General features: G+C 32.4%; 6 protein-coding genes across 7 annotated transcripts in view; 3 read left to right on the top strand and 3 right to left on the bottom strand.

Moving 5' to 3' along the window:
• The first annotated feature begins 11,466 nt into the window (after positions 1–11,466).
• Positions 11,467–13,495, top strand: LOC129903284 (transcription factor MYB119-like). The gene is made up of 2 exons (XM_055978795.1): positions 11,467–11,711; positions 12,393–13,495. The coding sequence occupies exons 1-2, from the start codon at positions 11,555–11,557 to the stop codon at positions 13,160–13,162; spliced, it is 927 nt and encodes a 308-aa protein (XP_055834770.1). The 5' UTR covers positions 11,467–11,554; the 3' UTR covers positions 13,163–13,495.
• Positions 13,496–15,837: 2,342 nt separating this feature from the next.
• On the bottom strand, positions 15,838–27,672 carry LOC129903245 (uncharacterized). The gene is made up of 2 exons (XM_055978751.1): positions 27,155–27,672; positions 15,838–16,357 (listed from the first exon to the last, which is right to left on the bottom strand). The coding sequence occupies exons 1-2, from the start codon at positions 27,638–27,640 to the stop codon at positions 16,337–16,339; spliced, it is 507 nt and encodes a 168-aa protein (XP_055834726.1). The 5' UTR covers positions 27,641–27,672; the 3' UTR covers positions 15,838–16,336.
• A 708-nt stretch (positions 27,673–28,380) lies between these two features.
• LOC129903123 (uncharacterized) lies at positions 28,381–29,802 on the top strand. The gene has a single exon (XM_055978619.1). The coding sequence runs from the start codon at positions 28,523–28,525 to the stop codon at positions 29,555–29,557; it is 1,035 nt and encodes a 344-aa protein (XP_055834594.1). The 5' UTR covers positions 28,381–28,522; the 3' UTR covers positions 29,558–29,802.
• Positions 29,803–30,063: 261 nt separating this feature from the next.
• LOC129903124 (uncharacterized) lies at positions 30,064–38,586 on the bottom strand. Of its 2 annotated transcripts, XM_055978621.1 has the most exons (3): positions 38,409–38,586; positions 31,897–31,930; positions 30,064–30,664 (listed from the first exon to the last, which is right to left on the bottom strand). In XM_055978621.1, the coding sequence occupies exon 3, from the start codon at positions 30,652–30,654 to the stop codon at positions 30,448–30,450; it is 207 nt and encodes a 68-aa protein (XP_055834596.1). In that variant the 5' UTR covers positions 30,655–30,664; positions 31,897–31,930; positions 38,409–38,586; the 3' UTR covers positions 30,064–30,447. The 2 variants fall into 2 exon arrangements, with proteins under 2 accessions (XP_055834596.1, XP_055834595.1); XM_055978620.1 differs by lacking the exon at positions 31,897–31,930 and having other exon boundaries at positions 38,409–38,585.
• An 8,218-nt stretch (positions 38,587–46,804) lies between these two features.
• LOC129903559 (uncharacterized) lies at positions 46,805–47,814 on the bottom strand. Its single transcript, XM_055979110.1, has 3 exons — positions 47,379–47,814; positions 47,118–47,260; positions 46,805–47,017 (listed from the first exon to the last, which is right to left on the bottom strand). Exons 1-3 carry the CDS (start codon positions 47,812–47,814, stop codon positions 46,805–46,807), a joined length of 792 nt encoding a protein of 263 aa, XP_055835085.1.
• Positions 47,815–71,877: 24,063 nt separating this feature from the next.
• The window catches only part of LOC129902936 (ras-related protein RABC1), a 5,334-nt gene continuing 5,122 nt past the window's right edge, over positions 71,878–72,089 (top strand). The window contains exon 1 of the mRNA XM_055978381.1: positions 71,878–71,979. The gene's annotated coding sequence lies outside the window, so the exon portion shown is untranslated. The remainder of the gene's footprint in view (positions 71,980–72,089) is intronic.

Genomic DNA, 72,089 nt, shown 5'->3' on the forward strand with positions numbered 1-72,089 from the left:
TTTTTTCTCTCTATCTTGGTGTATTTTACAAATGAGCAAGAAACACATATTTCAAACTTTGGTAGGTTTATTAGTGAGATTTCGTTTAACAAAAATGGTGATCTTTTGAAATTTGCCAACTACCAATTCCACATTTTTGGCTATTTAATTTTAAACCTTGCAACAAAGTAAAAAATATTTATGGCATGGGATGGATTCCTTCAGAAGAAAGATTCACGCAATGGATAGTAGAATGGGAGAGGGCGAGAAGAAAACTTGAGAGGAGAGAGGAAAGTGAGAGAGAGGAGAGAAAGGGAGGAGAGTGGCGAATGAGATTAAAAGAGAGATGAGAGATTTACTACAAAATCTCAAGTATAATTATATTAGATGATTTTTTAAAAAATATCGCTAGATTATATATATATATATATATATATATATATATATATATATATAATAACTATGTTTACTTGTCACGACCTAACTCATTGGGCCGTGCGGGCACCTCATAACCATACTAGCCCACTGTGACGAGACCTATCCTGCTCTAGCGGCCTCGCCACATCGGGATTCCTCCCGTCAGAGCGGCCTGGCCAGAGACAGTAACTCTGACTTCTCCCCCAATCCCCTTTTTTAGATATACCAAAAGGAAACCATCAATATCTGACTCTAAGTTACTAATGTTATTAAACCACACATCAATCACTCTCTGCTTGTTTACCACGGTCTCACACCTACGATACAGATGCATCTAGCAACCATAATATAATCTGAACATGCATATATATAGAAGCACATTACCAATTATCATTTTTAGAACAATATACAGTTTCACCATGTAAATCTCAATTACAACTGTTAATATGGTAACACTTGGACCTTTGATCCTTTCATATCAATTATTACACAAAATGGGCATGCTTAATTATCATCAAGTCAGTTTCTCTATCATCATACATATAGTCAAGATCAATTTATAGATGATAGCCACACAATGTTTCTCTCATGGAACCCATACCCAAACTATTAGTGTGTCAGCGAGACACCCGATTCAATATTTAGTATGTGTCAGAACGTGATACCCAATTCAATATATGTGTTAGAACGCGATGCCTGATTTAATATATGTATCGAAATGCGACACCCGAACCAATATATGTGTCTGAACGTAAAACCCAAACTAATATATGTGTCGTAACTCGACACCCGATCCAATATCAAAATCATAATGCATAATCACCATCCACAACGAATAGTTCATATACTTGCACAATCAAGTAAGCCTGCTTATCGGACGGATCAGACGAATTATTATGCTTAACGGTTTGACTTAACGTCTATCGGCTTTTAAAAGTACTAATCCGCTAGCCAACCTATAAGATATTGATTGGTTCGATATCAGATTAGAAATTATCGGATGATTATCGGGCAGTGTATTGGTGGTAACATGTAAGCTACGATATGTAACTCCCTGTGTTTCAATCAACAACCCAAAAATAAGCTATGATATGGATAATCAATGTTATACCAATAGTTTAATAATGCCAAAATCAGTGAAGCACATACCAAAATTAACAGAAATAATCAAAGCAGATTTGAAGCCGATTTACACATAAAGTGAGGATTTAGCACAATAACATAAAGAATCAATGAACCAAAGATCTGAAACCTCAAAGAAATTCATGCTTTCGCCAAAATTCACAATAAGAGTAAACATGCATTAAAAGAACATATTGAAAAATCAATAGATAGAAATGACTAAGAGGACCAAGAAGGCTGGAATCGTTGGAAAGTATGGTACCTGTTATGGTGCCAGTCTGCGTAAGCAGATTAAGAAGATGGAGGTTAGCCAGCACAACAAGTACTTTTGTGAGTTTTGTGGAAAGTATGCAGTAAAGCAGAAAGCAGTGGGAATTTGGGGTTGCAGAGATTGTGGCAAAGTGAAAGCCAGTGAGGAGTACAATCCGAAGACTGAGGAAGCAGACTGAGAGTTAGAGCAATCGTCCCCTTCTGGCGGTTGTAACTTATGATTTGTTTACTTGTTTCGACAAGTTTTTTAATTTTAAGAGAGAAGAGAATGAGAGAATACAGATGAGAGTATGAGACAGATGTAGCAGCTAGCAAGTGCAAGTGTGCAACTGGTAACTTATTTAGATTTAGGTAAAATTAGGGTCTTATACTCTAAATGAGCTTGGCCTATTTAACAAAATGGACTTATCCTATTGAGACTTATTTTTAGGTTTACAAATTATAATTACCATACATATTTTATATGTTTAAGGATAAAAATATAATAAAATATAATAAATTCTTAATGAGTTAACGGTTTATCCAATAACAAAATTGAGTAATTCGTCCCCCAAATCGATAAGCCGTTAATTATAAAATTTAAATCTATTCCCCACCCGCTAATCCGATAATCCAATACCGATAAGCCAATTTTGCGGTTGGGTTATCGGTAGTGGTCGGTTTTGAACAGCCCTACAATCAAGTAATCAGGCTTATTACATGTAATTGTTCACAAATAGTCATTTCATTAGTTTTATTTCATCTTATTGCATGAACTCGCATTACTCAACCATTTCACATGGAACTGTCACTACGAACACACATACATATATATTTATCTTATATTTATATGGATCAGTAGCCCCATACTGGACCCTCCTTGATTATCATAAGTCTCAGAATCTCACTCTAACCCAGCAATTTCTTACACATTAACTTTACAGGGACCATCAACCATATCAACAAGAAGTATTATGGTTAACAATCAAGAACTAGACTATCATCACTAGTCACAGCATAATCATAACCAGCATAGTACATTCCTACCATAAACAACAACAACAACACATTCAGCCATCCAGACTCCGTGCCTGAAGGCCTAAACATGAAATCTCTTGTCAATCTACGATACATTATGCAATAATAACATGTTTATAATTATTCAATTGAGAAACCTACCCTATCTGGGCGCCAAGCAACTATTGCAGAAGTCTGATTGCGAACCTTAACTCCTTTAGTGAAACTTAGCTTGTTCTTGGTCTAAAATAATAGCATAATACAAAATCAATCACAAATGGCCTATACTTCCAAATTATATGCAAATCCCAAATTCCAGGTTAGTCCCATGATTATTCCACCTAGACTAGGATTTTTCTACCATTAGTTTCAAGCCAAAGTCCTCCCTCAATGATCACCCACCAAAATTTGCGGGTTCTAGGAATCGAATTACAAGTTTAGAGAGTAAATTACTTACCTTTAGCACAAATTAGAGTGGAAATCAATAGAAAATTGCCCTAGATTGCTTCTGGTCTTTTAAGAAGAAGTGGAAATGAAATAAATCATTCTAAATTTTTTTTCGACTTTAAATTCCGTCTGTCCCGCCACAACAGGACCATCCCGCTCTGGTGGTCCCGCCACAGCGGCCTAATTCCCACCACAACGAGTTCAGCACAGTCAGTTCTTAGTAAAAAGGGCATTACTTTTTGCTCCAAACTCCAAATGAGGCAAATTCGGTGGCATTGAAAATAAGACTCATAGACCTTTAATTTGATAGGCATGACCATCTAAATCATTATAGGTTGAGAGATATGGTCGTTTGAAGAAGGCCTTAGTTTGAACTCAAGTCCAAAACTAAATCGGAAAGACACTTTCAGCTCAACTTTGAAATATGAGCATAACACACTCTTAATTCACAAAACTAATGCACTCACATATCAAGGTATTTATTCTAAACTTATGACAAATGTGATTCGTATATTTTTACCACAGATATTTTTAATAATGATGGACTACATCGTTACATTACTTAGTTATTTAGTTTTTCCATCTAATTTTGTGTTCTGGGTTCCAACACCCCTCAAGCTGGAAGGTGATGCCATTCTAAGCTTGGGAATTAAAGCATGTTGAAAAGCACCCATGAGTGTCTCAGTAAAAATGTCATAAAGTTGACTAGAAGAAGAATTCGATATTTCAAGTTTATTATATTGTCTCTTCCCTCTGCCCTTCCTGAAACTCCACTCTCAATAAAAAAATTTTTGGTCAGATTACATACAAAATACTAATGTCATAAAATATAATATTTTATACTATTTATCAAATACGAAAAAAATAATTAAAAATAATATTCTATTTTCCTAAAAAATAATTTTCATGAAAACATTTTAGTTTTTTTACAATGAGACCTAGACGTCAATCTTGACCCTACATATTTGTGCCGAGACAATAAATTAGTAGGAAAAAAAAGTGGAAAGGCCTGCTATATCATCAATATATATAATTCTAACAATCAATTAACCAAACAGAATTTAACTTAGTTATTTAAAAATCCAAAATAGTTAAACATGATTTTCGATATTGATTTAGCACCCACCGTTAGAGATGTCTTGTTTGATTGATAAACTTTTGATGTTAATGGATACGCTAATTAATTAATTTAATTAACTACAAAGTTTATATTTATGGATGAGATAGAGTAGTGTTTAGTTTCGTGGGGTATAGATTAATGAGTCAGTTAAGAAATCAATTTATTAAATAATTGATTGATTAAAATGCTTTCAACTTTGTGATTGACTTTCCATCTGCATGGCTGTGAAGACATGTAGTACAAGATAATTTATTTATTTATTTATGGGTGGATGAATTAGTAAATTAAATTATGCGTCTCAATAAGTTTGGGGCCTAAAGCCAAATTTTATAGAGAGATCTTATATTTTTTAGTTGACATATATACATTAATTAATTATAACATAATCAATATAATCTTACAAATGAGTTCTGGAGAGATAGGATATACACGGATATTCCGTAGTAAGAATGTAAACAATGTAAAGTTTCAATGAAAAATATATAATATAAAGTTAAACTAATAAAAAATGACTAAAATTTATCACGACCCAACCCACCGAACTGTGCGGACACCCACTCTACACCCTAAGGAAGAGAATCCTTAACCCCTTTATGAACCACTGCGGAAATTAAATTCAAAAACTTAAGTATTAAAGCCAAAATTCTAAAGAAAAGTTATATTGAATCTAGCTTATACAATTTATACACAACCACCAAGAATACTAGTCTAAAACAGGTACAAGATCTTCTAAGAGTGGTAACAAAATAAAAAAACAATGACACAGCTCCCATCATAAGAAGGAAAAATAGAAGTTGTTGGAGGATCGTCTTCATCTTCACCTAGGAGACATAACTGACCCTGCAACCAGACTATGCCAAGTGGCATAACAAAAGTAGTATCAGTACAAACAACACGTACTGGTAGGCATCATCATTCAATCTGATACCCACAGCATAGTATATGAACAGAAAAATAAGAGAGATTGTAATAATTAAACTTTACAAACCTATCCACCCCAACCAAATAAGTACGCTCCTTATTCTCACCCTTAAGGTCTTCACCACTCTACTCTCAAGAGTTTCACTATCCACTCTAGTTACAACTTAAGGCCGATGGGTTATGAGCCCACCATACTACTGTTCATTCACTCTAATAGACTCCACCTAACAAACTTAACCGCCCAATGATTTCACCCATCCATCACTGGTCTTGGCCCAGTTGTCTCACAACATAGGACATTCCATAAACACACTTTCTATCTAAACTCAATTTTAGATAACTCCACTACTACCACCTTAGTTACTCGGAAACTTCAATGATAAGACTGCCTATCAACAAGTAGCCCCCACCTCCAAGCCTATAAATCTAGAATACTTCATATAACACATATATCACATCAAGGCCTAATACGGCCCATCTACCTACAGATAAGTTTATACATGTTCACAATTCTTTATAACTAACACACCTTAACTCAAGGGTTCCTTTATAGGTCCTTAATCCATGGCTCATTTACTACTAACCTTATTATCACATGAAAATACGGATATCATCAGGTCCTCTCATGGGACCATCCACACACACATACTTGACCCTCTCAGGGACCTAATTTAGTCATATTTGTGTCGGAATATGACACCCAATCCAAATACGTATCAAAACGTGACATTCGATCCAAATACATATCGGAACGTGACACCCGATCCAATCATGCAAACCAACCACAAACTATCAACAATAAACCACATTATATCAACACGAATAGGTTCATCACAAACCAGCCAGCAAGTGATCATTTGCATAAAGTCTAACATGTTTTTTCTATTCATACACACCCATGCATATCATAAGCAACACAACAAGTACAAAGACATTTCCAGGAAACAAACCATCACCTGCTCTACCAAATCCTTAAGGTTTATATTCAATTTCTATTTGTTTTATAATTCTGTACACATTACTATGTCCGTTATAATTTAACCGTCTGTATACAATAATATCACAATCAATAAACTTTCATAATCATTACAACGCCTTTTTACCCAGGTCACATTCGAATTTAAACCCTAACACAATCGAATTTCTTTCCTTGATCCATGACCCACAACTTAGTTATACGATTTCTCATTAAATTTCCTTCTATACTACACAATAGGATAGATTTACTATTCAGAAAAGAGAAGTCTAGCCTACTTGGGTGCCAAACACTGTGGAGAGATAATGTGGCTGAAATCCTTGGTCTCAGATGTTCCACGAGCAAGGCCGGATTGAATCCCACCGGTTGAAAGCCTTCCAAATGCTGAGATTTCTTCCCCTCTTCTTCCCAAGTTAAGAGCATCCTTTTGGAAGGTTTTTGCAATAACCCCCGCCTCTAACCTATCCTTGGAAGAAGTGGAGGAAATAAGAAAATTGCGACTTAAGTTCTGTCCCACATTATCCTGCTCTGGCGGGCACATTCTCGCTCTGACGGCGCCGCTAAGGTGGGACCATCCCACTTTGGCGGGATAGTGGGACAATGTTGAGTAAATTCCTTGCTATTTCTTTTAATCTAGATTAACGACGATTCAGATCGTTAAAAAAACTTAAAAACTTTATATAAATATTGAAATAGCATTGCATTGAATTTGATAAGTTGAATTGGTATAATGATATTAAAATAGTGTTCAATTGTTGATTAGTTTTAGTGCTTGAAATTTGAAGAAGACACCAAAAAATAAATTTGATCTTTTTATAAACACACAACAATAGATTTTGCATAATGTAGAAGGTTTGACCGTTTGAGAGACTTTGAAATATTCAATAATGAGAGAATAAAAATAGTGAAAGGGGAACAAAAAAGTAAATATAAGAATAATAATGTTGGTTCATGATAATGGTCAGAATATAAATGAGGCAATAAAAAATATAGCCACATAAGAAAGAATGCTACAATTAACTAAACACTTTTTTATTTCTCAATTATTACAACGATTCTTATTTAAATGAGGTAAAAAATTATTATATTTTTATACCCAAAAAATTCTTTTCGAATTTATCAATACATGATATTTTTTTAAAACAATATATATACTGTAGAAAATAGTGGCTCCAAAAAAATTGAGACTCCAAACGAGTGTTTTAGTAACCTTATGATCAAGACGACCTGAAATTATGTAATGTGCTCAATTGTTAGTCTTTCTTAAATCTAAGAATGTTTAAACTATTTTTCTAACATGAAAGTAATTAATTCCTAGAGTTTTTTTATTTGAAGAAATGAATTGTGAACTTTAATATGATAAAAATATATATTTTTATTCAGTCAACCACAAGGAAGGAAATAGAGAAGGTAAGGGACCTCTTTCCTTTATCAAAATATTATGTAGCTTACGCGGAGATTTTCTTCTTAAGTCGAGATCTTGTGTATTCTAATTACTTCATTATAATACATGTTTTTGGACATATAAATTAGTATAATATAGGAAGACAACGTAATATTATGGTCAAGCATAAGAGATGAACTTTCAATACAAAAATAAAAATAAATAAATTAAAATTATCTACAAACTCTGTCACTAATACATCATTAAATTATTCGTAGTTTATAACTGATTTTAGCGTTGAGTTTTTAGCTAAAACATTTGTTTATCGCTAATTCTTATTTTTGTTAATAGAATTTTATTACTTAAATCCTTACGTAAACACTAGGGGTGACAATAACATAAACTGGTTTTCTTTTCGAAAATGTTGTAATAGCTTAGACATGCAATTGACATTGTAACTACCATTGTTATACGTTAACGATATTGCGTAAACGAATTTTTTTGGATAGATATTATACTACTTTTTACTTTTGAATGGTTATAAAAAGAATAAAAAAATATTTCTTATATATAACTATTTCATCTTAAAGTATATAATTAACTATGAATTGCCACCAACACTTTACATATTGTTCTCCCTTATATCAATATTACATGGACAAAAAATCAATAATATTATTAGTATATGTAAATGGGTAATTATTTAATCTGCGATAAAAATATATTATGTGACTGTTCCCAAAATTTATCTTCATGCTTGTAACCTATCCTCTCAACTTTTGCCTCTTTAATTAACTTGTTAATGACAAATATATATATATATATATATATATATATATATATATATATATTATTTTTCTGGAATTTATTAAAATACTTAACCTAGTTATGTAGATTGATAATATAACTATCACTACAACAAATAAAGAAATTTGCGGCAATAAATAAGTATTGATATTTATAATTAACACTATAAATAAATATCGTTAAAGGTATTAGCGACTCTAAATGCAATGATACTAACTCAATTACTATTAAATATTTTTACGGCAATAAATATTATCGCTAAAAAGAAAGTCTATCGCCACTAAATGTCTTTTTTGTTGATCGATATATATGGCTTCTTCTTCCTTTTCTTTCTAACTGAACAAATACAAATGCATCTAATGTTGACAAAATTATTTTACTTAGATATTTTAACTAAGTTGGGCACCTATTACACACTCAACTTATTCAAAACATATTCGATTAGACACTTTTTTGACAATTAGCAAATAAATAAGGAGAGGGTAGCTCGTTATTGTTGTATCAAAACAACGAATTAACAGATTATAACATTTTGAGTTTTTTCTTTAAAAAAAGGAAAAAATCTTTTTGAATAACAACTTAATTTACACCCGATCTGGAAAAAAACTAATTTAAAATCTATTTAATACAAAAAATAAAATCATATTTTTTTAAAAACATTTACACCCAACCTGGAAAAAATTTCGCAGCTTTTGAAAAAAACAAAACAAAAGATCTGAGAAAAGAGAGAAAAAAAAACGATTTAAAATCTATTTAATAAATAAAAATACAATAACATTCTCAAAAAAAAACCTTAAAAAATTGTAGCTTCTGAAAAAACAAAAAAAATAATATATCAAGGAGTTTTTTTTTTTTAAAAAAAACTCTTTTGCAACTTTTTAGACTTTAATGGAATATAAATAAATTAAAATTGTGGTTTTTTTTTCCCCTTTCAAGTGCCTTCTTGATGTGCAAATCAGGCAAGTTGTCAAGTCAACAAAAAAATATCAAAATAATACATTTAGGCCTCTTACATGTGTTCAATAGGCACATACTAAGTTTGATAGGTTTAAATGAAAAATTGTGTCAATTTAAAATGTTTCCATATGTGTTCAACCTTTCTTTATTGTATTTTGAAGTAAATATATCTCGTTCTATTAATAGTAATATCTACTATTGTTATTGTTAATTAATGGTATAGTTTCATCCGAATTATTTTTTCATTTATATAATAGACGATAAGGCCAGTCTGTTATATCATATGGATCTAATTAATAAGTTATTAATAATAACATGAACAAATTAAAACACACCAAAAGATTGGAAAACTTATAACTTATAGGTGGAAGCAAAAGCCTAATTATACCTAACTAAAATATTTATTAACAGAATATTTAAAAATCTTAAAGGTTGGAATTAATTTCCATTCTCTACTTGAAAAGACTAATTCAATAATTAATCCTAAATGCAAATGAAATGAATGTAAAATTACACCCCCTCAACAACCTCCATATCGGACTCTCCAACTTTCCCTTTTTCTTCACTTTTTAATAAATCTTTTTCCTCTTTTTGTTTGTGTACAAACTTATGAAATAGCAAATCATTTAATGCATACCAATCGAGGCAAAGTTTAGGATTTCAATGGGTTGTGAATTATAATAATTATTTTAAGTAATAATAATTGAATTCTAAATTTAATATTTATACATATTTAATAAATTTATTAACACAAATACATTATTTTAACAAAATTTATCGAATTCGATCGAACTCACATGCGCTATTAGCTCCGCTCCTACCTTCACTAGCAAACAAGAGTAAAACCAATTTAACTATATTATATACACTGTTCATAAATCTTAATATGTGATTATAGTTGGTTGTTACATATTTTTACTAGATTAATTATCAAATAATGCCTATCAAGATATTATATGTATTACGTAATAAGAAATCTGATTGTGTAATATCTTTTACACCGTCAACTTAAATTCTTTAACTAAATTGATTCTTTTGTACTTGAAGAAAATTTAATATTCCTCAACAAAACTAACTAACTAATTAATTACATTTCTAAAAGTTCTTACCCTTCCAAACATTTAAACACTGTCTCATTAATGAATTGCAGTATGTGTATTTTTGACCCTCAATCTCACTCTGTTCTTTTAATTTAATTATTTTTCCCCTTTTAGTGAATTTTTTGAAATAATTATAAACATATAATAAGAATGAGCCGGTCATCAAAACTATAGCCAGAGGCGGAGCTACGTACCCTTAGGCCTTAGGAAAGGGGTCACAGGCACCCTGTAAAATCAGAATATATATATATATATATATATATATATATATATATATCCCTAACAACAAAACCTTTTTTTTTGGTTACTTTTTTCTTTATTTTTTACAGTCTAACCCTAAACTTTACAGTAACTAATTGACATGTTTATATGAGTATTAAAGATAGTGGTGCCCTCAATACTTTCAATTTCCGAGTCTGCCTAGTACATTACTAGAAATAAAGATTTTCCAATCACAAATCAGTAGAAAATTAAATATATGTTATGGAACGTAATTTTTTATGCATTTTTTACTGAATCAGTTCACTAGAAAGATGCATGGTGCAAAATAAATTCTCACTTAAATAATACAAGTTTTTTAATTTTTTCATATAAAATAATTATATTTTTTTTCTTTTTACACCGACTGTGAGAATAACTACTGAACATTTTTCAGCGGGACAATAGTTACTTTTGTAGTAGTGGTGCTAGACAATATATTGATAATCACCTCCTTGATGAGGTAAAAATATAAATGTAAATCTATGAATTTATAAAACGTGTGAGAATTTTAAAATAAGATAATGAAAGTCCAATAGAAAAAAAAGAATATTATTTTTTTCCAACATGTACACAAAAGTTTTTTTATTTTTTTGTCTCCTCTCACTGCCCAATTTGTCGTGTAAAACCAACAAAAGTGACTGCCCATCAGTCATCTATATATCTCTAAACCAACCCACTTTCTTTTACTCTTCTTTGATATATACAACTATATATTATAAATATAACATTTTTATTCCATTTAGTTTTCTTTAACCTTATCAAGATTACAAATAGCTACAACTTTTCTGGCAACTTACATGGCGGAAGGTGGTGGTTCCGGTGATGATACAATTAGAGGTAGTTGTCCACGTGGCCACTGGCGACCGGCCGAAGACGAAAGGCTCCGGCAGCTTGTAGAACAATATGGTCCTCAAAATTGGAACTCTATTGCTGAAAAACTTCAAGGAAGATCAGGTAATTAATTATATTTCTATCTATGAATAATTATTTATATATATACTTATTGAGTTTTTGGATTATAAAACTATAGAAGCGAAAAAATAATGTGTTTGCCTCGATCATTTGAAATAAATAGGCTTACTTTTTCTTCGCTTGAATCATAATTACATGAATCTAAGTTTGAGTATCATGTCATAAGAAAAAAATGAATCGGAAAATTATTATGGATTGATGCTACTGTTTTAAAATTAGGGTTAATTATTAAATCTTTGTTGAAAGCATTTTGAATATTTTATTTATTGTCAAAAGTTCGCTAAATATGTTTTAACATCAAATTAAATACTTCTTAAGTCTATTAAATGTTAAAAAATTTCATTTATTATTATTGTTATGATTTTGTTCCTTTTTTTTAATAGATAGATAGATAGATAACATTTATTGATGTTTACTTCTCCTTATTTTAAGCTTGACTAAAATGGATTATTTTTTTACTTGGTTAAAATGGATTATTTTTTTAGCATCATATACATATGAAGTGTAACAGTTTCCATTGATAGTATCTTCTCAACTGTTTTAAAAGCAAGTTAAATGAAAAGATCTTGCTCTAGAAGTATTCACATATTAATTTATTTTTTTCCTTTTGAAAATCAATTACTAATTTATTTTTTTTATTTATTTTTTGGAATAATTGTATAGGAAAGAGTTGTAGATTGAGATGGTTTAACCAACTTGATCCAAGAATTAATAGAAGGCCATTTACTGAAGATGAAGAAGAGAGACTTGTTGCTGCTCATAGAATACATGGAAATAAATGGGCATTAATTTCAAGATTATTTCCTGGTAGAACTGATAATGCTGTGAAGAATCATTGGCATGTCTTAATGGCAAGAAAGCAAAGGGAACAATCAAAGATTTGTGGCAAAAGAAGCTTATACCAACAACAACATGATAATTTCCTAAGTGATTCTAAATCACCCTCTTATGGTTTTCGACGAAGGAATAACAACAACAACAATAATAATTCGAAAATACAAGAAGGTAATTATGGCTCCAAAATCAACTTCTTTGAATTTCAAAACCCTAACAAAGATAGGGTTTACTCAATGTCCACGTATTCTTCTAATTCACCTGAATTTTGTGGAGGAATTGGGAGTCATTTGTTTAGAGAAAGCTCAATAGATCAAAAATCCTTATGTCTAAATAATTTAAGCTTTTCAACCCATGGAAGAGAAGGAGGACGAGGAGGACGAGATAATAACTACAAAAGGAGTAGTACTACTTTTCAGAATCCTTTCAGTTATGCCGATAGTAATGAATCTGACGGCTTAACTGAAAGAGTTATGAATATTAGCCATAGTACATTTTCCTTTGGGAAAATACTCAGGGAAAACATTGAACGAGAAGAAGCAAGGGAAAAGAAGGATATTCCCTTCATAGATTTTCTTGGTTTGGGGATTTCTTCTTGATTATCTTTTCTTCTTTGGCTAATTTTTTGTTTAATATTTAACAATTCGTTTCATCTTTTAATTAAAATATATAAGTATATGTTATGCTTCCTAGTTATAATTTCTTTATCATTCTAATTTCACCTATAGTTGTTGTTCAAGTGATAGCTTAGCCTAGGATGTTTCTTTAACCTCTAAGGTAAAAAAGTCTCTTAGGTTTTACTTAATCATCCTAATTTCTTAGCAAGATGGATTTTGAACACTTGTAGCATAATATATGTGACAAACTTTGATATTATTGAAATATTATTATATGGACTTTGGATTATGTATGTTACATTTTATTTTTTTACAAATGGGAATCAAGTTATATTGATTTTTCTTAATTTTCTCAGTGTGTTGCTTTTCTTTTTCCCCATGTGTTACATGACATGGAAATATTATCTTTTTTTTTTTTTGTTTTCCTCCTCAATTTTTTGAATTTTCCGTTTTTTGTAGAAAGTGCAAGTATCAATTTCGTGCAGGTAAGATTCAATTGCTAATCTCTTAAGTAAAAAGGAGAAACTAAATTGATGTGATACATTATATATATCAGTGTCAAGAAGATGTAAAAATTGCAACATTTGAAGTTGAAGTTGATATATATATATATATATATATATATATATATATATATATATATTTTGTTGATAGCTATTTCCAACATGCACTGAAAGTTACTACATACTAGTTTGATAGAGGAATATTTATTACATGTATAACACCCCTCTATATATTACTTTCTTCGAGCTATATTTCATTGTTCAGTATTCGCTTTGGGTCCTGATTTTGAATTCACGACACTTAAAGTGCATTAAAAGAAGAAGTTCTCTCACCTTGATTTTTATCATTCCTAAAAAAAACTCAAATTCAAAATTTTTGATTAAATATACAAGAATCTTATATATTCAACCATAATCCTCAATAATCATAGTACTTCTTGTTGTTTATATATGCTATGGAGTTGTTAAGAGTACTCCAATTTTAAAATTTGGGATATATATCTTACTTTCTCATTCTGTGCTTTGATTACTGTTGATCCTAACTAGATTTATCCAATTACGTGTAATAAAAGTTTAGTTATTTAACTATCTTTTTCTTCTGTTTTATTCACTTTTTATCTGATATCAGGATTTTATCAATTTGTGAGTAAATTTCTGTTTACCATAACACAACTTTGTGCTCTAAGGTATTGTTGGTTAATTGATTCCAAAGAAGAGGAATAACAATCTCGAGATAAAATGTGAAATTTTTATCTCGCATTTAGTTGAATTTTAATTTCAGCATAATTAAACAATTTTGGTATAATTTATATCATAGTTGTAGTATTTTTTTATCACATTCAGTGTGAATGTTTAATTATCTCGAAATTATTAATTTTGAGATAAAATAATAAAATGACAAAGATGACAATCTCCAAAGTTCTTCTTCCCAAATACTTTATGAAAATAAAGACTAAAACTGAAAATAAAAAATTATTTAGTATAAATCAAACATATTTTTGTTATTATATCCCATATATTCTATTTTCAGTGCAATAAATCAAACATTTAGTAATAAATATCACTAAATAATTTCATCGTTATTTAATTTTTATATTATAAGCTCACGATAACGAATTCACAAACCAAACGATTCCCCACAGTGTTTTGCATATACACCATGGAATGTCTTTGTCGAGTTCATTTCAGATAGTTAAAACATTGATTAACTTAATTCTTCTTTCTAATTAATATGTTTTAACTACTATTAATTAGCATCTTACTTATGCTCCTTAGCTACATTTTGCATAATTATGCTTCATAGCTAAGTTTCATTTGCTATGGGTATTTCCGTTTGTATATTTTGCTTGTCACTATACAAATATTGTAAGTATATACAAATTTTGTATTTACACATTTAGGAATTTTTCAGAACTCTGTTTGTATACTTCACTTGTCAATATACAAACATGGTAAGTATATACAAATTTTGTATTTATACATTTAAATTTTTTTCAGAACTTATACAAATCAAATGTATCAACAAATAATATACAAACAGGATAATTATATATAAATTCTGAATTTATACAATTATGAATTTTTTTTATAACTTATACAAATCAAATGTATCAATAAATCGTATACATATAGCTAGGGTAAGCATTTATAAATTCTAGATTTATGCAATTAGGAACTCGATTGTATAAATTCTGAATTTATACAATTAGAAATTGAATTATAAAAATTAAATAGCAAAATAAATTAAACTGTAGTCGCGTTTAACAATTAACCTAAATTATAGCTTAAGTATATAATATCCATCAAATGTTTGCCATTTCATGTAATGTTTTTTAAATTTAACGCAGTTTCATAGATAATAGATAAGCTAAGTGCAGAAAGTAAATTGAGACAGAATATTTTTATATTGGTTCTGATTATTGATGTGGTGCCTAGTCCAGTCTCCTTTGGTTACAAAGATTTCCTTTAGAGCCTTTGGATGAACTTGTGAGTATAACCAATTTTGATATTGACTATATCGGACCTAAGTCAGATATATCCCAGATTGACACAGCCTCCACTTGTACAACCTGCAAAGCTCTCTTCTTCTTTTTTTCTTTCACAATTGTAGTATTTGTAAGATTACAAAATACTATGAAAGATGAAAAAAAGTAAATGGAGTATAAGTTCAAGTGAAGTGTGTAGTCTCCTTCTTCAAATGGAACATGCTTCTTATAGGTTTATGTAGTGAGGCTCTTTATGCTCTGAAAAGGAAAATCAAGGGAGTTTCTTTCGATTAAGAATTTATAATGATTCCTTGATTGAGGATGAATAATAGTACACGTCCATATTAAATATATGCGTGTTGTGATATATCATTCTGCCAATCTTCTTTCTTCTTGATTTATTTCTTTCCAAGCTTGAGGTCGATTTTCTATCTTGCTCCTTTTCTTCCACAGTTGTGATTCCTTAGGTTTGATCCTTGATTTGGGGAGGTCTTCAATCCTTTCCATTGCTTGCCTTGATTTTTTTTCCTTCTGGGCAATCCAACTTTTGGCTCTTAATTTTCTTTCTTTATAGTTGGTTTAATCTTCGCCCTGATTTGTGTATAGAGTAATCACTTATATAGTGATTTAATCCTTTTCGGTTGATCATCGTCATTCCTTTCTGCCATTCAGTGTAGCCCTTCATTTACCTGCAAGGTTATTTTGTCATTATGAAAATTTACTTTAATTAATTTGAATCTATCAACTACTGGTATACAATAGTGTAAATAGGTGTTTGAATATGATTTGGTTGAAATTTGAAAAGGACATGAAAATAAAGTTAGAATTTTGCAAATGAAAACTTGAATTATTTTAAATTTTAGAACAAACTATTTGGTCAAATGGATCTGAAAGTATTTTTGTACCTGCATGAAATCATGGTAAAATTTATGGCAAAGTCATCTTTCCGTATTTTATAAATTACGAATTCGAGTTCTGAAATCAGTCATTAATGATGCTTGCATCAAGGTAGACTATCTAAATCACAATTCTTATGAGTACACCTCCTTATTTGAAGCCTGCATGAACACGACATGCTTAAATGTTCATGCCTTTTTGATTAAATAGTGTGTGTAAGGAATATCATGTTTTGTCACATTGACCATATAGTTCGATAGAATAATTTGTACAATAAATATGTCAAATGGGACTGAAGAAAATAGCATTAAGCTCATGACTACCTTCTAATTAAACAAATGAAACTAGGCCATAATTCTAGAAAATTTCCCAAGCATAAAATAAAATAAAAAAAATATTTTATCCGTTTCACTTTTACTTGTTCATTTTGATTTTAGCATGCCCCTTAGAAAATCATGATTGATATAAATATTTTATCGTAATATCCCTATTAATTGATGTATTATCCTAAATTTTGGATCCAAACCAATCAGGAAACCATAAAAATAAAAAATAAAACAGAGGAACAAAACACAGCAAAAATGAATCCATCGGTGGGAAGAGCAACTGGATCTGAATGAAGATATACATGTAGCACTAGTGCACCACCGATTCACACAATAATAAAAGGGATATTAATGTTAATAGATTATAATTTTTATGGGTAATATTTAAGGATAATTATAGTAGATGGTTGTTCGATCATTTTAATTATCAAAAAAATGGTTACTCGATGTATATTTCATGTTTAGAGTGTATCATAATGTATATTTAGTTTATAACTCCTGTATAAATAATCTATATTGTGTAGTCAGTGTATACTTTTTATAACTTTTGATAACCTATATTGTATAGTCACTGTATATTTTCTATGATTTTTGCTATTTTTTATGTCAATAAAACATGACTCTATTTGTTTTAAACTAATTAGTTTATTGTATATATTTGAAATTGTGCCCATATTTATTGCCGCAAATATATTAGCAAGTTAATATCATTGCATTCAGAGTCGATAAGTCTTTAATGACATTAATATAGAGTGGTGATTATAAATACTCATATTTATTATTACCGCTAAATATAATATAATGAGAATAATATTATTATGGATAAATCTTTATTTGTTGTAGTACCACACATTCATAGTGATCTAATCCAAACCATCAAGCCTGACCAAAACCAAACTGTCTCTCCTAACAAAATAAATACAAATTAAACCTCAACACTGATGAGTTCAACCATCAATGTATATATACCTTCGGTACTTTGTCTTGATTGTACCATGTAAGTATATCAACAATCAACAATACATTCAGTGAAATATAGTCAAAACAAAAGAATGTATTATGTATACAATTAAAAGCGCACACAAACTATACCCATGTATCAACAATGATTCATACAATGAAATACACAACAATGATATATATTTTTGTATATAATCAAAAAAAAAATATTATAGAAGGTGAGGATGGTGCGGTAGGGATGTGGGCAGAGGCAGGTCTAGGGAAGCGGGAGGGTGTTCAGTAGGGGTCAAAATTATTCTGAAAACAGATCGAATCGAACTGAATCGAATCGAATCGAATCGATTTTTAGATTTTTTATGAAAAAACTATGGTATTTAATATAAATTTATAATCGTACCGAATAATTAAGTAAGTATTTATTTTATAAAAAAATACCAAAAAAATATCGAATCAAACCGAATAAACACACACACACACACACACACACATATATATATATATATATATATATACTAAATTTTAAAATATAAAATCATTAAAAAAAATTACCATGGGCCTTGAGCCTTGGGCTATGGGGAAGATTATAAATGATCAAATACTATAAAGAGAAGGGCAATTTTCGCATATAACCATTCAAAAATATCTTAATTATGCTCCATAGTTATATTTTGCTAATTACAATTCGTAGCTATAGTTATAACAGCGTTTGTATAATTCGTGCAACATTTGTATAATTCTCTATACAATTTGCAGTTGTTGTATAACGTTTGTATATTTCAATATACAATTCATGCACAACATTTGTATAATTCGCTATACAATTTATAGTGTTTGTCTATTTCGCTATATAATTTGATTCGCGCACAATGTTTGTATAAATCGCGTGAATTATACAAAACTCAACTGTATAATCGCACGAATTATACAAAACTCAAACTGTAATTACAGTTAGATGCTTGGTGCGAGCCATAATCAATTCAAACTATAGTTATGTTAGCTAATTAATTAGTATATGTTTGTTTATCTGCGTAATTTTTCCTAAAGCGAAACCCTACATACGGCTACTACCAATTTACCATACAAAGCAAACAAAACATGTTAATAATTTAATATATTAATTATTATATTGTCATTGACCTATTTGCTACTGCAGCAAGAGAGCAACTAGTGAGTACAAACCTAAAGCTTTTTATCTCTTCTTTTCTTCCTTTCGGCTTTGAAGATCTTGTGAGTTGTGATATTAATTAAAATTATTTTTTCCAAAAGACAAGCAGTTGGATTAGAAGTTGAAAACTAGGGCAGTATCAAAATTACCTAATTATGACATAAATATAGTAACTATTCCTATAGTGACATAATTAGAATTATATTTTAATTATATTGATTCATATTTTAGGTTCATATTTTGTATTAGGTAATTTTACTTTGAAGAACTTACTTTTTTCTTGGTTAATATTTTTTAATTTTATTTGTTTTAATAGATACAATCTATGGAGCAATCTAATGGTATGGAAAAAAGTCAAGGTCTCCAAGATATTGATTCTGATCGCGATAAACCAGAAAATGTTATAACAAATTCAAAATCGGGTATACCTCATCGTCCTCCTCAAAAAAAAAAAAGAACCAATCAAAAAGTCCTTCAAAAGAAAAATAGTAATCAAGGGTCAGAAGTTTGGGATCATTTTACTAGGATTGAAGAAAGTGAACTTACTAGAGCTACATGTAACTATTTTAACAAAGAGTTTGCTGCTTCAGGGTACAATGACACTTCAGGCGTGTGGGGTCATATGAATCCGTGAAAAATCAAAAGTCTATAACTGATTATACTGTTAAAGATGAAAAATGTGATGGAAAAGAAACTGACAAACTAAAATCACTTGATGTAGAAGAAGTTAGAAATGCATTGGCTACCATGATTATAATTGATGAATTGTCGTTTAGGGTTGTAGAAGGTGAAGGTTTTCAAATATATAGTAGAGCACTAATTCCTTCGAGAAATACTGTTGTAAGAGATTGTTTGCAACTTTATGTGAAAGAAAAATTCAAATTAAAGAAAATAATCAAAAAGACATCGTGTGTACCTTATCATTGACACTTGGACGTCAATTCAAGATCTTAATTACTTGTGTTTCACAATGCATTGGATTGATGATGATTGGTCATACCAAAAGAGAATTTTAAATTTTCAGCTCATCGAAAGTCACGCATGAAGCATTATTGGTAGAGACATTGAAGAATGTTTAATCAATTGGAGAATTGAAAGTGTTTTTACAGTAATAGTAGACAATGCAAGTTCGAATAATACTCGTCTTGATTACTTGATGAAGTGCGTAAAGTGGAAAGATCCATTTTGAGATAACAAATACATGCATATTAGATGTTCTGCTCACATTTTTAATTTGATTGTGAAAGAAGGGTTAGCAGAGCAAGATAAGGCGATAATCAGAATTCGAAATGCAATTAGATATATGTGATCTTCCCTTGCCAGGTGTATTTTGTTCAAGAAATGTGTTGAAAAAGAGAAAATCTCATATAACCATCTTGTTTGTCTTGATGTTGATACTAGATGGAATTCCGCAATATACAATGTTGGAACATGTTGAGAAATTTGAAAAGGCTTTTATAAGGATGGAATTAGATGATCCAACTTATAAAAAATACTTTGATGGAGGTTATATTGGAGAAGGAGGTGAAAGGAAGGAGGCTAAAAATACGAAAAAAAAAAGATCAAAAAAGTATTGGACTTTCTATGAACAGTGATATTGACAATGTTTCTAATAAAGTGAAAGATGATAGGAAGAAGCTAAGAAAAAAAGAGATAAGAAAATCATTGGTCCTCCTAGGCATGAAGATTTTCAAGTTGCAATATGTTTTGCAAGGTTCTTAAAGTTATTTTACAACGTGACATTAAAATTTTGGAATAGGGTCAAATATACGCCTGTAATATTGGAATGATTTAAATATATCCCTCGTTATACTTTCGGTCTAAATATCCTCTCATATTATACTTTCGGTTCAAATATACCCCTCTTATTATACTTTGGTACCAATTCGCCCTTAATTTTAATGGAATAACACTTGAAAAACTTAAAATTAAATAATTCATTTTCAATTTTAAATATCTGTTTCTTTTAGGAATAAATAAAATTTTCAAGTACTAATTTGAGTGTGTTTTTTTCTTAGAAATGACAATACGAAATGCATTGCATAATTTTAAGTACCAATATATGAAATTTCTAAATACTAATTTGAGTTTTTTTTTTAATGAGATAATCTGAATTTTTTTAATTTGAGCTTTCTCTCATCCCCCCCCCCCCTTTAACTCTTCGAAGGAGTGCTCTTCTTAGGCTTTATGCACATTATTATTAGCTATTTAGCTGCAATATTGATGATTATTTTGTGAAAGATAATTTTTGGAAACTCCGATATGCTTCAATCCAGTCAAACACTAACTGATGCCTACATTTAAACTCAAATTAGTATTTAGAAAAAAAGCACTCAAATTAGTAAGAAATTTCATGTATTAGTACTTAAAATTATGGAATGCATTTTGTATTGTCATTTCTAAGAAAAAAAAATCCAAATTAGTATTTGGAAATTTTATTTATTCCTAAAAAAATTAGATATTAAAATTGAAAATGAATTATTTAATTTTTGAGTTTTTCAAGTGTTATTCCGTTAAAATTAAGGGCGAATTTGTATCAAAGTATAATGAGAGGTGTATATTTGAACCGAAAGTATAACATGAGGGGTAGATTTAGCTCGAAAGTATAACGAGGGGTATATTTAAACTATTAAACTATTTACAATAGTACAAAGGTATATTTGACCCTTCTCCATTAAAATTTTCTGGCTCATTATATATTACTTCTAACAAATTTTTTCGTGAGTTGGTTGTTATTCATTCTGCAATTGGATCTCTATTTGCTCATGAGGATGTTGACATGAGAAGCATGGCTTTAAAAATGATGGGTAAATTTGATAAGTATTGGTCTTTCAATAGTAAGACCAGTTACTTATTATTTGTTGCTATTGTTCTAGATCCACGTTTCAAGTTAGATTATGTTGAATTTGCTTTGGTGTGATGTATGATCGTGATAGTGTCTTAACAAAATCAAGAACTACTAGTGTGGCAAAATCTTTAGATGAGTTATATCATGAGTACAAGAAATTATATACATGTAAACAAGAAAAAGTTGAAGCTTTAACATCTAACAGAGGTTTTCATGACATAGATAGTGATGAATGCGATAAAAGTTTGGACTTCCTTGATTCTCAATTTGCAAAGCGCATGAAATCACTAAATAAAATTGAAAATACATCATAGATAGCCAAATACTTGAATGACAAGTTGGTAGAAAACAAGAGTGAATTTGACCTCTTGATGTGGTGGAAAGCAAATAGAACTAGATTTTCTATTCTTTCAAAACTAGCGAAAGATGTTCTAGCTATTTCAGTGTCTACTGTTTCTAGTGAACAAGCATTTAGCACTGGTGGTCGTGTAGTTAATTCATTTAGGATTCTTCAACTTTTCAAACAGTGAAAGATCTTATTTGTACACAAAATTGATTGCGGTCTACTCTTATTGATTTATGTGAATCGCTAGATAAAATTGAAAAGCTTGAAGAGATTGAAGAAGGTAATACAACCTTTGACCAATTTCATTATTTTCATTATGCATATAAAAATATTATATTGTGTTTGTGTGTTTACTAAGTTAATTTCACTTGTCTTATTCTTTACAAATTGTTAAAGTGTTACTCCAACTATTGCTACTGATATTAATGGACAAGTTCATTGGAAACTTTCAAGTTTCATCGGTAAGACAACTACACCATTTATTTATTTCTTTACAAATAGGTTTTTCTTCAATACTGATGTCTGATGCTATGATATGTGAAAAACTAATAGTTTCTAGATTCAATCTTATTCCTAACATTGTAATACGAAGAAATCAAATACTATTTGTTGTATTAAAAAGTTACATAAGAAGTATTATAAATCACAATAATTAACAACTTAAGATATTTAAAAATATTAAAATCAAATTGACTAGCAAGTTAAGTGTAGGTGCAATTGAAAATTGTTAACTGTTGAGTTACTAACTTACTATACTTTGATTTATATTTGTTTGAAAAAATCTAATTTAGTGTTGATTTTTGAGATAGGTTCTTTGAGTTTTGAGAGCTCCAACATGCACTGGCCGTATAATCTAATGGCTAATCGAACATTGTTGCAAACAAGAATTTTGGCAATCAAATCCAAATACTATTGCTGAAAGAATCAGCTTACAAGCTCTCAGAGAAGTGAGAACTAGCCATTTGCTCTACCTGAAGAGTCTTTCTCATGCTCACCGATGGTGCACTTCTTCTAAAAGAAATCATGGAACTTTTTCATTTAAGAGTGTGACTGACAAATACATTATTCATTAGTCATTTTTATTTTAAATTTTCTTCATCATGGCCCCCGTACTCCCAATTGAATATCTTTGTTTGTTCTGATTTATTTGTTAAGCAAGGAGGTACACCTTTTTCAAGTCATCAAATTTTAAATGTAATAAGCTATTGAGACTTTTGAAGAATTTTGAAGAAAATACCAAAAATTTATCGAACCATACCGATACCAAAGAGAAACCGATATAATTGAGACGGTTTTTAAAAAAATTAATTTTGATTGTATACAATAGATAACCGAAAAATTTGTATGGTATAATTTTAACAAAATAACCAGCCGAACCGTACCGTTGAAACCCCTAGTGTTCACCCGAACTTCCTCATAAAAAAAATTATATATAGGATAAATTTTTATTTTTGATGTGCATATATAAATTTTGAGTCCCCTAAATACAAGATTAGAGATTGACTTATTGATTTATTAAAGTCAAAAATCATCTTGAGTTTCCAAATTCAATTATGAAGCTATTATTTATTATCTTTTTATTCTTCAGATTAAAATTTCAACGAGGAAAGAAACGAGGCTTTCTTGAAAGGCGGGGTATGATCCAACTCATAATATAACATTGGAATATAGTAGAATTCTGCATAGTACGCATAGTACATGGACAAATTTACACTTTTCTCTTTATTAGTGGCCATCATGATATAAAAATTGTGAAATTAAAATAAAAGAATATTTATTTTTTCCATTGAAAATGATGTTTGAACATTAAAGTTAGCATTTGGATATGAATATAAATTGAAATTGATTCAAATTGAAATTATGAATTGAATTCAAAAGATTCTAAAATTCAACTTTGAATGAATTTCGAAAGATTATAATAATGATATGTTCGGAAAAAAAAAGTAAAAATCATTCATAATCAAACGAGCTCTTACTAGAAAAGGGTGAGTGGGGTGGGAGGTGGGGAAAGGGATGATTCCAAGAGGAAATGAAAGTTGGAAGAATATGAAAAGAGTGCTTGGAAAATGGTTGGAGTGGAAGTTGAAAACAACCAACAAGAATTGTGATTGATGATAAAAAAAGTTTTGAGTTTGAATTTTTCTGAGACGGAGTTACCTTTTTTATGAAAAGTTTTATTTTCATTTCAATGCAAATTTAAATTTGATAAAATTCTAATACAAATATCGAATACTAAATAGAAAATCAGGAAAAAACAAAAAAGCTGAAAACGAAAGCCTAAGAAAATTCGCCGATGCGCGTAAAGACCCGCTGAATTAGTCTTTGGTCTTACTCTGCCACCCGAGAAGTTTCTCATCACTTAAGAGTAGTTTGGTTTCATAAACAAAATATGATAATATGATTCACTTTTACTTATTCAGAATTTACACAATTCTTAAGAAATATTAAATAAAGTATATATTCATCATAATACCCAAATTAATTGTGTATTATTTTAATAGATTTGAAATGAGTAATTAATGTTAAGAGTAAAAAAAAAAAAATTATTTTTCTCTTGATATGCTAAAGTGAACAAATGAAAGTAAAAATCTAGTATAGTAAAAAAATAAAATGAACGGAGAAAGTATTACTCCCTCTGTTCCTATTTATATGTCACTATTTTAGATTTTACGTGCATTAAGAATCTAAGTAAGTTTACTATTTTACCCTTATTTAATGTTTTTTGAAGTTTTCAATCAATGAACATAAATTAATTTGACCAATGGATATGAATTTTTTACTTAGTTTTTTTATGTTGATCAAATGTATATTTTCAAGGCTAATAACTTGCAAGGGTAAAATAGGAAGAATAATGTCATTTATGCATTGATTTTGTGAAATGACAAATATTAAGAACCATCTATTTTTAGTTAGGATGACATATAAATAGGAATGGAGGGAATAACAATATACTCCCTCGGCCCATCTTTACTTGTCCACTATACTATTTTGGAATGTCCAATAATACTTGTTCAGTTTATAAAATCAATGAATAATTTATCATGATGTGTATATTTTATCCTTGCTATTAGATACTATTCATTTTTCAATGTTTAAATGATTTATATTTAGTAAGGATGATTTGATAAAAATTATCCATATCATTTAAATAATTTACTGTTCAACAAAAAATCATTTTCATAATTAATTCCTCCATAGCTAATTCGTAAATCATTTTAAATTCACAAATGACAATTATTCTTGGCCTCTCCTTGGGTTCTGATTGTCTCTGCGTGTTTAAGAAATTAAAATATTACTGCCAGTGTATTTTAATATCCCACGACTTCAACATATTTTTACTTTTTACAAAGTCTATTACTCATCTTTCATCCAACCACGTCTTCCAATTAATTTTTGTCTGTTATAATAATGTATATATTCGTCCCATTCTATTTGTTGTGTTGATAATGTGATAGTATTTTATTATTATTTAACTGGTAAAGATGATGATGTGATGGTATTTTATTTGACCATTTTATCTTTTGTGAAACTTACTTGTAATTTCCAGCATCAGATTGATGGATTATCGTCTATTATCATTTTATTCGAAATATATAGGAACAGTAGATGTGTATGTTTTCTTACAAACTTTAATTTTATTTTGTTATAATAAACCTTAGTCATAAGCATTGATCATCCATGAAATCCACCTTAGTTGAAAAATCCTAGGTGTGTTTGGTACGAAAAAATAAGTGATTTTTTAATATTTTTTTTTGTGTTTGAAATATTATTTTAAAAATATTTATATATAACCTAAATAAATATTATGGTTGGTAAGGTAAGGGGCGTCGGGTGATAAAAATGGAGGCTACTTAGGTTGGGGTGAAGATAAGATGTGACATGTGTACTAGTAGCCTTGTAGGATAGGAATGATACAATGTGAAATATCACTTAAAAAAAAATCAAAAATTTGATCGATCAAATATGAAAAAATTGAAAAATATTTTCTCGTGAACGAACAAACCCCATATCCTTCTTCCCTATTCCTAAGTCAGTAAGGACATTATACAATTTATTTCTTTTTGGTCTAAATCAATAATCAAATTTATATATACGCACCACATATAGAGCCCGTTTGGATGGGTTTTAAAAAAAATAACTTTTATGTATGAAGTGTTTTTAGAACTTTGAAGTGCTGAAAATTATTTTTATAAATAAGCAGTTGAGTGTTTGAACAAAAGTGTTTATGCTGAAAATAAGTTATTGATGTGTTTGATAAATAAGTGCTATTAAGCATTTATTTTCTGTCAAAATAACTGAAATACCCTTAAAGTTGTTAACACCATAATAAGTTGATTTAAAAGATTTTTAAACTCTAAAGTTGATTTAAATCAAAAGTAATTTATAATATAAAATCACTTCCACTATAAAATGTTTATTTAAGTTAATTCATTTATAAATACATGTTACTTAAGGGGAAATGTGGTATCATTCTATTATTAACTAAACATTTTTATAAATAAGTTAGTTTCTTGCTGATCTATTAACTACTTCCCTTCCCTTCGGCACTCACCCTTAGGGATTAATAATTCAAAATTTAAATAATATGATTTTCGATTATTGAAAAATAAAAGTTGAAGACGAAATCAAAAATAGGTACTCCAAACGAAAATTTAGACGAGCTGAAATCATTCATCTCATTACGACCACATTTCGACACTCTTTATCAATTTTGAGCTTATCATTCAGTGGAACAGTAATTTGGCCATTTTTAAAAAAAATTGATGTACTCAGTTCTTCATCAGTTATACGTTTAGGATAATCGCTATCATTCATCTCAACTATACGATTACGTTGAGAGTTATCCAAATTAGAAGTGTGAACTTTGTCGACATTTTGTTCAACAGAACCAGTAGCAAACGTTTCCTTGTTCGATTGATTGAGGTGAGATTCGAGAGAACTTACCTGGTGGGGGTTGTCTGTTGCATTGATGCGCTCATTTTGGTACAAGTCTTGTCCGAAAAACTTCGCCGGAGCTCCAACGAATTCGCCGCCATGTTCATCCACCGCGATTTCGCCGACCATTTGGTTTGAAATTTTGGTGATAGGTGCGCTTTGGTATGGATCACAAACCCCAGTGGCTGAATCCTTTCGAGTGTCATCGGAAATAGTTCGAATTTGAGCTAGAATTTCTGGCGCCTTAGTTGCAAATCTCCCAAGCGCCTCCTGCTGTGTTCTCGCAATTGGAATGGTAGAAGCTGTTGAGATTTCAGTCAAGTGTAGATTAAGAACTGACAATTCACCTTCAATGTTTGATTTAACTCGAATACAACTAGATTGCTCGAGAGAGATGATCTCGTGTGCCCAAGCAATTTGCTCCTCGGACAGTGCTACAGTGATCGTGTTGCGGTCCGGTGGTATGGGGTGCTCTACCGACGGCGGTGAAGCCATTCCGGTAGACTTCAGACAAAGTTACCATTGGAGGTGATGAACAGTGACTGTAGGATGTTACCGTTGTTGAGAGCTTTTTTTAGTGTTGAATTTTAGGGTTAAAAGAATAGAAAGGGTAGTTTGAAAATTTAGTTAAAATATAAGGGATATAAAAGTAATTTTCATGGTCAAAGAAAATGGCTTTAAGCACTTAGAAAAAAAAAGTTAGGAATCCTAACTTTTCAATTTTGGCTGACTTTAAGAACTTTATGGCTTAAAGTTAGCATTAGACAAACACCACAATAAACTAAAAAGGAATTATAAGTTGGTTTGACCAACTTATAAGCCCATCCAAACGGGCTCATACTTCCCTTTCAAGAGAGCAAAATTGATAAAGAGGCTCTTTAATTATTTGTAAAATGGTCTCTGTAAAATGAGTTGACTAGTTGACTTGGACTTTGAATAAAGACAATTTTATTTTTGTATTTATTTAATTTCTATAACAAATTTAATTTATATGAAATTCAAAACTTAATTTTGAATTACTAAACAGAAATACTTGTTCCAAATAAGAAACTTTTTCTAAAAAATCTCTTTTTTTTAATATATCAAGGCTTCCCTGAAAGTGGCTATTCAATTTTTGCCATATCTATTGACTTTGAAGAATCCAGAAAAAACTTGTCTATATTTTGCTAAAGGATATTGTACTTATTCCAGCCTCAAAATCCTATTTTTCAATTCTGTTTTTATAGTTTTCCAACCAATTGACCCAAGAGAGAGAGAAACAATTATATAAATATCCACCCCAATTTCCTACCAAATATTAATATATAATAATATACCTTCTCCTTTATTTCCATAGAATAAATCCTACCATCCACCTCCATTTCCATATCCTCTTCTATGCAACTAACGATGGATAGAGAACAAGAAGAGATACAATTCTTAGGCCTCTTTGATATCTACGTAGAAGCCTACAAAGTCATCTACCAATGGAAGAAAATTTTCAGCCAAATCACCCTATCTTTGATCCTTCCTATGTCCTTCATCTTCTTAGCTTACAAGGAAGTTTACCATCTTTTCTTCTCTGACCTTAAACACTCTGAGTATCAGCTCCAACACACTCACACTCAAACGGCCAAATATAACAAGATATCTGATCACATAAATTCAGAGCTAACCTCTCTACGGCTTTTCATAATTGTCTACTTCACTATCTTCATCATCTTCTCTCTTCTTTCCACCTCTGCTGTGGTTTACACAATTGCTTCCATATACACGGCACGTGAAGTCAGTTTCAAGAAAGTTATGAGTGTTGTCCCTAAGGTTTGGAAGAGGGTTATGGTGACTTTCTTGTGTGCTTTCCTTTGTTTCTTCATCTACAACCTTGTTTCCTTCTTTGTCCTAGCCATATGGTTTGTATGGGCTTTCAGCATGCAGGGTGAAAATGATGGTCTTGCTAAGTTTATTCTTGTGATCATGGCGATTATTTATGTCGTTGGATCTGGGTACCTTTCGGTTATATGGTACTTAGCTAGTGTGGTAACCGTGTTAGAGGATTCGTACGGGGTGAAAGCCATGTTCAAAAGCAAGGATTTGTTAAAGGGGAAGATGAAAATAGCTTTGCTTTTCCTTTTCAAGTTCAATCTGTCACTTGGTGTTTTGAACTTTATTTTCGACAAGTTTGTGGTAGATGGAAACCATCATATGCATCTAGGGATGTTGTATAGAGTAGGGGTTGGGTTGCTTTGTCTTATTTTATTGTTTACGTTGATGCTCTTTGGTTTGGTGATTCAAACAATTATTTACTTTGTTTGCAAGTCCTATCACCATGAGAACATTGACAAGTCTGCACTTTCTGACCATCTTGAAGTTTATTTGGGTGAGTATGAACCTTTGAAGTCCAAAGATGTGCAAATGGAGAGTTATGAAGTCTAAAATATTTTACTTGCATCTTCTGTAGGTGGAACATTTCTCTATGTATTTGACCTTTTCAATGGATAATATTTATGAGAATTATTATGATACAAAAGATTAGATCTCTTTATCAGCTTTGGTCATTATGTATGTCATAATGGTTGTCTTAGATGTTATTTTATGTCATGATCGATTATGGTTGACTAACAGGTTTAGGAGAAATATGTATGTTGGAATTTGATTAAGAATTATTATATTTCTGACAACACTTATGTCTTGATTGTGCTAAGAGTAAAATTAAACTGGAATTATGTCTTTAAAAGGATGTGTGCAAACACTCAAGGGGGACATTTAAGGGATAAAACCTTCACATATCTTACAGTTAATTTGTCATCAAATAGGCACAAGGGCAATGATATTACAAAACAAAGAGATGAAAGGTGACATGGAGAAATATTTAAAGAACTAAATATACCCAAATATTGTTAGTTATTGGAAGAGGAGTTGATCCATTCTCCGCACCCAGATCAAGAAATTCAAACTGGGTTTATTGAAAAATCCCATGTTTTAAATTAAAACCTTACAAAAACATATATTTTGCTTTTAAAGTAGCACAGAAGCAGCAGGACATCCTTTACTGGTACAAAAACAATTACATACCTCGGATACCAGAGGGCAGACAAACTGCATCTAGCACAGGCTCTGAGTGATGCCTTTTCACTTCAACAAATTCCTACTTCCATTAGTACAGAACTAACGAGTTCCGCAGTTGTAAGGACCTATATATCTCAGCTATTAAAGATCATCTTGGGAAACCGTTTGACTGGCATAGTCCACCATCCTACAACTTTTATTTTGACAGTTTATACGTTACATTAAGGGGGGAAAAAATAATACATGAGCTGTGTGCATCACTTGGACGACAACTGCTGAGAACCATCCTTCTTTTCTTCCTTTTTGGATCCTGATACGGCTGCTGTTGCTGCAGCAGTCATGGCAGCAGCAGCTGCACCTAATTTTACACCTCCTGCAGCTTTAACAGCACCACCAATTTTTGCAAAGGCAGCTATTCCTCCGACAAGAATGGCTCTCAATGCAACTGTTGGTTTTATACTCATATTTATCTACCTGAGAAAAAAATATCAGAGTTGAAAAGCCCCAGATTACCCAAAACAACAAATATCATTACATTAGCATATCAAAGAAAGATATTAACACAATTTTCTCTGAGATGCAGAAGCTTGCGTAAGACGATAAAGAGCTCTCAAGTTACAAATTCCTAAATTAAAAATAGAATATAATAGATAAGGAACTAGATAAAATCTCTATGCTACTATTTTCCAAAACTACCCACCATAAAGACCAGTTCCTTTATTTCTATAACAGATAAAAAATGCAGTAATTGCTGCAACAACCTCCTAAATGGCTAAGTTCACAGAAAGGCTGGAATGGAGTTTAGCAGTTTCAAGTAAGTCCTACAAATGAATTCCAAATTACAGGAAATTCGGAGAGAATTCCCAATGACCAAGCACTAGAACCAAAGGCAAAGATATTCATGATAACCACTATAGATGGGAAAATTATTAATGGCACTCACCTAAATCAAACTATGGGATGGAATTTTTTTTCCAAATATATCGTATCAGTGCTGAAAGCATCACATTTACAGAATCATCACATACATAAAAATGAAAAAGCAAAATAGAGCTCCCCGCAAACTTAGAGTCAACCATGAGATTTTGAGCAGCGCCTCTACTGCAACTACTCTATTCTCGTGATTCTCCAGGTGTTAGGTACTACCCAAAATAAATCAGTGTTGGTTCTTGTTGACACGTGTCTTGAACCATGTCACTAGCATGCTGCAAGAACAGTGTCTTGCACCATGTCACTAGCATGCTGCAAGAACAGGGCACAAATATGAAGATATACCAGCAGAATGCTCCATCCATAGTTTAAAATATTTCGTTCATCCAATCAAAATGCTTTCAACTCTCACCAACAACCCTGCACTGACTGCAGGCTAAAAGGCCTAAGTTCCTCTGATCTTCCACCCAATTCATGCATTCCATGGCCAGAAATTATACCGTTACACATTGTTCATTCATTAGAACCCTCATACAGAACCACCTGTTTCCATATCAAGATTAAAGGAAAAAACTCGGCACACTTGAAATATAATTAGCCTTCATTCCAGCAACCGGCATGTACTTCAAAGAAATCCTAATTGTCCTTCTTGACATAACATATGAACCTATAACACCACCTATATATTATACAGTAGGTCTCACAGATCATTGGACTTTTAAAACTACCAATATATTGAAAAAGCATCATTAAATAAACTAGATTTTTTTCTTTACCCGATATTATGGAATCCACACCAGTCTCCTTTAACTGCAATCCAGAAAAAGGCACTCAGCTTTTTAAAAAAACTATTTTAATCATAATTAGTAAAGTTATCAGGCATGATGAGGTTTCAGAACCTCCTCCAGTAACAAATTCATATACTCTTTCATGCTTAACAATTCGCAATGTCTACAGCACAAGCTGATATTACAAGCAACTACTGCAGTTTTGGCTTCAACTTGTCTTTTTCTCATCAGAAAATTCAGTTTTCAAGTACCTATCTAATCATCAAAGACATCACATGATGCTATTTGGTCATTACGTCTCACATACCATCTGCTAAAACATACTGTAAGAAGAATTGCAGTCAAAATTCTGCACAAAACCTGAAATAATAGCCTTCCAAGATTCATGAACTTTTACAGTCTTTCACTGTATCCACACCATTAGTCCATTAAGTCTCTCCGTTCATATTCATCAATTCAAATTTGATGATGATTTTCTATAACCATTTGTATGGCATGACCATGACTGCTGTGCTCGTCTTGGACCTGGCCATGCCTCTTAGGTGGGTCAGCCTCATGTGCCCTCAACCCTCATTATGATGCCCTCAATTTTTCCAAAAAGACAATTATTGCGTATTGGAACTAAAGGCCCAAATGGGACAGAACTGTTGCAGACTCAGTTATGTGTTCCATCCTACACCATAAGCAAAACAAGTTCTATAAAACAGTTGTAAGACTAGCAAAGTTACATGAGCAAGTGTTGGGCTCCAAGTAGCCCAGCAATTTCCATAAAATGAGTGTCATAAAATACGAATGATCAGATTGATGTATGGTGATATGAGTTTAACCAAGACCAGAAATGATCACATCTCATAGAAGGTATAAGTAGCACATGGAAGATAAAGCTACAACACGCAAATGGTGGTAGAGGCAGATCTTTGATCTTTCAACTGTTGAAGCTACAACCATGCAAATGGATGCAATAAAGCATGAAGAAGTGGAACCTGCTTCATCGTTAGATGGTCACAGGGTACCTCTATAGATGAGGAAGACGAAGCAACGAATGTTGAGGAAGAGACTGCTAATACAAAACTAGCAGTCTTGGTATTCAATGATATCTGGTGATGCATGGCAAGGAACTAACAAGGAAGATGTACATTGCTTTGAGATAATGCAAGATTCCTGCGGGTTCATACCAGATAAGGCAATTTTCGGTGTAGTTTTGTTAGCTGGCACAATTATGTTGTAATTGATCGAGTTGTCTATCTTGAAGTCAAAGAAGAACTGGTAAAGTATAAGCATGTTTACATAGATACCTCTGTTTAGTGGATATTATTTAGCTCTCATGCTGCTTATGGCAATGTGAGATTAGAAATAATGTTTTATGGATGAATTGGTTTCCTGGGTACTATATTGTGCACCAGTAAAGGGAATTTAAGGGACAAGATGTTGCTTGGTCCTATGTTGCCACAGGAATTACTATCATTTGGTGTGTATCATCCGAGATACTGTCAAGTTATAGAGAGTTTTGCTATGACCCCAACAATTGAAACACCATCAAAAGAAGGGGCAGAACAATTTTAGCATTGAGATTGCAATGGTTCATTTTCTTGTAGGTGTGAAGACTGTTCCCTGAATGATGAAATTGTATGACCTCTAGCAATTTTATTTCTTTAGAAGAGTGGACAGGGATTGAGTACTAAGTTTGCACAGAACCAAATGGAACATGCAAACCCCAATGCTTGGGTTCAACAATTTGAACAACAATGTGGGTTAACTGCTGGTCACTTGAATTTGAGCATGAGCAGTTCCAACTTGGACTAATTGATCCAATGATATTGGTGTCTTCGATATTACCTTTTCCAAGGGCTCTTACATGTGTACCTAATGGTTCTGGTGCAGCACTGCAGCTTGTCTTAATGCGACTGGATTGAAGAGTATGACGAGAACTTTTGCAACGCAACTCCTTGGTGACATCAGTACCAACCCGAAATACATGGTGGTGATGAATGAAGGTATTATTCCTATGGAAAATATAGTATAAGTGTTGTTGTTGTTGCACTTGCTTCATTGATGAGCTGCCAACAGAATCAAAGCTTTATTCAAAAAACTTCTTGGCCGTTGAGCAGTTCAAAGAAATGAAAATGGAATTCTATTTAGCGTTTGCTGCAACTGCTAAAAATATTTCGCTAAAACTTTTGATGTGATGATAGCTGATCGAGTTTCCTGAAGGAGGATCACTTGGTGACTTTCCGTAGTACGGTGGCTAAGACTCAGATAGACTACTTACTCCTTAGAAAATGTGATAGAAGTCTTTGTAAGGACTGCAAGATTATACCGTGTGAGTACCTTACAACTCAACATAAGCTCTTGGCAATAGATTTAGAGATTAAGAGAAAGAGGAAGAAGAGGGTTATGTATGACCTTCTGAGGAACAAATGGGGTGGCTTGACTATTGTCGGAGCGCAAGGGATGAAGGAGAATTTGGTGGGGATGGAGGCTTGGGGAGGAGTGGGGATGCTAACAGTATGTGGGAAAGGACAACTAATTGCATTAGAGAAGTAGGTAGAGAGATGTTGGGGGTTTCGAGGGGCACCACTGGTAGACATCAAAGGGATTGGTGGTGGAATAGAGCAGTCCAAGGGCAAGTGAAAGCCAAGAAGGTTGGTTATATGGAGAGGGTGGAGAGCAGAGACGAGGAGGAAAAGAGGGCAAAAAAGGGAGAGGTATAAGACAAAAAAGGAAGCAAAATAGGCAGTTACAGCAGCGTTTGAATGCTTGTACGAAGAAGTACAGGACAAAGGTACGAAGTTGTATAGGCTTGGCTGGCTTGCCAAGGCGAGAGTGGGGATCGAGACCTAGATCAAGTTAAGTGCATTAAGGACGAGAAAGACAAAGTATTGGTGGAAGAGGCACACATAAGACAAATATGCATTCATACTTCCATAAACTCTTAAATGAAGATGGGGACATGAAAATTGTGTTTGAGTGATTTAGAGTACCTTGACAGTCGTCGTGATTTTGAGTGTTGTGGGGGTAATAGGTTTGAGGAGGTTAAGGAGGTTATTCGTAAGATGATGAAGGAGAGAGCGATAGGGCTTGACAAGGTCCTAGCGGAATTTGGAAAACCATTGGTGATGTAGGTATGGAGTGGTTGATTGGGTTGTTCAACTTTATTCTAAAGACATCAAAATGTCAAAAGAATGGAGGTGAAGTACAATGATCTCATTGTTCAAGAACAAGGGTGATAATTAGAATTGCAACAACTACAAAGGTAACAAGCTATTAAGCAACACTATGAAAGTTTGGGAGACGATGGTGGAGATGAGGGTGAGGAAAGGTGTGTCTATTATCGAGAACCAATTTGAATTCATGCCAAGGAGTTCAACTACAAAAGCCAATCATCTCATGAGGAGATTGGTGGAGCAGTATAGGGAGAGGAGGAAGGACTTACAGATAGTGTTCATTGACCTAGAAAATACATACGACGAAGTCCATAAAAGGGGTTTTATTGAGATGTTTGGAGGGTAAAGGAGTACCTGAAGCTTACATTAGGGCGATTAAGTACATGTATGATAGAGCCACGACATGGGTAAGGATAATGGGAGGAAACTCAAAAAGTACTTTTCAATCGTGATGGGGTTGCACAGAGATAGCGCTTAATGTGTTTTTATTTGCCTTGGTGATAAATGTACTGACGCAACATACCTAAGGGAAGGTGCCAGATAAATGTTATTTGTAGATGGCATAGTATTAATTGATGATAAATTGGAGGTTTAGAGACAGACCCGAGAGTCTAAAGGATTTAAGTTGAGTAGGACTAAGACTAAGTACATAGAGCACAAGTTCATTAACATTACCTACGAGGCGGATGTGGAAGTGAAGATTGATACTCGAGTCATCATCAGGAGAGAAAGTTTCACGTATCTTGGGTCTATAGTCCAAGAAAATGGTGAGATTGACAAGGATGTCACACATCATATTGGAGCGGGGTGGATGAAATAGAAGCTCGCATCCAGTATCTTGTGTGATAAAAAAGTGCCACCAAATCTTAAAGATAAATTTTATAAAGCGGTTTTTAGACCAGCTACTTTGTATGGGTAATTAAGTGTTGGCCGGTTAATAATTTGCACGTCTAGAAGACGAAAGTAGCAGAAACAAGGATATTGAGAAGGATGTGTTGGCATACTAGACGAGATAGGATTAGGAACGTAGATATTCGGGACAAGGTGGGAGTGGTCTCCATGGTGGACAAAATGAGGGATGCAAGACGGAGATGGTTCGAGCATGTGAAGACGAGATGCCGCAGTGAGGAGATGTGAGAGGTTGACTATGGTAATTCTAAAAAGAGGTAAAAGTAAGCCGAAGAAGTATTCCGAAGAGGTGATTAGACAGGATTTGAAACACTTGCAGCTTACCAAGGATATGACCCTAAATAGAAGGATACGGAGGTCAAAGATTAGGGTAGAAGGTTAGTAGGTAGTGACATCTAGTTTCCTTTATCAGTGGTATTAGTAGTTCTTTTTCCTACTTTCTTATATTTCGATTGTTATCATTACTTGTTGTTTCCTTTGCTTCGGTTATTGTATTGTTTATTGGAGCTACTGGTATTCTCTTTTCCTTCTTGTTTTGTTATGCTTTACTTAAGTCAAGGGTCTATCGAAAACAACCTCTTTACCCTCATAAGTAGGAGTAACGCTGGGTACACACCACGCTTCCCAGAATCCACTTGTGGGACTTGTGGGATTTTATTGGGTATGTTGGTGTTTGAATCTTATAAGCCTAATAGTGGAGAAGTCACAAAGAAGTTGTTATCCTTGGTTGGGATGAAACTGGCTTTTGACAATGGTGGTTACAACATCAACACTGAACCTGATTGCTTGATTGAGCTAATGAAGTTTCACATGAGAGGAGTTGCAGCTGTTTCAGGTGCTGCAAACGCTCTAGGAAAATAAAATCAGGCAGAACTAGAGTTGCATTTTATTGTTGCCTCTAGTGAGAATATGATCAATGATACAGGCATTAACCTGGGAGGTATTTTCACAGCTTCAAATGGAAAGACAAGTGAGTGTTCTATGGAATTAATACAGGTGGAGCACTACTTGGGACCTATAGGAGTTCTAGAAAAAAGTGTGCATCTGTTATGATGGAAGGCTACATAAAAAAATCTTCATTCAAACCAAGATCAGACATCTCAGAAGCATTAAGTAATTATGCTTGTAGATATGGAGATATTGATATGGATGCAAGATGGCATAAGAATGCCAATGTTGTCAAAGGCGCGCTCACAAAATATGTTGAACGCTTCGCCTCGCTTTATGGATGCTTCATTGTCGTCATCAAGGCTCTAAAGCATACTTTTCCTTGGTTATACTGAAGATGCGGCGCTAAACAATTGACATTTCATTTTATCGTAATTTTTTTCCAATTTCTTATCTATATATTTGTTATCCATTCTTACGATTATTAATCTTGGACTACACATACATATATGTATATTTTTTCTCCATTTGCACTTGGGGGCTTAAAGACACAAAGTACATTAGAGCTTTTGGGGGCTTCTCTCTTTAAATAACACTGAAGAATGCTTACATACGGTGAATCTACACAATATCTATTTGATCCCAAAAGGATTGAATTCCTTGATTTTTACAATACACACTTTTGAGGACAAGGGTGAGTTGAAGGAGGGAGATTTGATAAGATATGAATTTCTTAAGCCTCTAAAAGCAACTAGGAAGGAATTAAGGAGGCTCAAGTCAGCATTGTCACGTATGGTTTATTTAGAGAAGCATGTTAGCTCATTACCATCCTACTTCCCAACGTATTAAGCCTATAAATAACTTCCCTTGGAAGAACTTACTTATATTTTGAGAAATGAATTAGCCCTAGTTTTTAGCTTAGTTCTTAGACCCTTTCTATTTCTTTTTCTTTTTTTTTGCTGTAATTGTATGAAGCTAAGTTAGCTTTCAATTCCAGATTGTATAGTGAACCAACCCTTTGCAACTCTACATCAACGTAGCAAACTTCTTGATCACATAGCATGTTGCTGACTCATTATGAGCACCACATCGAAGTTCTCTAGGCTCTAATTGCATATACATAAGAGCTAATCTAAAGAAAACTTGTCTTGCCCCATGATATTGAAATCAACATCTAGTAATCCAACAAACGAACAAAAAAAACAGATACTTCCCTCCACAGCTTGAATCTCCTAACTTTCATATACATTGATCTGCTTACGATACTTGTTAAAACTATCATGGGTTGCAAGACAAATAAGTAACCAAAACAGAACATTTTCGTGTAAGCAGAAGACTGCAAATTAGCTTGCAAAAAGATTTGGGGCTTTCCTATGGGCAGTGGGAGACCAGAAAACGTCAATGCTATCAAACCCATATTGGGGATTCTCATATTACCAATAAAATTCATATTGAAGAAAGAGATTAACGATTTGCAACAGGTGAAAATAAATATAGTTAGGAAAATCTAAAAGCAGAAACCGAGAGAGGATTACATACAGCTAGATTTCCGTCTGAGGAACTGATTGCTCGGAGATACGCCGGAGAAAGATACCAGGAGAATGGACTGAAGCACAGAAGACAGCTTAATTTGAAAATGCGGGGTTTCTCTTTGTTGGATGTTGGAAGGGACAAAATTTGGGGAAATGAGGTCAGAAGGTGTTGCAAAAGTCCAAATGAAAAAATTGAGTTAAATTCCTTAAAAATCATGGATTGGGTTATAAGCTATTTTTAGCTTCTTTTTTTTTTTTTGAGTATTTGGCTAGTCAACTTAAAGTTATTTTATGTTTAAAATAAGCCTCAATAAATAGTTGGATTTATTTGAATGAACTTATTTTAAGCAGTTTATAAGTTAAAAACAGCTTATAAGTCAAAAAAAAAGTAGATGCAAAAAAGTTAGTCTGCACCTACTTTTTTTTTAAAACTTCTAAGCAGTTTTCAACTTATAAACTGTTTAAAAATAAGTCAATCCAAACATGCTATAAGTTGTTTTTTAAAACAAAAGTAAGTCATTCATCAAAACAATATATTTTAAAAAAAAATTCAAAACTAAAATAAACATATTTTATCAAAGTCAAAAGGTAAATTGACAACGGACAGATTTAACGGACCATAAAATATTATTATCAGTAACGTTTTATAAGTAATTTGTTATCACGAATAATGTTTTATACAGCATTTACGAACTCTGTCAGCTTGAAATACTTGATATCCTGACTTTAAAATCGTTATTCGGGGTCACTTTTTAAAATTAATACATTGCTCGTAGTAACGATTTTTTATAATTTTGTCCCGAACGATCGATACGAAAAAATAATTTTCTATGTCTATTTATAATCTGAACAAAACAGAACTTACTAATCTCTTGTGTAAAAATCATATAACTAATATGACATATATAATGAAATATAAAAGCATAACTCCCTAAGATGAGTATGTGATTCTTCAAATAGGAGGATGAGAGTGTTATCTCTTGATGAGGCTTAGGGGAAGGAGAAAATGAATCTAAGGTAGCAGGAGATGCAGGAGAGGGGTGAGAGCCATCAGATCGTGAATCACGAGAGGAAGTAAGAGGGGTTGAAAAGGGAGAGTATTCTTGTCACGATCCAAGCCTAGGGCCTAGATGCGACACGGCGAATGAGACACTCAGAAGTACCTCACCCAAGCCTATTAGCATTCATCTAGCTTCTCATGGGTAATGACATTAATAACAAATGGAAGTAAGGAGGGAAAAAAGGGAATAAGGGAAACATCATAGAATAAGAGTCAATGTTCAACTTAGAACGTCAAGCATTTATGTCCAAACATACCTCTACAAAAAGAATTGACGGGGGGCTAAGACACGTCCCTAGCTCACCCTCAATAAAAATGAAAATAAGTACTAAAAATATATCCAAAAGTCTTTACATAACATAAGCTAGAAGAGGACAGGAATATCATTCCCGAAACGTGGGAACTCACCAAAATAGTAGCCCTCAACCAACTCAACTAGCCACGAGGAGGTGAATATGGAGCAAAGTCGATCCCTACATGGTGATATCATGTAGGCAAAAGAGTATGCATTAGTACTTTGAATATACTGAGTATGTAGGCATGCAATACAATGTAAACATTAAGACATTTATAAGGTAAGTACGTAAATAAGTGCATGCATGAGAATTCAAGTAGATAGCAGTTAAATCATACATATGTGGGAAGATGACTATAACCGACATTAAGCCCACGTGAGCTATAACATGAAATCCAATGTAACCCCCACATTGGAAGGGGGGAGACTACTTGCCAAGGTAGAACTCCGTCAAATTTTACATTCATTCTTTAATTTTAACTTTAAGGGCTTTTATGAATCCACTAGCCTAAGCCTACAAGGCTCCTATGTTGGCACATAGTTAATGGGACAAGGGGTTGCTGCTAGGATTCCCTTACCAAATTCTACCTCAATGCCCCATTCGGTGTTAAGTCAAATTCCACGGAATAGTGCATCATAGTAACATATAAATCATACATATATTTTGAGATATCAAATCCTCATTCGGTAGAATAGCTCCTTAAAACCTTTAGTGATTCAAGTATGCAAGAATTGTCCTTATTGCATAAGAATCCATCATTCACATCATTTCATCGTTCTTTCATTTCGTAAGACTCCCTTGTGATCATAGACATTAGTTTCATAAACAATCAATTGGAGCCAAAAGCTTTCAGGTCAAACTTCAGTGAAAACATAGTAAAACTAGGTGGGTTCTATTCAACTCAACTTTCAAATCATCAAAATCAATACTAGCATGCATGAGAGTAATGGAATGCATTAATTAAAACATACTTGAAACAACCGAGCAATTTACTTTAAAACCCTTTCATACTTTCATATAAGGACACTTGATAAATCAACCATTTCATGAAATTAAGAGCCAATATAAGTTAAGATAGGTAAATAAACTTCAATATTCAATAATCTATACATTTGGTAACATAATATGAAAACCTATAAAAATTGTCATTTGATATTGAACTAGTAAGTTGGAAAATACTTGGGCTCCATGGGTGGAAGAACCCATGAATAAAGACCTACATACCTTGGGAAATGAAGCCCTAATGAAAGCTTGAAAAAATGGAGACTTGTTCTTAAAGAATCCTAGACTTTGTTTGAGATGAGAAAGACCTAGGGGGAGACTTTGGGTAGGAAAGGTTTGAGAATTTAAGATTAAGTTTGAGAATGAAGGGTTTGAGGTAGTTGTGGGGCATTAGATAGGGTAGATTTTTTCCCCAAAATGACTACACTTTCATGGTAGAACGTAGGAAAAGAATAAAATACCATTCGTAAATACTGAGCCAAAAAAACCTATGATAAACCCTTACAAATCATAGAAGGGTGGTCAACGAGTCGTAGATATAGGGTTTGGGAAAACCCTGAGAAACGATCCTCTGAAGTTTCTCTATGACTCATCTCTACGATTCGTAGAGACTTCTACGGATCTTAGAGGGGACTCGTCCTGTAGGGTTTTAGGAACCCTGAGGACTAAGCCTCAGAACTTCCTCTACGACTTATCTCTACGAGTCATCGAGGGAAGCATGAGTCGCCAACTTGACTCGTAGGGTCCTCCTGGCCCTTAGTCCATTTTTTGACCTCCCCCTCACTTCTACGAGTCAGTCCTACGACTTGTAGAAGTAACTACGACTCATAGGTTGAATTGTAGAAGTCTTTTAGTCCATTTTCAAGGTTTGTTCCTTCGTTTCGACTTTTTAATTTACGGGGTCTCACAATTCTGTAGAATCAGGAATGTATTTGTAATGACTCTGAAGGTCATTTTTGGTAATTTTAACAAAATGACAATTTTATCCCTCTCATTAGTTGCCTCGAATCATGATCGATCAGTTCTCAAAGTTAGTTTTGGGAAATTCTTTGAAAAATTGAGTTTTTGGAAGTTCTGAGATTTTAAAGGCTTAAAGTGTTCAAAAGTGATTTTTGGTACCAACTGACACTATGAATTTTGGAATGAAATTCAATTGGGTCTGAAATGTAGAATTTGGTGTATGAGGGTGACAAAATTAGATTTGGAGTTGTAACGTGGATTTGAGGTCTTAAGTTGGAAATTCTTGAATTTTTTATCATAGAGTTGACTTTGGTTAACATTCAGAGTTTCGATGCTCGGAATAGAATTCCGACAACTCTGTTAGATTCATAGGATAATTTTAGGCCTAGGAGTAGTCTTGATTGAAATTTTTAAATGTCTCAAACTCGATTTGATATTTTTAGGCCTAAAGTTAGTTTAGCTGCGACTAATTGAATTTCGAGTCAAGGGAACCTCGAATTCAAATTTTGATGGTTCAATTTAGTTCGAAATATTATTTTTAAGCTAGTAGTATATTTGGTTTGTGTTCAAAAAGTTCTAGATGAGTTTTGGATGAGTTTTTAAGTTTCTTGGGTGCTTTGGCATTGTTTAGCAAATTGTGGCAACTAAAAGGTTCATTAATAATTTTAAAGATTGAAAAATTATCTCAAAACTTCTGAAATTTTGAAAATGAATTATAGGACTGATCTGCACATTTTGGTGCATTTTTGCTAACCCGAGATTGGACTTTCATTGCAAAATATGAAATAATTGTTTACCGAGCAGAAATAACATTTGATTGAGCAAACAAGCAAGAAATTGAGTTTCGATTGAACAAGAAGGTCCATATCATTATTAAAGACGTTTAGGAAAAAGAATCAAATTATTTCACTATCGTATAAGGAATTTACGACTCTTTTAATGATAATTTAAATTGCTGGTTTTCTGGTGCAAAATAGAGTTGTATATAAATTTTAGACTGTGTTCATTTGCTATTTTGAGCATATCGGGAGTTATAGAGCTCGAAAATAGAGTGATTCTTATGGATTTCTTCTCGATATAATATGGGGGTGAGTAGACAATCCTCAATTCGACATTTTCTCATGATTTCTTCGCCTGATTGTTTATCCTATCTGTAAATTTCTTGGGGAAAATTGGGGTTTTATCAATTCGAACTCCATTTTTGATGAAAAAGGTATATTTAGAATTCTTGTATTATGAATAAACTGATTTTGGCATAAACTTGTTGATTCATCGATTATTTTTATTATATTAACCGCGTATAATTTGAGTTTTCCGCTAAAGTTAAAGTTTGATAAATTGAGAATTTCAAGGTCGATTTTAACTCCATTTTCAATGGAATTTCATATTTGAACATTCCTAAACATGGTTAAGATATTTTTCAAGAAATATATCAGATTTGAGTCAAGATTTCTAATCCAGTTATTGGGAGTTTTCTCAAGAACATGAATTTTAGTAAAATTGATGATTATGGACTGAACTCAAATTTGTTTTCGAACCCCGTTGGTTTCCAAATGCTTTGGGTAAACATATTTATATATTAATTTCTAGATTTAAACCCCATTTTTTGAATCAGATTTTTGAGCCATTTTGACATTTTTACCCGAATTTCATGATTTTCGCGTTGTTAGGTTTGTATCTTAATTGTTAATCATAATTTGACTAGATTGTGGTGAGTTGGAGGATATTCGAAAGAGGAAGGCTCAAATACCTGATTGATCGAATATTGATTAAATCAAGTGAAATTCTAAACCTTTGTAAGCTTTGTAGAACTTTGTATTCTTCCTACGTGCTATGTGTATTGATGTTAACTTGATAATTGGGTTGATTATGAATCATGAAAACACCTAAGATTGATTATCGGGGATAAAAAAAGAAAATTTGATCTAATGAATCGAGGTATTTGAACTAATTGACATTGTTGACTCGTTGTGGAGATTACATTGTGGTATTTTTGATATGAATTGCATATGGTATTAGACTTCATTTCGTTCCCGCTAATTGCATGAGAATTTTTATATGCATTTGGGTTGAAACTTATCATTGAAGTCTAAATTGAGGATTACGTCGATGTGAAATGGTTCCTCTATGATGAAAGAGAAAAACAAAGCGGATTCGAGGGACGTGCCACGTGTCATGGTTGTAATTTTATTGCATGCATTTGAGGGACGTGCCACGTGCCATGCGTTGTGATTTATTTTACTGCATGCATTCAAGGGACGTGCCATGCACAGTGGTTGTTATTTTAGTATCTCATTGGGCACTCATCGTATAGCATTGCATTTCATCGGTGTGATTATCTGAATACTTGCCCTTATTATGTGTGATTGTGACTGATACACATGTGATATTGATGATATCTATCTGGAACATTGAGATACACTTTGACTTCCTTGCTACATGAGTTATATCTATATATACTGTTAGATTAGGCTGCTCTAATTGCAGGTTTTAGTTATGGAGGTTCAGATGGAGTGTCAGGAGTACTTATTTCTATTTAGCTTTACCTGTGTTTATTGTATTAGTTGCTGAGTACCGTGTTGTTTGGTACTCACCCCCTTGCTATCTATACCTGTGTGGGTTCCGAGCCCGAACGGTGATACAAATTCCATTCTTCTACACCCGCAGCTATCAAGAATACTTGAGAGGTAGTTGTCGACGCTGGCGATCTCCCTTGTTTCTTTTTATATGCTTTGTTCTGCTCAGAGACAAATGCATTGAGACTTGTAATTATCTTTCATTTCTATTGTATTAGAGGCTTGTACATGTGACAACCAATCCTTTGAGGGATTGTACATGACTAAGACTTTCACTTTACATACTTATCCATCTACTTAGACTGTTTTCGCTTTATTCCTGCTTTCGTTTGAATTTGGACTAACTTATCTTGGTGGGTTGAGACGAGTGTCATCACACCCAAATTTAGATCGTGACAGTATTGAGTGAAAGGAAAAGTAGGGAGAATAGGAGAAACATGGGAAAATGGATAGATGTTTTCATGAAAAGCTACATCCCTTGACATAAAATTTTTGTTTGTAGTCAGATCTAAAACCTTGTATCCTTTATTTCCAAAAAGGTAACCCAAGAACACACACTTGGTTGATATATGGTCTAATTTGGACCTATGTACTGACAAAGTGGAGGCATAATAAAGACAACCAAAGCACCTTCAAAGAGAATAATTAGGTGGCTGACCAAATAAAAGCTCATGAGGAGTTTTCATGTTTAAAACTTAGTAGGAAATCTGTTGACCAAAAAAGTTGATGTTAAGAGACATTCTTCCCAAAAATATGAAGGAAGTTTGGACTGAAAAAGTAAAGATATACAAACCTCTAACAAATGCCTGTGTTTCCTCTCCACTTCTCCATTTCATTGTGGAGAGAAAACACAAGATGGTTGATGTATTATTTCTTCATATATGAAAAAATTAGAGGCTGTCTCACTACTGCCCAATTCTAGAGCATTATCACTCCTAATGATTTTGACGTTAGTGTGAAATTGTGTTTGAGTCATAGCTAAAAATTGTTTTTAAACAGTGAAATCATTAGATTTGGTGCTTAAAAGATAGGTCCAAGTGGCCCGACTATGATCATCTACTATAGTGAAAAAATATTTTAAACCATCATGTGTTTGAGTCTTATAAGGACTCCATGTGTCAACATGTATGAAATCAAAGATATGTTTAAATTTTGTGGTACTGGATGCCTAAGGTAATTTAGTTTGTCTTGCCTTTGCACAAATATCATAAGGAGATGAGACTGAAGTAGCAGGAATAGAACAAATAAACTTCATTAGAAAAGGGCATGTGACCAAGTCTACAATGCCAAGTGCTTACATCAACAAAAACTGATCCTAAAAACAAAGAAGAATTTGAAAGTTGTGCTCTAGCACTTTGATTTCAAACTGAATTAAAAACTTTATCGAAAAGAGAAAGACTAGTTCTAGGCTTGAATTGACTGGTACAAGCTGAATGTAGAAGATAGAGCCCTCTAGTGACTTTACCAAGAACCAATGGCCTCTTCATGAAAGGGCCATGTAGAATAGCACAAAAAACAGAGAAAGTGAGAATTGAGTTGAATTGTAAACATAATTTGTAAATTAGTAAAAGATTATAATGGAAACAAGGAAAAAAGAGCACATGATGAATTGTGTAACCAGGCAATAAAGAAACAGATCTCACTAGGGCTCTTGTAGAGTTAGGAAGATTGACATATATAAGCTTAGGAAGCATCTTAACATCAAACATGAACAAAAATTAGATGCCATATGCTCTAAAGCACCAAAATCTTGAATCCAAAAAACTGAATTTACAAATACACTAGTGTAAAATCTAAATGAGGTGAGAGTGGTGATACCAACACTATTAACAGTGGCAACTTCCTCAGTGCTATTCTAGACCTCTGAGCCTAGCTTTATGATAGCATCCATGTTGGCATACCTTCATTAACATTGATGGGCTTCAATGGAAAATCAAGAATATGTTTATCACGAAAGAAGTGTCCAAATTCAAGCCCAAAAGGAAGAAGATTGGGCCACATGAAGCCTTATTTGAATGTTTCCTAGTTTAAAAGTTTCCTAGTTATTATTTCCATAAAAGTAGGAATTGAATCCCATTCTACTTGGGATAGGTTTTCCCTCTATAAGGGGTAGCTTTTATTATTTTGAAAAGACAACATCATGATTAATATTATTTGAGAGGTCTCTCTTCTTTTACACCTTTGTGTGTGGTTACTTGAGATTTAACTTGATATCTTTGATTCTTATTCGTAAATTAAAGAAGGTCATTAGTCTTATACTAATTGTTGTCTCTAATTTCTTCGAAATAGGGGTCTAGATTGATCTACGTTCTTGAATTGACTCTATTAGTATCATAATTAGTTTTAATCCACTAATTTTGGATACTAAGATCAATTAGGGTTCTTAGCAGTTTTCTTGAAGTTTGGGGATTTTTTTCTTGAATTCCACATATCTTTCAATTTTTGTCTTTAATCTTTATAATTTTGCTTCCGCATTATTTTCTTGTTTATTCAGGCATCCCGATTCTTATCACTTTACATGCTGCAAAAGTTGGTAAAGGTTATGATACCGATCCTGAGTCATTGGTTTGTCCCCTGAGTTGTTCCCAATCTCCCCATTTAAGTAAGCTGCATTGCTTTTAGCTGGAGTTCCCATCCTCTTAGACTTAGTAAACTTAAAATCAGCAGGGATATCAATCAACCTATAACAATTGTCAGCAGTATGATTTGTTCTTTTACAGTACTAACAGAATAATCCAGAGACATTTTTCTTTTCTTCAGCACCAAGCCTCCTATCTAAAGTAAATTTTTTGTCCACTAAAAGATTGCTTAGAAGGACCAGCCAGATAGTTAGAAGGATCAGCAACATAGTTGTGACCTGCATAAGGCTGCTTAGAAGCATAAAAAATAGTAGCACCTGGATGCTGTGATATTTGAACTTCCCTATGCTTTTCATCACTGATTAACACAGAATAAGAATAATTCACTGGGGCAGAGAAGACAAAAGCAGTAAGTTGCTCCTAGGTCCTGCATAAGCTTCATTGAGTCCTATGAGGAACTGAATCAACCTAGCATCCTGTTTAGATTTATAGGTTTTGGTCTACCTCCATATGAACAATCACAAGTGCAAGTTTGGCATGTATCAAGGCTGTCCAGCTCATCCCAGAGTCTCTTTAATTTTGTGTAGTATGTAGCAATGTCCAAATTTCCTTGAGCTAATTCACCGATATCCTTTGATAATTGATAAAGAAGAGGTCCATTGTTTTGGCCAAACCTCTCCTCAAGCTCCTCCCATAATTGTTTTGTTGTTTTTGAGTAGAAAACACTCTCAGCAATCTCCTTTGAAAGGGAGTTCAAGAGCCAGGAAATGACCATGTTGTTGCATTTACATCTAGATATGTGAGAGTCAGGGGTGTTACTTGGTGGAATGATCGAGCCATCAATGAATACAACCTTATTTTTAGCTGATAAGGCTATCAAGATGCCCCTACGCCAACCACCATAACCTTTACCATCAAAGGTGGTGTTAACAAGGATCATACTAGGAGAATATGAGGCATGAATAAATAAAGGGATGAGAGGTGTCTAAAAATCCACTCTCGGTTGAAGCTGCAGCAATACCAATGGTGGTTTGTGCAGTGGTGCTACTAGCTAGTTGTAGGTGTTTCTTCCATGGAAACAAAGGACAATAACAGAAAAGAATTAAGATAGCAAAACGAATTACAATCGGATTCCTAATGTTCTGATATCATGTTGAAAATGAGTAAGAATATGAAAATTTTTCTGTGTATCTTTATTGATCACCAATTTATACAAGTAGAAGATGCAAATACATTTTGTACAGTTGTCACTATGCTACAGGCTAAATTGTAACAAACTTGTACAAGACAGAATATTTCTATCTATATACACGTATAGACTTTCTAGAAAAGTGTCAAAGGAATTTTGACACTTATTGTTTTCATCATCTGGACTCAATCTGTTGCATTTGTTTTCAATTAAGCCCAAACGTTCTTTGTTCATTCCATTAATAGAACCCAACAATTGTGAACTGAGAGAACCATTCTTCTTCATGAGCTCAACAATTGTTTCTTTCTTTTCGAACTCGATTTGTTCCTTGAGCTTGGAAAGACGAGAAGAACTGAGATGAAATGAAGACGTTGCGTCTGAATTTGAGATCACAACATAAGCAAAATCAACGAATTACTTTTTTAAGTCGTTTAATCAAAAATTTCAAAATGCAAATTTTACCTTCAAATGCTACCTTAATTAAAATTCCTGTGTTACGTAATAGTGTAGACACGGACACCTTTAGGGGCCGTTTGGTTACTGGATAAGGGTTGGGTTATTCATATATAAAATGCTGCATAAGTTTTATCATGTTCGGTAGCATTTTTGTGTAAAGTGTAAAATTTAACACACATAATACTATGTTTGGTTAGAAAATTAGAAAATCACATAACTAATATAAAGTTATGAGTTAATCTATGTATTATTTTATGCGGGGTAAGAGATGGAATAAGTTATACATAAATAACTAATACCTGAATAAAAATACAAATGGATAATTTTATCCTTCACTCTCAATCAAATATAGTCCACTTCTTTTTAGAAAACATTTACACATTTTTTAGAGCAAATTTCTATATCTTGAATATATAACAAAGAATTACACCATCAAGCTCAAAGAAAAATAATTCTATTACCAAAAACCCTAAAAACCCCAAATCCATGGAGTTCTTCCTTGCCTCTAGCGCATAAACAACCATAGCAGTAATCGTCTTTCTCCCTGATGCAAATAGATTGAAAAAACTTTCAATTTTGCGTTTTTTCTTTGAGGTTAGAAGTTCTGAAACTTTAAACTTGACTTATCTTTTTTTATTTTCTTCTTCTTCTCCTCCTTTTATTTTTTCTTCTTATTAATTTGTTGAGATATTTTCTTGATTTTAATCTTTGACTTTTAGATATTATGTATACGATTCAACATGCCAACCTCTTCCCACGTAGCGCTAAGAAGCAAGTTCCGACACAAAGGGATAACCTTTCACTATCTAGGCGCCCTCGAAGTCTAAGCACAGTTCACTCGCGTTGATCAATCAAGAGGGTTGCCTATTTCTATCAATTGATGAGACAACTATCTATTCTTGATCCATCAGAAAGAAATCGATATGTATCTGATGGATGAGATTTATGTTGCTCTTTTGTTCTTGGGGCGAGCCCGGCAACCCCATGCCGAAGAAAGTACCTCTTTCAACATTGATCCAAGGATGAATTTCCCTTAGCCCTTAAGCTTGCTAGAAAGCCGAAAGCGTTCCGTCTTTTAATCTCTCCCGACACCAAGCCAAGTCCGCGCTCTTTTTTAGTAGTCTTTGTAAATATCCTTTGGGATTTCCCTTTCGATTGCAGACGCTCAGGGGAAGGGCATAGCGATACAGTGTTCATACTCGAGTTGCAGCCCCCAAAAGTGCTTTCCTTCTCGCGCGAAAGATACCATTGACTCTGGTATCTAATAAGGTTTACTTTTCTCATCGGGCCAGGATCGCTTTCACTTGCGTGAAAGAAAAACCTTCTCTGGTATTCCTACCTGCATGCCATAGCTTATGAGTCAAGGCTGTTCTGGCTTCGATCACGAGGAGAGAAGAGCGGACCATTGAAGAGTCGTGGACAACATGAATTCGTGACATACCGAGATTGATTCATTTCATCGATTTGATTGAGCTGTTTTCTTCCGCTAAGGAGGTCGATCTACATCTTTCCCCATAGCCCCGGGGCTGATACGAATGAAATTCTATATATATATAGTTTTCTTTCACTTTTTTTCTTCTATTAGTTTCATTAGATAAAAAATTGGTTTTCATAAACCTCTTCTATTCAAATAAAAAGACATGAAATGAAAAGAAAAAACAGAAAGGAAAAGAAAAAAAAGAATAAACGGCAAAGCAAATTTTCTTTCCTCCTCCTTTAATTTCTTCGTTTCTCAATTTTATTTTTATTTTCGTTTATTTTCCTTAATTTTAGCTCTCAATTCTCCATTCCTATATAAGCTCATATTAAAAGAAACATTTAAGTAACTTTCCTTTTATCATATAAGGATAATCAAATGTTGCTTATGTTTTGGAAATTAGCTAGCCATAACTCGTTATAGCAGCTATATTTTGATTCATTCTATTTTTTCAAGGGTTTCATAATTGGACCTATTGGACCTTGAACCCCTTTCATATGTTGAGAGTTGCCGGTAAATAATATAAATATAACTTCAATTTATTCTCATAAATAATAGTGTTTCACAATGAATTGTAATTCTGATAAAACTTTTCAGTGTTAAAGCATTGAGTACAATTTTGAGTCATTTGGTTAAAAAAACAAGTCGTGCACGGATAGTAATACACGATTTAATATCAAAGATTGTTATATAAATTACTATATTTTATCAAGCATTTGATTCTTTCTATTAATAAAAAATAAAATAAAAAATGAAATATAAAATAAAATTTATAATATGAATTTATTTTTAAACTTAATTAAATTAAGATGTTGAATTGTTGATGATGGATTTGAGGAAAAGAGCTCATTGCTCCATATATAGAGATTTTGAGAGCTTTTCCATGAATTGTTTATAAGTATTTTTTTTGTTATAAAATAAACTAACTTAGCAAAATAAGGAGGAGGGAGTAAGGGAAAAAGAAAGGAGAAGATGAGAGAATTTTGCAGTGTATTTCGTATTTTTTTGTGTGTTCTTACATACCAAAGAATGACCAAGAATGGACATTTTTATAGCCATAAAAAAGAAAGCAAGTTGAGCAACTTGCCTAGTAGGTCCATAAAAATGGACATCCACTACTATTTTTCATAATACTCCCCATTGGATGTGCACGTGGAAAAAGAAATTCTAGTGAAACAACAAATATACATAGTTATCATGAACATCTATAGATGTTGTACATCGTTAAAATCTTATTAGGAAAAACCCAATGGAAAAAAGCCTAATGAAGGAAAAAGAGTACACACATCTGATAATACGCTTTGAGTGCTGCCTCATTAAAAACCTTACCAGAAAAAATTCAGTGAGACAAAACCTTGGTTAAGGGAAAAAGAGTACAACGCGTATTTTACTCCCACTGATGAAAACTTCATTTGATAATTTGGAAACGATGCATTCCAACCTTATATCTTAGATTCTCAAAAGTTGATGTTGGTAATGCCTTTGTGAATAAATCTGCAAAATTATCACTTGAACGAACTTGTTGTACATCAATATCACTAGAGATCATGTGTGAAGAATAATTTTGGTGAAATATATTTCGTTTTGTCTCCTTTTATTAAGCCACCTTTCAATTGAGTTATACACGCAACATTATCTTCGAATATAATTGTGGGTATTTTAACATCATTTTTCAGGCTGCATCTTTCTTTGATGAACTGTATCATCGATCTCAACCACACACATTCTCTACTTGCTTCATGAATTGCTATTATTTCAGCATGATTTGAAGAAGTAGCAACAATAGATTGCTTTGTAGATCATTATGATATAGCAGTTCCTACGTATGTAAATAGATAGCCTGTTTGCAATCGAGCTTTATGTGGGTCTGATAAATAACCTGCATCTGCATAGCCAATAAGGTCTGCACAACCTTTCCACTTCAAGTGATCGAACAACCATTGGAGTGCTTAATGGATGTGCTTTGTCTATATAAAATCATTTTAAAATTTTCTCAGTGTAGGCAGATTGATGAACAAAGACCATGTCTACTAAATGTTCAATTTGTAGACCCATATAAAGTTTTGTCTTTCTAATATCTTTCATCTCAAATTCTTTCTTTAGATATTCAATCACCTTTTGGACCTCTTCAGGGGTCCTAATGAGATTTATGTCATCAACATAAACGGCGAGTATAACAAACTCTCATTCCATTTTCTTAATAAAAACACATTGGACAAATGACATCATTTATATAACCTTCATTTATCAAGTACTCACTAAGGCAATTATACCACATACGCCCTGATTGTTTCAGACCATATAATGATCTTTGAAATTTCATTGAGTATATCTCCCGAAACTTATTACATGTTTCAAGAAATTTTAATCCTTCTGCAATTTTCATGTAAATTCCATTATTAAGTGAACCACAAAGGTAAGTTGTAACTACATCCATTAGATGTATTTCAAGATTTTTATGTACAGCTAAACTGATGAGATATCGAAAAGTGATTCCATCTATAACAGGTGAATATGTTTCTTCATAGTTGACTCCAGTCTTTGAGAGAATCCTTGTGCAATAAGGTGTGCCTTATATCTTACAATTTCATTTCTCTCATTTCGTTTTTGCATAAAAATCCATTTATAGCCAACTGGTTTTACACCTTCAGGAGTTTGGACTACAAGTCCAAGAACCTCATGTTTAGCAAGTGAGTCTAATTCTGATTGAATTGCCTTTTGCCATTTTGGCCAATCACATCTCCATCGATATTCTTCGACGAATTTAGGCTCAAGACTTTCACTATCTTGCATGAGGTTAATTGCAATATTATATGCAAAAATATTATCCACCATAATTTTTGATCGATTTAAATTTATCTTATCACCGGTAGAACGTATTGAAAGTTCTTCATTCACTTGAGTCTCGGGTTGACTGATTTCTTCAGGAATATCAGGATTACTCAAATCTTGACCTTCTTTAGGAAGTTCTTTTATAGTATCATTTTTTTTATTCCTCACGCTTCTCTTTCTAGAATTTTTATCCTTTAAACCCAATGGTCTACCACGTTTCAGGTGTGTCTGAGATTCAGAAGCTATGATACTAGTAGATGGTCTTTTTGGGACATTAATCAGGATAGACACATTCACAGTAGGGATATGTGACTTAGTTATCCGTTGCAAATCAGTAAATGCATTTGGCATTTGATTTGCTATTTTCTGTAAGTGGATGGTCTTTTGAACCTTCTGCTCACATATGCGGGTACGTGGATCAAAATGAGATAGTGATGAAACTTTTAATGCAATTTCTCTTTCAGATTCTTTTTTCTCTCCCTCTAATTGCGGAAAAGTTATTTCAGCAAACCGATAATCTACAAATCGAGCAGTAAATAAATCTCATGTCAACGGTTCAAGATATCAAATTATGGAGGGTGAGTCAAATCCAACATAGATACCCAACCTTCGTTGAGGGGTCATCTTTGTACGTTGTGGTGGTGCTACAGGCACGTATACCGCACAATCAAAAATTCGTAGATGGGCTATATTTGACTCATGACCAAATACTAGTTGTGATGGAGAGTATTTATTATAATTTGTCGATCTGAGACGTACAAGTGCTGCTGCATGTAAGATAGCATGACCCCAAATAGTAATTGGCAATTTTGTTTTCATTAGTAGAGGTCGTGCTATCAATTATAGACGCTTAATAAATGACTCTATAAGGCCATTTTGAGTATGAACATAAGCAACAAGATGTTCAATTTTTATCCCAATTGATAAGCAATAATCATCAAAAGCTTGGGATGTAAATTCTCCAGCATTATTAAGGCAAATAGCCTTAATTGGATAATCTGGGAATTGCGCCCTTAATCTGATTATTTGTGCTAACATCTTCGCAAACGCAGGTTGCGATATGATAAGAGGCACACATGAGACCATCTAGATAATGCATCTATTAGAACCATAAAATATCTAAACAATCCACTAGATGGATGAATAGATCCACATATATCTCCATGTATACGCTCTAAAAAGTCAGGAGATTCGATGCCAACCTGTAGGATTGATGGTCTGGCAATCAATTTGCCTTGATAACAAGCAGAATATGAAAATTCATTATTCGTAAGAATCTTCTGGTTCTTTAACGGTTGTCTAGTTGAATTTTTAGGAATTCGTCTCATAATTATTGATCCAGGATGACATATTCGATCATGCCATAACACAAATGTATTTAGATCATTAAACTTCTGGTTTACGATCAAATGTGCTTCAATTGAACTAATTTTTGCATAATATAGGTCAGACGACAAATTGGTAATTATTTCAAAATATATTTCTCGCTTAAGACACTCTTGTTTATACCAAGATATTTAGTATTCATTTTATATAGTATCTCAACATAATATTCATTTCTGCAGATATCTTTAAAACTTAACAAGTTTCTTGAGAATTTAAAAAAGAAAAATGCATTTTCTATAATAATCTTTGTCCCCTTAATTGTATAACAGATCCTTTAATAGATTTTGAATTACCAAAAATTGTAGTAACATTTGCTTTTCTTCTAAGCAGATTGGAAAAATATTTCTCATCCTTAAAAATGGCATGAGTTGTTCCACTATCAATTACACAAATATCCTCGTGATTGATTATTGATCCAAATAAAATTTGTGGCATATCCATATTTTTCTTTAAAAAGAAATAAAGTAAATATTATAATTAAAACATGGCTTATTACACAAATTTTATTTATTTACATGAATTAGAAAAATACAAACATAATATTTAGTACAGACAAATAAAAAGAAAATTCTTTAAATATTATTAGGCTTATCAATATTCATATTTTCTTTTGAAAAATTAGAGAAATCAGCTACATCCAGATGCATAGGCTCAATATTATCTTCAGAGATAAAGTTTGTCTCTGAATTATTTTCTTCCCTCTTCAAGGATGCTTGATATAAATGAATCAGACGTTTTGATGACCGGCATGTCCGTGACCAGTGTCTCATACCTCCACATCTATGACATATATTTTCTGAATTTTTTTTTGGTATAACTTCTGGCTTTTCACTCTTATTTATATACTGTTGATCATTTCTCGGTATCAGCCGAGCATCATGATTATAATTTCTTTTTCGACCACGATCACAACTGGGCCATGACCTCTTTCTCGTTGGTTATAGTTTGTCTAATTCACTTCAATGAGTGGCAAAGAACCAACGGGCTGACTATCATGATTCTTCATTAACAGTTCATTATGGCGTTCAGCAATAAGAAGGTGAGAATATAATTTAGAGTATTTTTTAAAATCCTTTTTGCGATATTGCTGCTGCAGGAGTATATTCGCGGGTAAAAATGTGGAGTTTATTTTTTCAAGTTTGTCTTGCTTAGTGATTTCTTCTACGCATAAATTTAACTGAGCTATAATTCTAAACAAGGCAGAATTATATACAGTTATATTTTTAAAATTCATTAATCTCAGATTTAGCCAATCATGACGTGTCTGTGGAAAGATGACCAACTTCAGGTGGTCATATCTTTCTTTTAGATTTTTCCACAGTTTAAGGGGGTCTTTTAATGTGAGGTAATGTAATTTTAACCCCTCGTCAAGATGGTGGCAGAGAAATATCATGGCTTTGGCTTGGTCTTGACTAGATGTCATATTGTCATCTTTGATGGTGTCTGCCAAACCCATCGATTCTAGATGTATTTCGGCATCTAGTGCCCATTATGAGTAGCATTTTCCAGATATGTCAAGAGCAACAAATTCAAGTTTAGAGATATTCGACATTTTAAGAAAACAAAATTCTTACCCTTTTATTACCTTTTTAAAATAGCTCAAAGTGATGGAGTCTCGTGCTGATAACGTGTTATAAAATAAACTAACATAGGAAAATAAGGAGGTGAGAGTAAGAGAAAAAAAAAGGAGAAGATGAGAGAATTTTGCAGTGTATTTCGTATTTTTTTTGTGTGTGTTCTTACATACCAAAAAATGGCCAAGAATAGCCATTTTTATAGCCATAAAAAAGAAAGCAAATTGAGCAACTTGCCTAGTGGGTCCATAAAATGGACATTCACTACTACTTTTCATGATACTTTTCACTATATGTAGACTAACTACTTTACTTATTAATCATCATTTTATAAATTACTGGAATAACTTGTATGATTTTGTATTTCTACCTAGAAAAGTACCAGCAAACAAACTTATTTTTTTTATTAAATACGATTTCAATGCTACATATACATGATAATAAGTTTTAGCCAAGTAAAATAATAGACAATACTTATTAGCAAATACTAGAGTACTCCAAGTACTATATACAGTAAAGTCTCACTAAATTAATACTAGATAAATTAATAACTACTCTAAGATAATATTTTTCAACAGTTCCTACTTGGTCCAATGGAAACAATCACCAATTTCGATGAAATAATAAGATAATATATTTTCAAAAGACCCATATATAAATATATGATCTCATTAATATTATAAATTAATAATTCCTTAAAAGTACAAATATATCTAAGACAATATGATTCTGTTGTGTTTTATTTTTTGTTAAAATTTATATCTAGTTGAAACTCATCTCTAACTTTTCTTATTGCATCCAAAAGTTTTGTGGTCTTTTCGAACTACACCATAAAATTGTGAAGAGTTCTAGATGTGATAAGTGCTTCCTTACGCGTAACTGGTTCCAAAAGTATTGTATCATCGTCAACTTCATCATCAACATTGTGTTTTCGATGGTGTCCACATTTTTTCCTAATCTCTGGACTTTTGAACATGTATCATTTTCACCCAAGTAATCCAACAGATTATTGGCATTCATTTTATTGCAGTAATCGAGATCATTAATCATGACCTCAAGTTCATGAATAACGTTTTCACAAATGGGTTCATTAAAGAAAATAACGTTTTGTTATGGATTCCAATTTCGTCTCTATGTCTTGTATATCAAAATTAACCTTCATTGAATCTTAAAACACTCTTTAAATTACTAAATATTAATTTATCGATTAAATAATATTTTTGTAAAATAATAATATTTTATGATTCCATCTATATTAATTTATTGAGGTCTTACTATTTGTTGAACTCCAAACATTATATTATACAAAGACTATTAATTTATTAAGGTCTTAGTGTACGTTGAACTCCAAAAATTATATTATACAATAGACAATAGTAAAAGCGGCCAAAAGCACACATATCTAGATCTTCATTTTTTTTGATAGGCAAGAACATTTTATATATATATATATATATATATATAGTATCCCAAAGAAGGCTAGGGGTTATTACATCAGAAAGGAGTACATCTGGGATATTACTATTTCCATATATCCATACTTAGCTAGATTATTACAAGTACTAGTAGACACTTCTTTTGTAGTAGTGTCCTTATTGATCATATAGTAGTGATAGTAGCGTCCAAGGAGGAGGGACTAAGTGGTTTACACAGCCTTCAAAACTATATTTCCTTGCATAACTTGCTAGATTGTGAGCTGTTGAGTTTCCTTCCCTGAAGTTATGCCGGATTGGCGGATTTCCTAGTTCCTTCAGCCAGTACCTACAAGAGAAAATGAGGGTATCATAGATAGGGTTATTATTTTCAGTTAACATTCTTATCATCTCGGTGGAGTCTGTTTCTATTTCTAGAGGCTTGAGTCGAAACTGATAGGCCAGTTCCACTCCTTTAATCAAAGATAAAAGTTCCATGTGAGTTGGGTTAATTCCAATTAGCTTTTGGTGGAAACCAATTCTTTAGTTGCCAAGGTCATCTTGAACTACTCCTCCTATGCCTCCTGATTGATAAAGATTGGTAAAGGAACCATTAATATTGAGCTTAAAGGTTCCCATGGGAGGAGGGTGCCACCTTATGTTGATAATCTTATGAAATATTTCCACCACAGAAATTGTTAGAGGTGTAGCTGAATTCAATAGTACTACCTATTACATGGGAGCTAGATACTTGATTTGAGGTTCTGTTAAAGACGTTGTGGTTTCTAGTGAGCCAGAGATGCCACATAGCAAAAGGAAAAAGGATATCCATCGTACAAGGTGATTAGGCACGGTAGGGGAAAGGTGATTGATATCGAGGAGCCAGTTTGGGTTATTGGTGCGAGGGATATGAAGGTTGATACCGACATTAGCCCAAAAGGCTTGTGCTATGCCGCCTTCGAGATGTGCAATACATTTTCACAGCCACTATTGCAAACTGAAAAAAGATTAAAAGTGATAAGATTAGTTTTGTGGAGATACAAGCTGGTAGGGAGATGCTTATGATAGCATAGCCACATGAAGTATTTAATTTTTGGGAGAGTGTTAAGCTTCCAGATCAATTGGAAGTTTTTAGGAGGATTCACAAGAGTAGGCACTAACAGGTTGTAAACAAAGGTGGTGGTGAAATTACCTGTGATGGTAAGGGTCCAGATTGGCGTGTCTTTTTTGAGATCAAGGATAAAAGGGACTTTCCTAATCTTGTTGATGACATTGTCTGGGAAGATAACTGAGCAGGAGTCGAAGTTCCATTGTTTATTTTTCCTTAAGTTGGAGACATTTTTTTGAATATCGCAGGAGTGAATGAGATCTTCAATCAGATCTTTCAAACTGGAGGAAGGGTGGATCCAACTAAAGTTCCAGATATTAATGGCGTTGCCAGTGACAGGGATCCAATGAATACCCTTTGCGCAAAAGTTCCATCCTATCAGAACATTTTTCAAGATGAAGGAGTTATTGTTGGAGCTATGTCTGTGACTAAAATTTTGAATCAGACATTTGGCCCAAAGAGTATTAGGATTTGAAAACATTCTCCAAGAAAGGCTAGGCAGCATGACCTTGTTCTTATTATTGGCCGTAGGAATGCCAAGACTACCCTGGTGCTTAGACTTAGTCACTTCTTTCCAACGAAGATAATGCATGTTTTTTTCTAACAGAGGTGATACCCCAAATGAAGTCTCTTTAAATTTTGTCTATTTGAGCAAGGGTATATCTAGGGAGCATAAAGTATTGCATCGAGTAGTTGGGGATAGTATTAAGAGTCGATTTAGCTAGTGTAGCTCTACCAGCCTGAGAAAGGAAATTGATCTTCCAATTTGCCAACTTGGTCATCATTCTATCCAGAATGAACTGAAAATCCCTTGGCCTAGGAATGCAATTCGGGATAGGAAAACCTAAATATCTCCCAAAGTTGTCAATGATAGGAATATCAAAAGTGGAGGCAATGAGGGTTATCGACACTTGATTACAACCCTTAAATAAAATTATTTTAGACTTACTTTTATTAACACTTTGGCCCGAAAGGTTGTAGAAAAGATCAATACTATTCTGTATAGAAAGAATAAAGGTTTTGTTCGCCTTAGCCATGAGGTAAGGTCATCCCCATAGAACAAGTGGGAGCAGTAAGGGCCATGACTACTAATTCTAATAGGGTTCCAAAGTTCAATATCTACCTGGTGGTTAATGTAATCGGATAACATTTCCATACTAAGAATGAAAATATAAGGAGACAAAGGGTCACCTTGTCGGATCCCTCTAGTCGGATGAAAGAAGTCTGTATTAGAGCCATTCACCAAGATGGCTATAGAGGAGGTAGTAAGTTTAGTAGTTTTCGGAGGAAATTTCTATAGATGAAGACCATTTAGCTTGTCAAACGTCTTCTCTAGGTCAAGCTTAAGCATAAAACTCCTTTTGGTCTCCTTTGACTTTCTAAAATTGTTCATTATCTCTTAGATAATGATCGCATTGTCTGCCAGACGTCTATGTTTCAAGAAACTAGTTTAGCAAGGACCTATAAGGATTGGAAGATAAGGCTTGAGACGATGAACAATAATTTTGGTAACAATTTTGTAGATGGTGTTGGAACCCAATGGGTTGAAAGTTTCTAAGATTATTAGTGTTCTGGATTTTGGGGATAAGACAAATATAGGTATGATTAATAATAGACGTGATTTAAGGAGTGGTAAAAATATTATGGATAAAGGATTTGAAAGAGGTACCAATTATGCTCCAATATTTTTGGTAAAAAAAGGATGAAAACTATCAGGACCGGGAGATTTGAACGGTTTGAAGGAGTTAACGGCTAAGGTAATTTTTGAATCTAATAAGAGGTCATCAAGATTATCGAGGCTGATATGATTAAAGAAGGTGATAATATTGGAGACATTCTTTATATGAGTGTCGGTATGGGAGGTAGTATAAATTTGATGGTAATAGTTTTTTGTACAACTAAGAAGACCATCCTGCTTAGTAATCCATTTACCATTATCATTTTTGAAATAAGAGATTTTATTTCTACGACATTTATTAACAACAGAGAGTTGAAAAAATTTAGTGTTCGCATCCCCATCATTAATCTAGTTTATGCGAGATCTCAACTTCCAGTAATTCTCTTCAGCTTTGAACAGATTATTGTATTCGATGGTAAAATCCTGGTTTAGCTTCCAGAGGAAAGCACTAGAAGGAAAGTTGGGAGATTTTTGAATTCTTACCAAACGGGCTATAAGACAATGCTTCTTTTTATGAATATCCCCAAACGTCTGCTTATTCCAATCCTGGATGACATTTTGGAATTGTTCTTTAGCATGGAGTAACTCATTGTTAGCCCAACAATTTTCAACATGACTTTTGAAATCCTGATGGGAGCACCAGTAGGTTTCTAGTCGAAAGACTTTGGGATTATGGATACAAAGAATTGAATTAAAAGAGACCAATAAAGTAGAGTGGTCGGAGTGAGTTCTAGGAAGGTGGGTAACTGTTGCATTGGGATAACTATGAATCCAGTCCTGAGAGGCCAAACAACGATTAAGTCTCTTGAGAATACGACCCTCCATTCGTCTATAATTTGACCACGTGAAGTGAGCACCCTTAAAACCTAGGTCTATAAAATTGCAATAATTTATACAGTTAATAAAGTTGGTTGCTCGACTGAAATTGAAGGGGCGACCTCCTCATTTTTCCGATTGGTAGGTGATCTCATTAAAATCACCCCTAACAAGCCAAGGCCCTTTATAAGAATTACTAATGGTATTCAAGTTGTTCCAAAGCAGATGTCTAGTGTTAGTATTAGTACTAGCATAAATAACACTTAAAGCCAAGGTTTTGATCTAGTGATTACCTGAACCATTGCATAGAGTTCCTGAGAAGATTGCCTGATTTGATTCACCATAAGTAGGTTATCATGCCACAGAATGAGAATCGCACCTGATTTACCAACAGCTGGGACTTCAAGCATCCCCTTGAAGTGTAGTTCATCTCTCAAAATGGAATGATTTTCAAGCCTAGTTTCAAGAAGAGCTATAATAGAGGGAGAGTGGACCTCGATGATTTCTCTAAAATGTCTTTAAGATCTCTAAGAAACCCACGAAAAGAAAAGAGGATTGTAATGGATTGTCTCCCTTGGACAAAAAAATGGGAGGTCCTCCCTCACTGGAGTGAGGAGTGGATTGTAGTGAGTAGGGAGGTTCCACATTTCTTGCATGGTGGTAAAGAGAGCTAGTGCAATTGCTGGAGTGAGAGGGTTCATTATATTGGTCATTCAGACATGGTTCATATAGTTGTCTATCGCTAGTTGCATTCCCTCTGAGATCATCTGAGCTAGGACATTTTGATTTTGGAGAATGATCGTGACTTTTCGACCCTCGATATCTATCGTGAAGAAGAGGGCATGTCCCCCAAGTCCCTGCTAGATCCAAGACTGGGGTGGTTGGGACAGTGGGAGGGCTGTGGTGGCATAAACTATGAGAGGGTTTGGATTTGGCTGATTGTTCATTGGGATAGCTTCTCGTGGAAGCTGAGTTAGAGTACGTATGGGGGATTTCACTAGTACCAGCATACGCTGCATTTAGACTAAAAGGGATAGGCGTAGTGTCACGCCCCGAGAGGGTACCCTAGGCGTGGCCGGCACTCAGAAACCATTTCTGGCTTCCGAGAGAACCACTTGGTCTCATTTCTTATTTATTCATCAGCGGAAGACTTAAGAATACTAATGTGGGCTTGTCATAATCAAAGGAAAAATAGATAATTCTTATAAGAAGTAGTTTCTAAGGAGAACTACTCCGATTACATCATCAGACTCTGTCTATGAAGCCTCTAATACTCTTAGATGGTGCCAATGACATATCCATGGCTACCTCAAAAGAAACATCACACTCAACAATAATAAAAGGATAAGGAGTTCCTTCGAATACAAGAAGGACTCACCAAATAGCTGAAAAGAAATGATCTTCAACGATGCGCCTGTTGAGGATCTCTAACACCTGTATCTGCATCATAAAACGATGCAGGTCGAATGACGTAAGTACGTGGAATGTACGAGTATGTAAAATGGCAGGAAGGTAAGGTTAGATATCAAAAAAACTCCTCTCAAGAAAACTCAGCTCAGAACTCAACATCATCTCAACATGAATATGTAATGCAAGTTTAAAATATAATAATAAAAATAATAGTAATAAGCAATGCTTACTCAGTGGGAGTTTCTCTAACCGACAACCATCACTTATGAGCTAGCGATGATACAACGAAGCGATGTCGTTGCCACATCCATCCAATACCTTGCCAGGGTAAAGGACATCACCATCTTGGATCCACTCATCAAAGTCCTCTTTTTGGGACTTAAGAGGCATAGCCTCCATCCTACGCTGGCTACGTAGTTCTGGGGTTTGAGTCAATTAAACTCTTACCCAACTCGGTGCTCAATACTACTCCCAAAATATGTGCTCATATTAAACTCATCATCTAGTCTCATTGGACTTTAATTTAAATCATCAAACTCATCTCATTACCTCTTCATCAATTATTATACTTCGAAAACATCATTTACATCTCATCAAAACATCTTGCTCAAAACATCATTTACTCAAAAAAATCATTTAAACTCAATTCTTTTGCTCTTTCAAAACTCAATAAAATACATATATAGTATTAATTCATATCACTCTTTTTATCAATGAAAATATTAAAAAGCCAACATCTTTACTCAAAATATGTGTAAAAATATTCATGAACATCAAATCAATTAGGATTCATGGGAAAGTAGCCATGAACAATAATTTCAATAATATGAGAGATAACAATAATAATAATATTTATGCATAAATATATCAAACTCAATAGAAGAAGAATTATTTCATTTAGAATTCAAGATTTGGATAAAACTCAACTATAACTCAATTATAATAAATTTAAATATTGGGCGCATGGACGAACTCAATCCAATGCTATGAAAGCCTTACATACCTTAAATCCGAAGGTTTACTCCGAATTGGAACACTCTTGGATCCCTAGCCTTTTCTTCTCGCCGGAGCGTTTTGTGTACTACCCGGAGTATAAGAATCACCGGAGTAGTATTTTTATACTACTAAAACTAAAACTATATTTGAGAAGAAGTATATAGAGAGAAGAAATGCTTAAGAAAGCTTGATGAATAAAATGAGGAAATAAGGTGGGTATTTATAGGTGGGAAAGAGGGACCTAACAATAAATAAAATAATTATAAAGAAAAATCTGAAAATTTAATGGAATATATTGATGTCATGGATGATGTTAAATGGAGGACAATTTATGTCATGCATGATGTCAAATGCATCTAGATGTTTCCATGGTAGGTAAGATGAGTTCTTTTTAACAGAATACTTGTTTTCGAAGCTGCGTTTGAATAAGATAAATTCCTTATTAGGATTTGGTGTCTTCATAAGAATTGTAGATATGGAAGTCTAGTTTCATATCGTTCAATAATCAACCAATTTGGAGCAACCTATAGTGAGATATGAATTTTCTTCTATCAACACTCAATTCCGTCACAGCACTATATCTTGCAAAGATTAATTTATTTGACCTACTTATACTCCGAATTTGAAGTTATGTTCTTCATGAAAGTTGTAGGTAAGGATGTTGTGATTACCCAGAAATTTGAATCACCTAATTTGGACCAACCTATGAAAAGTTATGCCTAAAATACAGAGGCTATATTATTTTCGTCGACAATTGAAATATCGACATACAACTTTTTAGGGGTTGTTACACGTAGTTATAAGAAAAGGAGGGTTAGAGGCAACTGAAGTTATTGGGTCTAGAACTAATGATTGAGGATCGTTTGTTTGTGACTTTTCTTTCTTCGGATTGGTGCCTTTTATGGGGAGGGATTGGGAACTCTGCATTGAATGTGGAGTAATCTGCATGTTATCTTGGATGTCCATTTGACACGAAGGAGGTGCCAAGTGTATGGGGTGGGTAACTAATTTGTCAAGTTGAGGTATTACCCAAGTGTTCGCTTGGTTAATAACATTTTTACAGCTGTTACCATCCTGGATTTGGGTAGTAACTCCATGGGCTGTAGGGGTTTTGACACGTTGCTCATCTCTAGCAGAAGTTTCCATAGGTACTAACGAAGAATTTGAAAGCAGAGGACTATTGTATCCAGCATTGTTCCTCAGAAGGAGTTGTTGATTTTGATTTTCATTAGGGAGATCACAGTTAACGGAAGCAAGAATCTCAAACTTATTAATATCTAGATCTTCATTGAGCGCGCTTCTTGTATTAAGATTGCATCAAAACGTATTTTTGTCATTCAAGTATTAATTTTTAAAATAATGTATATATTTAGAAACTACATTAAAAAATATAATAAGTTACAATAATTAACAATTATTTTTAAAAAACATAAATAAGTTACGATCAATTCTTTTTGGCTTAACCTTTCAAATTTCATGTCTGTCACATAAATTAGGACAAAAGGAGTAAAAACATTTTCAATAATTTGGAATATTTGTAAATTACATTAAAAGTATTATAAATTACAATACTTAACAATTTAAAATACTTAAACAAAAAAATTATGATCAATTTTTTTAATTGACTTTTAAAATTCTATTTATGTAACATAAATTTAAATAAACTTTTTTGAAAAATAATATATTCTGAGTCCATACTGACACAGACTCCTATATCTAGTATTAGTGAGCAATTTCTGGTCAGAAAAAAACAAAAAATAATAATAGAGGAGAATAGAGTGTGTTAGCAAAAATAATGCATGCATTAATTATGTGTATTAGTAGTACCTTGTTTGGTACACTTTTTCATAATATGAATAACTAATGCTTGCATTAATTATACATTCTATTGTGTATTAAGGCTTGCATTACTAATACCATGGATTTCTAGGTATTAGTAATGCAAGGGGATTTAATGCTTGTATTATTATGATTAAAGACCCAATTACCCCTCAAAAACTCTTTTATATCTTTTTCATCATAATTGTTGAAGATATTTTTGTAAATAAATATTTTTATGCAATGCATGTTATTTTTAATACACTAAATCAAATAATGCATACGAAATATTCTATGTATAATTAATGTAAGCATAACTAATACATACATTACTAATGCAAGCATTACTAATACACTCTATTTAGTATTATTTTAATACACTCTACCAAACGTCTCCTTAGTATATGTGATGCTAGTTAGTATTAGGCGGAATCCATCGATGGCCCCCTAAAGTTGGCACCAACTTTCACTTAGACACCTCAACTAAGCTTTGTTCATTTTAGACATCTCAAGTAAGGCCCCGATGTGTCATTTTGACACTTTGTGCTGACTTGACACATTGCGTGTGCTGCACCCATTTTGAACGTGTGAAGAGCATTTTTTTTAAAAAAAAAATTAATTCTTTTTCTTGTTCTTCTTCTTCTCCATTTTCTAGCTACCATTTTTCATCCATGATGAAATAGAAGTGAATTTGAATGCCACGAGATTTCCTCAAGCTTAAACACTTTTTTTAATTTTGTTGCCCTTCTTCATCCTCGAAATAATTTTAAAAACATCGACAAAGATTTTTAAAATTCTCTAAATCATTTTAAAACCATCTTCATAAAATTTTTAAAATAGTTAAATTCTTTTTAAAGTTTTTCTAAAGATAATATGGGTAGTGTTGGGGTGGGTGTGCGGGGAGATAAAGATCTGATGGGGTGGGGGAGGGGTTGGTGTTTTGGAGAAGACGATGGGAGGGGTGGGTGGTGCTGGAGAGACCACTAGTAGGGTGTGAGGGGTTAATGGACGTTGATTTTTTTTAAAAAAAAATATTATTTGGATTAAAAAATATCGCATGTCATCAAGTTATTGGTCTTTTTTTTTTTACTCAAAAGTCATTATTTGAGAATTATTTTTGATATATATATGTCACGTGTCTTCGTTTAATTCGCCATTTTTGACACGTCATCGGCGAGTGCATTACACACACTTTATATATTTGAGTGATTGTCAAAAAAGTCTCAAAATGACACATCGGGGCCTTGAGGTGTCTAAAATGAACAAAACCTAGTTGAGGTGTCTAAATTAAAAGTTGGTGCCAACTTTAGGGAGCCACCAATAAATATATTTAAAATTTTAAAATTAAAATTTATAATTTAATATCAAAAGATTTAAAGATCAAACTCATTAAACTTAAATAATGAATCTGAATCCGCATAGCAACTATCTTCTATCAATACAAAATCCAAATAAACTCATAGTTATCATATCACCATACTATTAACAAAAAATATTTGATTATATTTGGTATTTATATTAATTAGTCATAATTAATGACAAGTTTGTCCACGACTATGTTTATTTTTTAATATATTTACGCTATATAATCTATATTTTGTGTATAAATACTGTATATATATAATTATTCATTATATACTATATTGATATATTATATATAATGATTTTCTCCCAAATATAATATTATATAATATTATTTATTGGGCTACGTTATGAAAATATTTTTAATAGTTGTATATTTTTGAAAATTTTCCTATTTTCCTATTTATTGATTTGGGTAAACAAAATTATTTTGTAGCACTTGGTGTTAGGGGTGTTTTCACCGGTCGGTTTTAATCGATTTGGGTTGGTTATTGATCAAAATTAAAATTAAATTAATATAATTGATTTTTAAATTATTAAAATCAAATCAAATATAATATACATTTATTGATTTGATTCGGTTATTCGATTATTAATCATATACAAAAATAAAAGAAAGATTCATTCAAAAGGGAAAAATACCGTTCATTTAAAAAAAATAGTTAAAACAAATGACTTTACAAAACATCCAATCACAAAATTTACTGTGTATAAATCTCCAAAATTCACCTCTTTTGACCTAGACAAGGATGACATTTCTAGTCCCGCCAAAAACTATCATACACATTATGTTCATAAAACCAACAAGATAAATTGGATATTTTTGCTTTCATAATAAATTATAAAATGAATTTGGATGAAAACATATTATAAGACATTTCTATTTTTGCAAATAAGGAGCAACATCGTGGCGATTCCTAAAAAATTTATATTATATTAAAAGCATAAAAGTTCTTAATAATGTTGTTTGAACTTTTTGCCCTTCATTAAAAGACGCCGTTTTAGACAAAATCGTCTTTTCATCAGTTTTCTTTAAATTATTATTTAATTTTTAGGCTTAATCTTTAATAGAAATTTCGATCTCTATAAATTTAGTCCTAAATGCAGAATTTTATGACCAATTAAAAGTTTTCCTTATAAACATCTTTTTCTTAATTGCAACTAAACAAATAACCCAATTATAATACTTAACTTTTGAGCCAAATCGTCTTTCACTCTTTTTTAAAAGTTATTATTTAATTATATTTATAATATTTAAAGTAAGGAGTCCTAAATATATGGCAAAAGGAAAATATATTTTAAAAATTAAAGAGTTCTAAAATATTTGGTAAGAGTAAAATATATGGTAAGTGGTATTAAGAGAATTAATAATTAAGAAGTCCTAAAATATATTTTAAAATTAAGAAAAATATATATGATAGAAGTCTAAAGTTTAAAATATTGAAATTATAACAATTCATATCTGTATTAATTGGTATTTACTACACGGCATTTCAATTGAAAAGAATCCGAGATTAAGTAGTATTTTTGAGTACTATTATTTTTTTATGTTAAGTATTTTAATTTATTTCTTCATAAGTAAGTTGTTGGAATTTATCATTATACCAAAGTATTTTCTATTATAATTATAATTACTTTTTTGGCAGGAGGTTTTTTTGTTGGAAATAATCTCTTTCATATTTGATTAATCCTCTCTTGCTAGGAAAATTTTTTGGACCTCTATAAATTGAGAATTCTTTCCTCCCACAAATAATAGAATAACATCCACAATGTAGTCATTATTGAGTTTTGTTTAGGAGAAGATTATTCTCTTCATAAATTTTATGTTTTAAATATTTATTTAATTCTATTGTTTATGTCACTTGATCAAATCATATTAAATATTATGATTTCTTATTATGGTTTTTTTGTCATCTAATTTATTGTCATCAAAATTTATAATTGTTAGCCTCCGCTTGATGTTATATTATTTCGATTTTAATATTTTTTGGATTTACGAGTATTTCTTTTTTATAAGATTGTTGCTCTATCTTGAATATGTATTCAATGGGTGGATCGAGAAGATCTATTATTCCTACATCTTAAGCTAATTGGCTTATGTTGCTTGAATGGAGACGTCGAAAAAACCGTCCTGTTTTGAATGCAATAATTTATTAGTCCATGTTAACTTTTCTAATCTTTACTTCACTTTTCTTTACAGTCGGAAAGTATTGACGATGCATGAGTTCTTCAATATCTCGGCTTTTCAAGAAGTTTGACTAGTTGCTCCTCGTGAATTGCCTTCTTCAAGGCATGATTAGGAGGCGGGATTTCCCTCTTCAATGGTACGGTACCAGCACCGGATAAGTTTTATAATTAAGGGTCAGGTCTTTTTCTGATTCTTGATTTTTAGCGCAGTGACAAAATATTAATCACAAGAGATTTGATATGATAAAATTATGAACATTTGATTTGAAGATCAATTGAAACTTGGAATTGTCTTGCAAATAGCTTTCTTTGATTTGAAAGCTTCTGAAGGTTAAGTTGGCGTTGTGATCGAGTCCTAAAATATATCATAGAAGATATTAAGAGAATTAATATATGGTAAGAGTTTTAAGATTTTCTCTCATCAACATGTAAATGTAAATAAAATTTTGTTCACTATACAGTAAAACCTCGATAAAGTAATAATCTCTCTAAATGAATATTTTTCTCCTGTCCCGACTTGGGTCAGTTATATTAAAATAATATTCTGGCTAAATGCATTAGATAATAATTAAAAATAATGTATTAAAGGCCCAGAAAAAATATAAAGTAATAATTATTAGAATACATCAAAAATTTATATATATTTAATTAGTCAATAATACTAGAGCAATAACTATTTCTTTTTAAAATATGATTCTATAGTTGATTGTTTTTTCTTCCTACCAAAACCAAAATTAATCTCATCCTTAACTTTTTGATGAGCGAACACAATTTTTGGAATATTTTGTTCGTGTTGTACCAAATAGTCTGACAATGTAGTAATTGCTTGAAATGCCTCCTCCGACGATACATATGGGACAATGTTACTATCATCTTGTTCCGGATTATTCTCATCATCATTATTCATTACAGATTAAATAATCTCTTCCTCTGTAGGTGATTTCATAATTATATCATTCTCGTTAGGGTAGTTTAAAAGATGTTCAACATCCATCACATTTCTGTAGGCTAAATTAGAGATGACATCATTTAATTCTTAGATACCTTCATTTAATTCTTAGATACCTTCATCTAATTCACCAACTTCTTGGATACCTTCATCTAATTCACCAACTTGTGGTTCGGGAACATTATTTTCTTCTGACCGGATCTTGTAATGCCGAAAATAATTTGCAATTGTTATTTCTTTCACATCAAAATTTCAAGCCAAGTTAGCAAAATTAATAGCATTCAAAATATTATTTTTTTTCAGTATTTGGTGCTTCAACCTCAAGGCGTTGTAGGATGTTGAAATAAAGACAACGACGATAATGAGCTTTGAATGCTCGAATAATCTCAACATCACATGGTTGAATCTTAGACGTTGTGTTAGGAGGTAAGAAAAATAATTCTACATTTTTTAGGCCTTCAACTATCTTTGGATGAGCTGGGCAATTGTCTACTATTAACAAAACCTTCCTGCATTCATTCTCTTATCAAACCAGCCAACATATTCTTGGAAAAGCAAGCCAGTCATCTAAGCTTTCTTGTTGGATCTATACATGCAATTAAGATTGTTCATGTTCACATTTTTAAAGCATCAAGGATTTGCAAACTTATCAATAATTCACAATGGTACTTTTTCAGATCCATCACCATTGCAATAGAGAGCAAGAGTAATTCTCTCTTTGTCTTTTTGAGACCTTCAGGCTGCTTGGTAGCAAGTGAATGATCAACTTTCAATCGATAAAATAGTCCAGTTTCATTCATATTATAAATATCCTTCAATTCAAACTGATCTAGTTTTGACCGTATGCTAGGCAATTCATTTTCAATGTTCTCCATGATAACTGAACCACTTTCACCAAAACGTCTGTAAGACTTGATTCCGTATCTTGACTTGAAACGTTCTAATCAACCAGAAGAGAAGCTGAATTATGGATTAGTTTCACCATATATTTTCAGGAAAAGATCTTTTGCTTTTCCTTAGATAATTTCCCCTGACATGTTCACTTTCTCTTGCATTTGAAGAAACTACTTGTATAAAACTTTCTCTAAATCAGGGTATTTTGCCGGTTTATGCCTTTTGACATCGCTATTTTTCATCTCATTTCACAAATACTCTGCCGACCTTTTGAGAGTGTGCGATATTGTTGATTGATTAATAGTCAAATCAAACTTTTGTTTCACCCATGCTTGCAAATCTTTTTGGCTAATAGTTGGATTCTTTTTTTTATGCTCACATAATGCGTTTCTTATTTTATTGGTTAAAGATAATTTTTGTACCCCTTTCAAATGATGAGAAGATATTATACTTGGATTATGATTTTTAAACATCTAGCTTTTTTCTTTTATAGTTAACATAAAATCTCTTCATATTCTATATACATGAATACAATTAGAAACATTAAACTTCACTAAACTTGTTTAGCTTTCCTAGATTTAAATAATAAATATGCAAAGACTACACTTTTTAGTTTCTTAGATTTAAACTTTTGAAATTCTTAATTCAAATATTTTCTTTCTTTCTTATGGCACATACTATAAAATACTCTCTAAAATAATAAATATTTATTTATGGATAAATAAATATTTTATGCATTTATCAATAAACTAATAATCTCGATAAATAAATATTTTTTTCGATTCTAAGCATATGCATTTATAGAGGTCTTACTGTACTTAATTTTGCTTCTTAGTTATTACCATGATAGTGAGTTAATGTGGTACTCTTCAACTTTAAATACACTTTTTATCTTAAATTTTTTACGTTATTTCTTTAAAATTTTATTCTCAATAATATAAGGATGCGCACACAATAATTTATTCTTTTTATATTTAATAATATTAATAATTTTTAATATACATTTATTGTTAATAAACTTGATACACACGTGCAAAACACATACAATTAACTAATATTTATAAAAATAAGAATGTCAACACATATTATAAGACATTTAAAATTATTCATAAATAATAATATATTATATAAATATAATTATAATATATATATATATATAATTTGTCAATTTAATTAGATTATTTGTTGAATAAAATCAAATCAAATATTATTACTTTTTCAAAATATAAAATCAACTCAAAGCAAATTTAAAATAAAATAATTTTATTTTAATTAATTTAATTTAATTTTTATCCAAATCGTGAATAATCCTCAAACGAAACAATTGGTGATCCGATCCGAGTCGGTAAACTCTTTTCTTTTTCAATGGCTCTCTAAGCATACAATTTCTTATGCATAGTGTACAAGCAAAGAAAGCACTAAATTAAAAAGTTTGCCTTCAAAAAGAAGCAAAAGCTTCCTGAGCTTCCCTTCTTTTCTCCTTTCGTCAACCTTTTCTCTGTATTGCTGATTATTCATCTACTTTTCTAAATCGCTTTACCAATTTTCTCTGCCATTTCAGGTTTTCTCTATGCTTTTTTCTCCTTAATTTTGTTGTCAATTTTGTTGATTTGATGTTTAGTTTTGAATCTGTGTTTGTTGATTGGCGTTCTGAAAAGGGGATTTTTTTTG

This window comes from Solanum dulcamara, chromosome 9, assembly GCF_947179165.1.
Source record: "Solanum dulcamara chromosome 9, daSolDulc1.2, whole genome shotgun sequence".
Taxonomy (NCBI): Eukaryota; Viridiplantae; Streptophyta; class Magnoliopsida; order Solanales; family Solanaceae; genus Solanum; species Solanum dulcamara.

What these genes read in the sequence shown, in the direction of transcription:
- LOC129903284 (XM_055978795.1), top strand. Translation starts at nt 11,555, where the DNA reads ATGGCGGAAGGTGGTGGTTCCGGTGATGATACAATTAGAGGTAGTTGT. An exon ending in AAAACTTCAAGGAAGATCAG is followed by an intron (nt 11,712 to 12,392) that starts GTAATTAATTAT and finishes ATAATTGTATAG; the next exon opens with GAAAGAGTTGTAGATTGAGA.
- LOC129903245 (XM_055978751.1), bottom strand. Translation starts at nt 27,640, where the DNA reads ATGGCTTCACCGCCGTCGGTAGAGCACCCCATACCACCGGACCGCAAC. An exon ending in CAACAGACAACCCCCACCAG is followed by an intron (nt 16,358 to 27,154) that starts GTAAGTTCTCTC and finishes ATAACCTTGCAG; the next exon opens with GTAAATGAAGGGCTACACTG.
- LOC129903123 (XM_055978619.1), top strand. Translation starts at nt 28,523, where the DNA reads ATGCAACTAACGATGGATAGAGAACAAGAAGAGATACAATTCTTAGGC.
- LOC129903124 (XM_055978621.1), bottom strand. Translation starts at nt 30,654, where the DNA reads ATGAGTATAAAACCAACAGTTGCATTGAGAGCCATTCTTGTCGGAGGA.
- LOC129903559 (XM_055979110.1), bottom strand. Translation starts at nt 47,814, where the DNA reads ATGATCCTTGTTAACACCACCTTTGATGGTAAAGGTTATGGTGGTTGG. An exon ending in TTGTGATTGTTCATATGGAG is followed by an intron (nt 47,261 to 47,378) that starts GTAGACCAAAAC and finishes TCTCTGCCCCAG; the next exon opens with TGAATTATTCTTATTCTGTG. An exon ending in CTGATCCTTCTAACTATCTG is followed by an intron (nt 47,018 to 47,117) that starts GCTGGTCCTTCT and finishes TTATTCTGTTAG; the next exon opens with TACTGTAAAAGAACAAATCA.